A 72,089-nucleotide genomic window follows, 5' to 3' on the forward strand; every position below is an offset into this window, starting at 1 on the left:
GTATGATGCATACTATGATGTCTCTTATTGATTTACCACTATCGTTTATGGGTTATGCATTAGAGACAACCGCACTCACTTTAAATGGGGCACCGCGTATTTCCGTTGAGATGACACAGTATAGACTGAGGTTTAGAGAAATCTAAACTGTCGTTTCTTGAAAGTTTGGGGCTTCGAAACTTATGTGAAAAAGTTTCAGTCTAATAAGCTCGAACCCAAAGCGGATAAATGCTTCTTCATAGGGTATCCAAAACAGTTGGGTACATCTCCTATCTCAGATCCGAAAGCAAAGTGTTTGTTTCTAGAAACGGATCCTTTCTCGAGGAAAGGTTTCTCTCGAAAGAATTGAGTGGGAGGGTAGTAGAACTTGATGAGGTTATTGAACCATCACTTCAACCAGTGTGTAGCAGGGCGCAGGAAGTTGTTCCTGTGGCGCCTACACCAATTGAAGTGGAAGATGATGATGGTGATCATTGAGCTTCGAATCAAGTTACTACAAACCTCGTAGGTCGACAAGGTCGCGTACTGCTGGAGAGTAGTACGGTAACCCTGTCTTGGAGGTCATGTTGTTGAGCAACAATGAACCTACGAGTTATGGAGAAAGCGATGGTGGGCCCAGATTCCGACAAATGGCTGGAAGCCATGAAATCCGAGAGAGGATCCATGTATGAAAACAAAGTGTAGACTTTGGAAGAATTACTTGATGGTCATAGGACTATTGAGTAAAGATGGATCTTTAAAGGAAAACAGACGATGATGGTGATAAGTCACTATTAAGAAAAGCTCGACTTGTCACAAAGATGTTTTCGACAAGATCAAACAGTTGACTATGATGAGACTTTCTCACTCGTAGCGATGCTAAAGGTCTGTTAGAATTATGTTAGTTGTTGATGCATTATTTATGAAATATTGCACGTAGGATGTCAAAACATTGTTTCCTCGACGGTTTCCTTGAGCAAACATTGTATGTGATACAACCAGAAGGTTTTGTCGATCCTAAAGATACTAGCAAGTATGCAAGCTCCAGTGATCCTTCAATGGACTGGTGCAAGCATCTCGGAGTTGGAATAAGCACTTTGATGAGATGATCAAAGATTTTGGGTGTGTACAAGGTTTATGAGAAACTTGTATTTCCAAAGAAGTGAGTGGGAGCACTATAGAATTTCTGATAGGTATATGTGGTTGACATATTGTGGATCAGAAGTAATGTAGAATTTCTGTAAAGCATACAAGGTTGTTTGAAAGGAGTTTTCAAAGGAATACCTATATTGAGCTACTTGAACGTTGAGCATCAAAGATCTATGGAGATAGATCGAAAGCGCTTAATGGAAGTTTCAACAAAATGCATGCCTTGACAAGTTTTGAAGGAGTTCAAAATAGATCAGCAAAGAAGGAGTTCTTGGTTGCGTTGTAAGGTGTGAATTTGAGTAAGACTCAAAACCCGACCCCGGCAGAATAAAGAGAATAGACGAAGGTCGTCTTCTATGCCTTAGCCGTAGAATCTAAAGTATGCCATGCTGTGTACCGCACCTGATGTGTGCCTTGACTCAAAGTATGTTGAGAGGTACAGAGAGTGATCCATGATTGAATCACTAGCAGCGGTCAAAATTTATCCTTAGTAACTAATGGACTAAGGAATTTTTCTCGATTATGGAGGTGGTTAAAGAGTTCGTCATAAAAGGTTACGTCGATGCAAACTTTGACACTAATCCGATTTACTATGAGTAGTGAAACGGATTCATATAGTAGAGTAGATATTTGGAGCATTTCCGAATAGCACGTAGTAGCAGCATCTATAAGATGACATAAAGATTTGTAAAGAACGCACGGATCTGAAAGTTTCAGAACCGTTGACTAAAACCTCTCTCACGAGCAAGACGTGACCAGACCCCAGAACTATATGGGTGTTGGATTCGTTGGAATCACATGGTGATGTGAACTAGATTATTGACTCTAGTGCAAGTGGGAGACTGTTGGAAATATGCCCTAGAGGCAATAATAAATTAGTTATTATTATATTTTTTAGTTCATGATAATCGTTTATTATCCATGCTATAATTGTATTGATTGGAAACACAATACTTGTGTGGATACATAGACAAAACACTGTCCCTAGTAAGCCTCTAGTTGACTAGCTCGTTAATCAAAGATGGTCAAGGTTTCCTGGCCATAGGCAAGTGTTGTCACTTGATAACGGGATCACATCATTAGGAGAATCATGTGATGGACTAGACCCAAACTAATAGACGTAGCATGTTGATCGTGTCATTTTGTTGCTACTGTTTTCTGCGTGTCAAGTATTTATTCCTATGACCATGAGATCATATAACTCACTGACACCGGAGGAATGCTTTGTGTGTATCAAACGTCGCAACGTAACTGGGTGACTATAAAGATGCTCTACAGGTATCTCCGAAGGTGTTAGTTGAGTTAGTATGGATCAAGACTGGGATTTGTCACTCCGTGTGAACGGAGAGGTATCTCGGGGCCCACTCGGTAATACAACATCACACACAAGCCTTGCAAGCAATGTAACTTAATGTAAGTTGCGGGATCTTGTATTACGGAACGAGTAAAGAGACTTGCCAGTAAACGAGATTGAAATAGGTATACGGATACTGGCGATCGAATCTCGGGCAAGTAACATACCGAAGGACAAAGGGAATGACATACGGGATTATATGAATCCTTGGCACTGAGGTTCAAAACGATAAGATCTTCGTAGAATATGTAGGATCCAATATGGGCATCCAGGTCCCGCTATTGGATATTGACCGAGGAGTCTCTCGGGTCATGTCTACATAGTTCTCGAACCCGCAGGGTCTGCACACTTAAGGTTCGACGTTGTTTTATGCGTATTTGAGTTATATGGTTGGTTACCGAATGTTGTTCGGAGTCCCGGATGAGATCACGGACGTCACGAGGGTTTCCGGAATGGTCCGGAAACGAAGATTGATATATAGGATGACCTCATTTGGTTACCGGAAGGTTTTCGTGCATTACCGGAAAAGTTTCGGGCTCATCGGTAGTGTACCGGGAGTGCCGGGAGGGGTGCCGGGGACCATCGGGAGGGGTGTCACGCCCCAAGGGGTCTCATGGGCTATGGGAAGAGATAAACCAGCCCCTAGTGGGCTGGAATAAGTTCCCACTAAGGCCCATAAGGTTTGAGAAGGAAAAAACACAAGGTGGAAAGAGTTTCCAAGTGGGAAGGTGGAATCCTACTCCAAGTAGGATTGGAGTAGGACTCCTCCACCTCCAATTTCGGCCAAACCTTTAGGTTTTGAGGCTGCCTCCTCCCCTCCCTCCCACCTATATATACGGAGGTTTTAGGGCTGATTTGAGACGATTTTTCCACGGCAGCCCGACCACATACCTCCACGGTTTTTCCTCTAGATCGCGTTTCTGCGGAGCTCGGGCGGAGCCCTGCTGAGACAAGGTCATCACCAACCTCCGGAGCGCCGTCACGCTGCCGGAGAACTCTTCTACCTCTCCGTCTCTCTTGCTGGATCAAGAAGGCCGAGATCATCGTCGAGCTGTACGTGTGCTGAACGCGGAGGTGCCGTCCGTTCGGTACTAGATCGTGGGACTGATCGCGGGATTGTTCGCGGGGCGGATCGAGGGACGTGAGGACGTTCCACTACATCAACCGCGTTCTCTAACGCTTCTGCTGTACGGTCTACGAGGGTACGTAGATCACTCATCCCCTCTCGTAGATGGACATCACCATGATAGGTCTTCGTGCGCGTAGGAAAATTTTTGTTTCCCATGCGACGTTCCCCAACACTCTGTACATCGTAACCTCCCAGGAGGGCAACGGTCATACGTTTTCATACACCATTATTAGCATTTAAAGCTTACGTTACCTGTAACGTAGGCATTTATTCGCCACTATTCCACCCTTGTCCACAGGGCCATTATGAAGGGCAGCGCACTCTATATAAGCCGCCCTTCCCCACTGGTGCAAGGGTTGGCACTTGGTGTAATCCTATAATCCACTCGACACAAAGCTCCCGAGAGCACTGAGACGTAGGGCTTTTACCTCCACCGTAGAGGGGCCTGAACTCATACATCCTCGCCGTAGCTAAGGCTCTGCCCATACTTTCGTACCCCATACTTCTACTGTCAGACTTATACCCATGACACTACATTTTATTTTTATGTGAGACATCACACTTTGAGTCCATAGGAAACACAATACTATTAAAAGGGGTGAGGTACCTATGATGATCTGGTTGCTCAAGTGCTTAGAGATTAGCCACCAAAAGCCTCAACATTTCTCCCATGATATATTCTGTCTAAAATCCTAAAGTCAAATTAGGTGCCACGAACTTTCCACAATCGATCCTACCGAGTTTTCCTTGGACAGATTCCAAAGCCAGACCCTAGCAATTGGTGCAACCGAGTTTCGTTTCGTCCAGCCGAAAAGTAGTAACCAACTCTCTGGATACAAGATTCAACTTTGTAGTTTCCGAGTTTTATATCTCACAGCCACCGAGTCACTCGAGCTTCTTAGGCCAACCCAATCAGACTCACTGAGTTGACGTATATCGGTCTCACCGAAAAACCTAAACTTAGAGCATTTTGCACTAGTCGGTGCAACAGAGTTTTTACTTAGGTTCCACCGAGTTGGGCAATAATGTTTTAACGGTTAGATTTTTGGAGATGGCTATATATACCCCTCCACCTTCCTCTCATTTATAGAGACATCACTCAGAACAAGCAAACACTTCCACCAATATTTCTGAGAGAGAACCACCTACTCATGTGTTAAGATTAGGATCTTCCACTCCAGCCATATGAATCCTTATTTCTAGCCACACCAAGTTTCTTTCCACCAAATCAATCTCTTCTACCAAGCCATATTCTATGAGATAGTGATTGAGTGTTGAGGAGACTATCTTTTGAAGCACAAGAGCAAGGAGTTCATGATCCATACCACACCTATTACCTTTTAGAGAGTGGTGTCTCTTAGATTGGTTACGTATCGCTTGGGAGGCTACAAATTGTGTGGAGTTGACCCAAGAAGTTTGTAAGGGAAAGGAGATGGCCTACTTTGTGAAGATCTACCCCGACTAAGGCTAGCCCTTCATGGACGTAAGCCATGGTGGAATAGACAAGGTTGCTTCTACGTGGACCCTTTGTGGGTGGAGCCCTCCATGGATTCGCACAACCTTTACCCTCCGTGGGTTGAAGTCTCCATCAACGTGGACGTATGATATCACCGTCTATCGGAACCACACCAAAAATCATCATGTCTTCATTGTGTTTGATCTTCCTATCCATAACCTCTACTTACAATTGCATGGTTGTACTTCCCGCTGCTATACTCGAACTTGCATGTGTATGGTATGCTAGACTTGATAAAATCGTTAAAACTTGCCAACCAATAAAATTGGGAAAAGTTTATATGGACAAGTAGTCTAATCACACGCCCCTCTAGACATATTTCAGATCCTATAAATGGTATCAGAGCTTTGATCTCCATTACGCTGGTTTCACAACCTAGGAGAGTATGGCATCAGTGAGGGAAATTACCACTACAGAGGTCCATATTTTGATGGTACAAACTTTGCTAGGTGGAAGCACAAAATGAAAATGCATATTCTTGGTCATAATCCCGCCATTTGGGTTGTTTTTCATGTTGGATTGCAAGATAAATTCTTTGATGGTGGAAAGGAACCGAATCATGAAGCGACTGTGGAAGAATTGAAGATGTTACAATACAACACCCAACCACGCGACATTCTATTCAACTGCCTATGCCCCGAAGAGTTCAACAAGATTTGTCGTATTGAGAATCTAAAGGAAATTTGGGATACTTTGGTTGATATGCATGAAGGAACCGAACCTTAAGGGAATCTAAGTTGGATGTGCTACAAAGTCAACTTGACAAGTTCAAGATGAAGGATGGTGAAGGAGTCACAGAAATGTGCTCTAGGCTTTATCTAATCACAAATTAGATTGTCGGCTTAGGAAGTGACGAGATGACCGACAGACTCATCATCAAGAAGATCCGTAGAGCCTTGGATGGAAAGTACGACACCGTGTGCATATTTATCCAAATGATGCCAAACTACAAAGATCTCAAACCTACGGAACTCATTGGAAGGATTCTTGCTCATGAAATGTCACTCAAGGACAAATAAGCGCTTCAAAACAAGTCAAGCGATGGATACAAAGCCACAAGTGACACTCTCGCTACCTCAAGTGACAACCTATCTTGTTACCAATGAAGAGATAAGCCTCATGGTCAACAAATTCAACAGGTTCTACAAGCATAGAAGGAAAGAAAGAAGCTCCAACTCAAGATATGAGGAGAAACGTTCATCTAGTCATGACCAAAATTGTTACAATTGTGGAAGACCCGGACACTTTTCCAATGAGTGCACGACCCCCTTCACAAGAAGAGAATGGTCACCTAGAAGAAGAGGCTCAAGAGACGAGTCACCTCAAAGAGAGAGAAGAAGTAGAGAAGATAGTTATGAACGAAGACCCTCCCTGAGAAGCAAGGACTCGGAGAATATGTACAAGTATACCAACAGCTACACAAGAAGAAGACATCATGCTCATGTTGGTCAATGGTTATCCGGCTCTGAATCTGACAACCAATCTGAGAGAAGTTACCACTCCAACTCCGACTATAGTCAAGATGAAGGTGTTGCCGGACTAGCACTTGTTTCCTCCAACTCCTATGACTTATTCGATTCACCAAGCGAAGTTATTGGAAGTTGCATCATGGCTAAAGGCCCAAAGGTATCACACCCCGAATACAATGAGTTTAACAGTGACGAGGATGACTTACTAGGAGATGATGACTTGCTCTTTGATGAAAGTAGTGATGTTAGTCAAAATGAACTTGATAATAATCATGCTTGTTAGATAAATCGTGTGATGACGATAAGAAGGAGATTGAGATCCTAAGTAAAGAACTGAACACTCTTAAGTTAGCTCATGAATCTACACAAGAAGATCATAGATAGCTTATAAGAACTCATGAGAAGTTACGCCTCAAGAAGCTAAATTTAGAGCAAGAACATGAGTTTCTTAAAGCTATCAATGATGATCTTCGAAAGAACAGTTCTTCTTATCTTGTCAAATGATTATTAGTGTCTACTTTTGTGCCACAAGTAAAATCAAAGCAAACTAGTAACAAAGACAAGAAAGATTATTCATCAATAAAATGTGAGATCTAACGATGTTGCTTCTAGTAGTTCTATTGATTCCACTAATGATTCTCTTAGCCAAGTTACACTTGAGAAAGAAAACGATTTATTGAAAGGAATTATATAAAAAGGTGTCTACAAGAGTCTTGTCGGAAGTAAGCAATTTGAGGAGATTGTGCGTAAGCAAAGATGGCATTCGAAGAACCAAGGTGTTGGTTTTGAACGAAAGTTTAATGGGAAGAAGATCAATACCCCAAGACGAAGTTTGTTCCCCAAAAGGAGAAGTATGATCCTACTCTCTCAAGGGAACAAGAGCTCAAGATGATCTTCCACCACAAGAAAACAAGCTCAAGGGAAAGGACAATCTTTAAGAGGAAATTGACTCATTTGAAGAAGAACCTCAAGCCATGGTCAAGTGGGTTCCGAAGGCCACTACTAGCTCTACTTCATCAAGTGATACTTCAACTCCAAGATTCCCATCAGGTTGATGTGGGTCCCCAAGAAGAAGAACTAGAGAAGTCCTTGAGGGGTGACCCCGCCAACAAAATTCACTCACGCTCATTTTTGGCAAGAGCTATTTGCAATCAACTTCAACCTTATGCAATAGATCAAGTAGTCACAAATTCACCCGTTTGCAAGCAAGGGACAAGGTAATTAATTTACCAATAGACATCACCATACATATGCTTCACTCCATGTCCATAGATATCCTTGTATTTATTCCTTGTGTGGGACTAACCCATGTAGTTAAGAAGAGTACAAAACAACAAGCATATCTCCCAAATCAATATGATCTTCATCAACAAAGAGCATCCACTACTACCTCACCTCCATGAATTCTACAATGATAAAACCCAAGGTTAGTTTATCCCTCTAAAAGGAGATATCACATCAAGGGCGAGCTTTACTCTAAGGCTTAAGTCAAAGCATCTTACTAAATGTGAACACATTAAAAGCTTTATGTAAAAGTGGCAACCCCACTTCTGCTTAAACGATGAGTATAACCTATGATCAAACATTCTTGCTTGAATCCTCAAGTCAATATCTCATATATAGATGACTCCATCATCGTCAAAGTGCTTGGTAGATACTAGAGTGGTTGTGCATGTTTTCACATATCTATTTGACATCCTATTGTGTGAGCATGTTGGTATGCATTTTTTTATTCGAGGATATCCAATTGTTATTATATTTGGCTTTTATTTGTCTCGCCAATTAGATCTACAAGAATGACTAGGTGCCCCCTCTAGCTATCTATGCTTTCTTGACTCAAACTATATTCATACTTTATCACAAAATTTGAGCAAGCACTTTTCTGACCCTTTGGGTGGGGAGCACTGGGAGCCACCGATTCGACAAGGGCTGACTTCCAAAACCTCCTAAGTGTTTTTCGGTGTGACCAATACTCCAAACTCAGTTCTACCGAGGCACTAGGTTTGATCTGATTTTCTACCTCGGTACCACCGATCTAGAAATCTCGGCGTCGTTGAGTTGTTTTGTCTGCAGGCAGTTATGCATCACAATGGAACCGATATTTCTGTCTCGGTGTCACCGACAACGAATGGGTATATTAATATGCGGGTCCACACTTTGAAAATTTCTTCAAACCCCGGACTCCCGCACCCCCTTGCCTCGTCGCCCGTATCTCTGGATGATCTCCATCTCCTCCCGCACGCCCTCGCCGCAGGAATACGTCACCGTCATGCGCTCACAATTCCAATTTATGTGCATTAGGCCTTGTTCATCTCTTGCCACGTTATGCAACGTTCCTATCCACCAGAAAGTTCCTTAGAATAGGTCGAACAACGAATTTTAGGTTTACGTCCCCGTTGTATGCAAGCTCGGAGTCACCGGCGAGAAACGTATCGGTGTCACCGATGTGGGTTTGTCCACAGCAGAAGGACTTCTCGGTGAAACCGATAGTTCGTTTCGGTGTCACCGAAACGGGGTTTTAGGATTTATGAGCACAACTTCGATAAGACTGAGTCACACTTCGATGAAACCGAATCTGTGTGTGCATGTCTCTCATGTTGTTGTTTGTTCCTTCACAGATTTCAAAACCTAAAACTAGATGGAACCGAATTTCATAGTTTGAATGCCTAAGACTAAAAATTTTAGTTTAAATTTGCAAAAAAATTTGAATTTTGCGATGCATGCTCATCTATTCTACTCCTTAATATCTACTTCATAGGGTCAGTGCTCAACCATGTCAGGATTTGATGACAGCCAGAATGATTTGCGTCTTAGTATCTCGAAAGGGCTCATACGTGTAAGGTGTATGTGTGTGCATTCACAAGCTGAGTTTATATAGGCATACGTGCGACATGTGCGACTGTAGTGTGTTAAAAAAAATCTCAGTGTATTCACCTGCATGCAGAATATAGATCGCGATCAATACGCACGGCTCATTGGATGGACGCGGCCTGGTTAGTTGCGCACCTAACACGAGTGCCCGAGGGCGACTTTCCTTTGGTTAGTAGTTAGTTGCATGCGCGCGCGCGACTTGCAGGTCGCGTCTGCCCTCGCCTTCCAACGTATACACAGCGCCCTCTCCCAGTATATATCCGCGTGCGTACAACGCCCAGGAAACCACAACCCCATCGACCGAGCCCTTCAAGAAACAAGCCATCATACGAGACAGACGCCGGCGGCGACACAAGCGCGCGTAGGATCCCCGGCGTGCGGATCGATGGCGCCGGTGAGCAACGAGACGTTCCTCCCGACGGAGGCGTGGGGGGAGGCCACGCTGCGCCCGTCCTTCGTGCGGGACGAGGACGAGAGGCCCAAGGTGGCGCACGACCGCTTCAGCGACGCGGTGCCGCTGATCTCGCTCCACGGCATCGACGGCGCGCGCCGGGCCCAGATCCGGGACCGCGTGGCCGCCGCCTGCGAGGACTGGGGCATCTTCCAGGTGATCGACCACGGCGTGGATGCGGACCTCATCGCCGACATGACGCGCCTGGCTCGCGAGTTCTTCGCGCTGCCCGCCGAGGACAAGCTCCGGTACGACATGTCCGGCGGCAAGAAGGGCGGCTTCATCGTCTCCAGCCACCTACAGGTACACACGCATGCATGTCCTGCATGCCACGTAAAAAGACCACTACTACTATCCCTCCGTTCCTAAATATAAGTCTTTTAAGATATTTCACTAAGTGACTACATACAAAACAAAATTAGTTAATCTATACTATAAATTATGTCTATATACATCCGTATGTAGTCCTTTAATGAAATCTTTAAAATGACTTATATTTAGGAACGGAGGGAGTATCTATCAGCAGTAAAATGATTATAAGATGAAATTGACCCATGTATGGATGAGGAAAAAACTCACGAGAATTTCATGTCGCGATGCAGGGTGAGGCGGTGCAGGACTGGAGGGAGATAGTGACCTACTTCTCGTACCCGGTGAAGGCGCGGGACTACGGGCGGTGGCCGGAGAAGCCGGCGGGGTGGCGCGCGGTGGTGGAGCGGTACAGCGAGCGGCTCATGGGGCTGTCGTGCAATCTGATGGGCGTGCTGTCGGAGGCCATGGGCCTGGAGACGGAGGCGCTGGCCAAGGCGTGCGTCGACATGGACCAGAAAGTGGTGGTCAACTTCTACCCGCGGTGCCCGCAGCCCGACCTCACCCTGGGCCTCAAGCGCCACACCGACCCCGGCACCATAACGCTCCTCCTGCAGGACCTCGTCGGCGGCCTCCAGGCCACCCGCGACGGCGGCAAGAACTGGATCACCGTCCAGCCCATCTCCGGCGCATTCGTCGTCAACCTCGGCGACCACGGCCACGTCAGTACCCCCTTCATCTTCTTCCATGATGCCATGCATGCCATAATCGGTCGATCGATCGATCGAACACCAATTGAACACGTTAATTAACAGTGCTATGTGCATGCAGTTCATGAGCAACGGCAGGTTCAAGAACGCGGACCACCAGGCGGTGGTGAACGGGGAGAGCAGCAGGCTGTCGATCGCGACGTTCCAGAACCCGGCGCCGGACGCGAGGGTGTGGCCGCTGGCGGTGAGGGAGGGGGAGGAGCCCATACTGGAGGAGCCCATCACCTTCACCGAGATGTACCGCCGCAAGATGGAGCGCGACCTCGACCTCGCCAAGCGCAAGAAGCAGGCCAAGGACCAGCTGATGCAGCAGCAGCTGCAGCTCCAGCAGCAGCAGGCGGTCGCCGCGGCGCCCATGCCCACCGCCACCAAGCCCCTCAACGAAATTCTTGCCTAGATCCTTCCGGCGGCGGGCGGCGATTAAATACTTCAAATTGATGGATGCGTGGGATTGATTCTCCTAAGTACTAGTACGATATAAATTATTGCATGCATATATCCGTACGTGTGTAGCAGGGAGGAGCTCGGCCTGTAATAACGTCGTGCGTGGAACTGAACCGAGCTAAGCAAGTTCATGAGTTTAGCGTGTAAAGAAATATAGCGTATTTCGTACTGAGTTCCGTTATAACCCGGCCATGTGTGGTTGGGCTACATTCTTTTCGTGTGCACATTTTTTTTAGAGTATGCCAATGACGTACCATATTTTTATAAAAAGACAGAGGTTTAATAAGTATAAGGAATCATCATCAGATGCGAACATCTGAGATGAAACAACCACACCAAAACAAAGGTAACTCTTTCACAAAAGGATCTAGACCTCCCGCTCCCCAACCAGCCGCCTTCCACTCTCTGATGCCTTGCCACACCTGAGAAACAAGGTGCTCCGGTGTCGCTTGTTGAGCAATATTGTTGAAGGCTCGAGTGCTCCGCTGCTTCCAAATGGCCCAAGCCGCTCCCAAGATGAAGGAGTCAAAACCCTTCCTAATCCTGCCCGAGAATCTCTCCCTACTAGTGAGCCACCAGTCTTTAAATCTGACACTGGTCGAAATGACGATGTTAATCTAAAGCATCTCAAAGCATCTATCCCACACTTCCCTTGCGTAACATGTGCAAGGATGTGGTCCACATCATCTTCCTCCTGTAAGCACGAGAAGCAAGGAGAGGGCTCCTGTTGCAAGTCATGTCTCGCCCTCCGATCACTGATCCATAAGCGATACTACATCATAAGCCATGCAAAAATCTTGCAACGTAGCGAAGCCCAACACCTCCAGATGGCAGGGGCAAACGGGGATTCAGTCATCCCTGAACAAAGACGCCGATACACCGATCTGGCAGTGTAGTTCACCGACTTGTCCGCATGACTTGTTGATTGTTTTTTTGAGATAACGAACCGCTCATGCCGAACGGTGTGTGCACATGAGTTGTCCTCGTACATTTGGAACTGCGAGTGCCTTGCGCACGAGGGCTAGAGTGGTAAGATATGCTTCCCATAATACAACGTAGACTATGCATAACTTGACATGTAAAAGAGGAAGCGTCTAGAACTCATCTACTCCCTCTGTTGCTACTATAAGTCTTTTTAAAAATTTCACTACACATTACATATAAATGTATATAGACTTATTTAAAAGTGTAAATTTACTCATTTTGCTTTGCCTGTACTCTCTTTCTTCCATAATATAAAAGTGTTTTTGACACTAGTTTAGTGTAAAAAACACTCTTATATTATGAGGCGGATGGAGTAGTTTCTAGTAAAATCTTTAAAAAGACTCTTAAATTTCAGCTTTTTATTTATTACTTCATCCGTCACAGTTTACAGTGGGCACTTTCATTTCCATGCATTTCCATCACCGGAAGGATTTTAGGCATGTTTGGTTTAATACTTAATTAATTAGGGTGTGGTAACCGTAATGAAGCCCACAATTTTCTCAACATGCAGATGTGTATGCGGGGTGGAATAACTGCATGCAGTTGTGTTTGCGGGGTCTCCACCAGTGCATGCGCGACGATGGCTCGTTTACTGTCCGTGAGATTACGTCATGTTAAACTTTTTCAATAATTAGGCACGATGGTATAACCATTAATGTTATTTTTCAGTTCAATCGCTAATCACCTTGGTCCGAGAGATTGTTGAAGCGTGCCCTGTAAACCGTGACGGAGTGAGTAATATTAAGCTGCCTGTAATGAGAGTATCATAGGTAGTATCATGCATGCCAACTAGGCAATTTCGATGAGGTGGCATTAATTAAATGAAGAAAGAGATGATTGAGTATCATATCATGATACCGTATCATATTAAATGATGTGTTATATGTGTCTTGCATGATCATTAATGAATTACCCTATGATACTAACATACTCCCTCCGTCTTAAAATAACTGTCTCAACTTTGTACTAGCTCTAGTATAAAATTGTATTAAGCATAAGACACTTATTTTGAGACGGAGCAGTATGATATTATGCATTATAGATGTGGTATCATAAACTAGTATCATATGCATGATACTAGTATATGATACAACATTTACAGCTAGCCTTAATAATATCTTTTAGTGACACATGAACATATTTTTTAGCTGCACGGACATTAAATTTTACATACAATATTATTTAAATACATTGATAAAATATGCTGCCCATAACACAACGTAGACGGTGCATAACTTGGCATTTAAAAGAGGACTTTTTGCTATTTTTTAAAATGACTATTCAGTGTGAACGCAAAGTACCATCTAACCGAAACCCGACATGCAAAAGTGATGAATCTTGTGACTAAGACTCCAAGAATATCTCTACTATTAAAAGGCAATCTGTCATCGTCGTGATGGTTCAACTGATGCATACGTGTAATTCTAACGGCTGAAAAATCGGACTTCCACCACCCGTTGCCGCACGAAATAAAAAAATAAAAAGAAAATAAAGAACCCACGTACGCACGTCCCACCTCCCACTCCCCTTCCCCAAATCCCTCGCTCGATCCCTCGTCTCTCTAAATCGCCGCCGCCGACCACCTCCCTCCCACGAGCGGAAACAAGCTGCAGCCAACCTAGATTGGAGTGGTGAATCTGCTCGTTCGCATGTCATATATTTTTCATCGAGTTTAGGAGGAGCTCATTCGCATCCCATATCTCTTCTTCTTCGAGTCAAGAGCACCACACAGGAGGGGTGAGATTAGGAGCGGCACACCAATGTTAGGGGCGAGCAACGACCCAGGTAATGCTATCTCTCTACCCTCACTCCACCCCATTTTCTCCCTGTAGCATGATTGCAGGAACTGCCACACCCCCACATTCTCTTCTCCCAAGGAAGGGGCGACTAGTGGCAAGGGACGGCTGATGGCGCAACGAACGGAGGGGCACCGGCTGGTGGCGACGGATGGAAGGAGGCGGTGGAACCGTGGGAGGAGCAACTAGCTGGAGGAGGTCGCCGGTGGAAATCTGGCAAGTGGTGCCGGCATACAGAGCTTATGGTTTGATGTTTGCTTTTCTACCTAGATGAATACTTATAGCTCTAATTAGTTTATGAATGCAGACTGTATGTTTTCTCATTGTCTTAATCTCATGTATATGTTGTGGGGATCCTTAAATTTCCAAAATACTGCTTGATAAAAATCATTCATGTCAGTTTTTTATTGTGGAATCTCGTTGTATTTGTGAATTTATTTGTAGGACCGTCTTACACACCCACAAGGATTTTTTTCCCTGTGTTACTAATGTGTGCTCTATTATTTCTGATGAATTTGATGGGTATGTCCCATCTACAGTGTCGATTATAATACACACAATTATCGCTTCAGTTGCAGGCAAGTTAAATTAAGCAGGTTGGTCTTCCTCATGATCCAAGTGTTCGAGATGGCTTTGCCGCCCCACTGCTACTACCACCATTCTCCCCGGTTCACATCCTCTGCTGATTCATGGAATGGCACCATGCTTCCTATCCTTACTGAAAAAGTTGTCGTGAGTTTTGCTGACCAAACTTGCACTAATGAGATCCAATCTTATGTGATGTTCTTTATTTTAAATTCACCGACTTCAATTTTAATGGACTAAATCTACTTGTGTCAATAGTAGTCCATTTAAACATTTAAAAAATGTATTCCAAGGGTCCATGATATGTTCCAGCGTTAGTCTATTCTTATAATCTATGAAGGTCCTTAGTCCGGTGAACTGTTTATGAATATGTTAAATTATTTATGTAATTTCAATGATAGGCAAGCCTTGTTCTTGGATCAATGGACAGAAAGGCACACATAAGGGCACCATTTGAAATTGTTGCATAATTGTTAAGATTCAACATGTTTCGGCCTGACTCCACATTAATATCAGGTTCTATATTTCCTTTGATAGGTTTAGTGCCCTCCTTTGAAGACATTGGCAGAGATGGTGGCATGGAAGTTTGCCAAGGCGAATGCACTAGAAGTTGTTGTGGGGAATCCATCGAGGGTCAGTGCTAATATGGCCATGTTTGTTCGCTTATTGAAGGTGTGTATATCACAATGTTTGATCATTTAGTCGCTATGAAGCTCTAATAATAATTCATGACATTTTTGATTATTTGTTAGATACAGATATTTATGGTGTACTATTCAATCATTTCTTAATCTCTCTAGAAATTTTGTAGTGCTGTTTAAAAACAACCACTGCCTTATACAAGCTTAATACATTTCATTTAAGATGAAACCTTTAACATTTAAGTTTGGAATCTTTAAAATAAGCAAATGGATGAGAAAAACATTATTAGTTTAGAATAACTGAATCAAATGAAGCTAATTATGCTGGACTTGATATTCTGTAGCAATAAGTATTTTGAGAGGAAAATTGCATGTTTCATTACCGCTGAACCCTTTTTCTGCTCCACACTTTACATAAATAATGCCTCTTTTTCATATGGCATAAAAACATAGGTTAGAAGATCATCATGCATGGGCATTCGGCACCATTGCAATAAAAATTAGCCGCATTTGCTATTCAGAAGAGGCTTTCTTGTCCAGGTCAATGTGTGGTTGCTATTGTTAGGGAACACATCCTCAATGCACCTCTTTCTCTCTGTACACCTATATTGCACAGGGAAGTACATGGTCTTCATTGGGCCAGTTCATATGAAAGGTGTCGCGTTAGCCTCCAGAGCAGATTCAGTCCTATGGACCACATTATCAGAAACGCTATGGATAGCCTCTGGAGAACATGATGCATTTGTGATGCTTGGATTACTAGGTGTATTCCTTCCCTTCCATTATAGGTTCATGATGATCACCCTTTCTCAGAGATATGTTGTCCCCAGTAGTTGCATGTCATGTTAGTCTATATATAGTACTTGTCAAATTTTCATGATCTATAGTCTGCTTAACTCATGTTCAGATCTACGCGAGAAATAGATCTACAATTTTCTCAAGCCATGTTGAAATTTGCACAAGAAGTAACGATTCATTTTTGGTTTGCATGTCCTTGTTTCTTAAATCATCTAGGTAAGTAGGTTTACAATTAGTAATCAATCCAGTTTGTAGTGTAATTGTTTGGTTGGATGTATATACATGGAACCGACTGATCGATGAATCACGTAGTAGTCAATGCATAGGAACTTTGGAGCTTGGGACATTGCGTGTGTAGGTACTCCTCACCTTTTCCCCGTGGTAACGAATGGGTATTGGGCTAATTGAACTAACAAGTTACTATCATTCTCTCAAAGCTATTCTAAACTTACTAGAGTTCTATATGAAACATATCAAGTCATGTTAACAATGTTTTATTTTCGACAATTGTTTCTTGTGTTACTACTCTTAGAGTTTTTTTTCATGTCATCATCTCTGACGGTATGTGAGGATCATTCCATAGATCCGCGAACAGTAATAAAAGGTTTGAACCGATGGTAAGGTGGAATGATAAACTTTTAAAGCAACGACAATGCTAAAAAACAAGGATGGATGAAGACATTGAAGCTAGATGGGAAGGAGGGGTAGGGAATTAGATCTTGTTTTTGTAAGAAAGAAAGAGAGATAATTGACAAAACCACATGGCGTCATGTTTGACATATAATTATGAATTAGAACAATTGGTCCATACTTCTTTCCACACACTAGAACAATTATATGATCCATGTGTTTTTGTTATTCCGTGGCAACGCACGAGCATCAAAGTAGTCTTCAATAATAGGGTAATAGAATGGAGTATTGCCTCAAGTGAAGTGACATACTGTTGATAGTACCCGTAAGCCTTCAACTCATCATCGTGACAAACAAGTTTAATATCTTTTAACTTGCATGCATTTTCCTTTTACTACCACCAATGTAGTTTACTTGCAAGATTAAACCAAACTATTGCACACCAATCTATCTATGTTGGACATAATACAAATCTATTACCAGTGACAAATTAACAATAAAATAGTTGCAGAGGCACTTTGCTCCTAGAGATTGAACATCACAACCACCTGAACAAAAAAAGATAACTTACAACTTTGGGACACTTTAACACACTTGCCTACAAAATGTAAGTTAACTTTCTACGGAACTAAAAGCACAATATACCCAAGTCCATTGACTCTACACCTAAGTCGATTAACTGTGAGTACTTCAACCCACCATTTCCTGCTTTGATATTTTGCCCTTCTTTCACCTTGTGTGAGAAATTGACCAGGTAACAACCAGTGTTCTACCTTTGAGTGTCAACATGCATAGTAGGAGGGATATGTTAGTATCATTCTCCAGATGTCGACTAGAAAGTTGCATAGGAAAGGTGTATGTGCCTCGTGATAAGTTGTTGATAGTTGTTCTCCGGTACAATATTTGATGTTCTTCAAACGTGAACAGGCCACAAGAAAGATAAAAAAAATGTTTATTACCACAAGGCAAGGTCTTACTATTTAAAAACCAAAAGTTGATAGTAGTGGCATGTCATGTTGTTGTGGCATGGGCTAAACCCTGCATGCCACAGAGTCATATTGATGTCAGATCATTCGCTTCCTAGGGCGCACACTACACCACGACACTGCATTTCCTACATACGGGTCTTGGGAAAAGTCAGTATCGCCGACTGACTGTTAGTCGGGAAAACTTGTAACAAACAGTCAATCGGGAAATCATGTGAACTGTAACAAACAGTCGGTCGGCAATAATAGAATATTTCCTGTCAAACGGTCACTCGAGAAAGCTCTTGTGCCCATCGGTGCGTCGGTCGGTAAATAATGCCGACCAACAGTCTCTTGCCAGCAATAAGGCCTGCGCGCGCATAGGAAATAAAATTAGCACCAACATTTGGCTCAAGCCCGCGAAATTTTTTCCCCTTTGCAGATACGTCACCACACACGCGCGCAAGCAAAATCCCTAGTTTCCCCTCCTCACTCCCCATGCCAGCCGACATAGGCTCCGGCCACCGGCCTCTCCATCGCGCCCCCGTCCCCCGCACCATCTTGCCGCTTTCGTACCTACTGGCCTGCCGCCGCACACCATCTTCCCCCATGCGTTCGAACCTTCCTTGACTAGGTACTATCTCTGCTCGAACCCTCGTCTTTACGGGGTGTGTGGCGGGCAGATCTCGGGGAAGACGAGGCTCAACCTCCTGCAGATGAGCGCTGCCCTGGAAGACCATGCCGGTCATGGCGATGTACGTGAAGGCGCCATCACTTGAAATCCGTTGTTGCTGACGAGCACTAATGGGAGGCCGCCGCGGCTACTGATCCGGTCCCCATTCCCATCGACTCTGCAGGGATCAAGTTGTGTTCATCGCCACGATGGATGGAAGAGGAGGAAGATTTGGTCTTCCATGACGGCTAGAGGAGGAGGATGTGCTTCTCCAGCCAGATCCGTGGCCGCCACGAAGCCATCCACATCCACCCTCCTCGACCGACAAATTGATCGACCGAATAGGTTGCCCCCTTGCCTCATTTTGGCCAGCGATCACCATGAGAGGCGAGCAGGTTCGCTCGAAACTCTCACGTGTCGTCGAGTTGCTCGAGAATGAGAGGGGTGCTCATATACGACGTTGCAGGCGCTAGCGCCCCCTGTTGGGTTGGCCCAATAAGAAGGTGGTCGCTCGATCCCATACACCAGTCGTTGAATTTCTAAAAAATAAAAATAAAAAATCAATTTAAAAAATATGTCAACCGTTGATTAATTGGTCGAAGGTGGTCGCTCGAGCTGGTTCGTTGAATTTCTACGATTGATCGGTGGACCAATTGGTCAACCGTTCCCTTTTGAATTATTATTTCAAAATCATGAAAATAAAAAATGTTCATGCATCTAAAAACAATATCTTCAATTTGAAAATTAGTTCACAAAAATATGAAAATTTCATCAAATCTTTCAAAAAAAGTTCACCGATTCGAAAAAATGTTCATTAATTTCGAAAAATGTTCACAAAAATGGAAACAAGTTTATTGAATTTGAAAAACAGCCATCAAATGTGAGAAAAAACCATTGAATTTTAAAAAAAACTTCATCAAATTTGAAAAAAAGTCATAAAGTTTGAAAACTGTTTATAGAATTTGAAAAAAAAGTTCACCGAATTTGAAAAGAAATATCATTTTTTAAAATTTTCACTAAATTTGACAAAAATGCATTAAAAATAAAAAAATACATATATGTTTTAAAAAAGTTCGTTGAACTGAAAAAAATACACAAATCTTAAAAAAGTTCATCAATTTTGAAAAAAGATTATCCATTTCAAAAAAAGCTTCATCTAATTTCAAAAAAGTTCATTTAAAATTTAAAAAAATCATCGATATCCAAAAGATCATAGAATTTTAATAAAAAATTAGTAAGATTTTGAAAAAGGTTCATTGATATGGAAAAAAGTTTGTTCGTTTGAAAACAAAATCATCAAAAAATTGTTGAGCTTTTAAAAAAATGAAAAATATTTAGAAAATAAAATGGAAATGAAAAAAGTAATAAAAAGGTAAAGAAGAGAAAGAAAAAGGAAAAAAAACCAAAGAAAAACAAGTTCTGAAAAAACCTAAATGAAAAAAACCTATCTAGGAAGCTTCACAAAACCGGAAAACCCTCCGTCCCGTTGGAACTTACATGGGCGGGCCCATGACCAAAACACTGCACGCACCGGTTAAGAAAAATGCACTTTAACCAGCGCATGCCGTGCCAAATAAAATTTACCCATGATGAGGGAACGAAAACGCGAACTACTCGCTACAGAGATTGGCTCGCTAGCTATATAGACGGGCCAATTAACTAAGCCCAATAAAAGTAGATGAGGCCATTTGTTATGGTACGCAGCCTACTTTTAATGTTCACGACTCCTTTTCTATCGATGGTGGAATTGATCATGTGTGAATTCACGCCTCGAGCGATCGCACCCTGCCGACGAGGCGTCGCCTCCACTGCCATCTCCTTTTTTTTGTTAGAAAAGGAGGCCTCGCCCCGGCCTCTGCATCGAGGGATGCATATAGCCATATATTAAACAAACATAGTGTTTAAGCAGTACAAAGTATATGAAAAACGGAAAAAAAGATACATGGCGAACATCGCGCCGCGGCCTGAAGTGGCTAAAAGATAAAGATCACTAAACATCTATCCTATTAATATGCCGCCATCCAAACCGGTTGAAGATACCATGTGCTACCATCTCCCAGCGGACACACCCAGTAACCATAAGCTCCCTGGCTGCCACAGGAGTTAGTAACGACCATGTACGGATCAGTGCAGTAATTCTGTAGATAACCTACAGAAAGTTAATATCATTAAGTCTGTTAAAAACCAAATCATTTCTGCTATTCCATAAAGCCCAAAGAAGAGCACATGCTCCGACACGAATAGATTTGGCCAATTGAACATCAATTCTCCGTAACCACGTTCCAAATAACGAGTCCAAATTTACAGGAGGAGGGATGTTAAAAGCAATATGAATTGAGCGCCAAACAAGTTTAGTCATAGGACAGTCGAGAAAGAGGTGCTGAATACTCTCTACTCTTGGACAAAAACAACATCTGGGGTTACCTTTCCAATTCCGTTTGGCCAAATTATCCTTAGTTAAAATAACTCCCTTGTGAACGAACCACAAGAAAACTTTAATTCTAAGAGAAACTCTAACCTTCCAAATATGTTTGGGTTTTGGAATAGGTACGGAATCAATAAGATCAGAATACATGGATTTAACCGTGAACAACCCATTCGTTGTTAATCTCCAGGAGATTCGATCACTCCTATCAGAAAGATTAACCTCCATTAACTTTCTAACTAGATGCAACCAGGAAATCCATCTATCCCTAACTAGAGATCTGCGGAATTGAATATTAAGGGGAGTCTCACGCAATACCGCCGCAACTGACACTTGTCGACGCTGGGCAATATGGTACAACCGCGGATATTGAAGAGCCAAAGGCGCTTCTTCTAGCCAGGTGTCTTCCCAGAATCTAGTCAATTCCCCATTCCCAATGATAAACCTCGATCTGTGGTAGAAAGAGCTTTTTACCCGCATCAGACCCTTCCAGAATGGCAAGTCAAAAGGTCTCGCTTCAACCTGAGATAAAGATTTTGAGTGAAGGTACTTATTGGTCAGAATTTGCACCCACATTCCTTCGGATTCCATCATCAATCTAAACAGCCACTTGCTGAGAAGACATCCATTTTTGGTTTCCAAATTTTCAATACCCAAGCCTCCTTGATCTTTAGGACGACAGATAATATCCCATTTTGCCAACCTGTACTTAGTCTTAACCTCATCACTCTGCCAGAAAAAGCGAGAACGGTAGAAATCCAATCTTTTCCGTACCCCCACAGGTATCTCAAAAAAAGATAGGAGGAACATAGGCATACTTGTTAATACTGAATTAACCAACACTAACCTACCTCCATAAGAAAGAAGCTTGCCTTTCCAAGTGCTAAGTTTCTTTTCAAACCGTTCCTCAATGCATTTCCACTCAGCATTTGATAGTTTACGATGGTGAATGAGAATTCCTAAGTACGTAAAAGGTAGTTCCCCTGCCACACATCCAAACAGCTGATTATAGATATGTTGTTGTTTTTTGGCTTCACCAAAACATAACAACTCACTTTTATTGAAGTTAATCTTCAACCCAGATAACTATTCAAAAAGGCACAAGATGAGTTTAAGATTCTTAGCTTTGACTAAATCATGCTCCATAAAGAGAATCGTGTCATCAGCATATTGTAGAATAGATACACCCCCATCCACCAGATGAGGTACTAATCCAGCTACAAGGTCCTTTTCGTTAGCTCTCTTGATCAACAGAACCAACATATCCGCAACAATATTGAAGAGAATAGGGGACATAGGGTCCCCTTCTCTTAGCCACTTAAGTGTCTGGAAGAAGTGACGAATATCATCATTAACCTTGATCCCGACACTCCCTCTTGTAGTAAAGGAATCTATGTGTTTTCTCCAAACCTCATCGAACCCCTTCATCCGCAATGTTTGTTGCAAGAAGGACCATTTCACTTTGTCATATGCCTTTTCGAAATCCACTTTAAAGATCACTCCATCAAGTTTCTTTGAGTGAATTTCGTGCATATTCTCATGGAGAACCACTACCCCTTCGAGGATATTACGCCAAGGCATAAATGCGGTTTGCGAAGATTGCACCACGGAATGCGCCATTTTTGTTAGTCTATCTGTCCCAACCTTTGTGAATATTTTGAAACTAAAATTAAGCAAACAAATCGGGCGAAACTGCTCAATACGTGACGCCCCGTCCTTCTTTTGTATCAGCGTAATAGTACCAAAATTCAGATGGAAGAGTTGGAGATTACCAGCATAGAGATCATCAAACATTGCCATAAGATCCTGCTTGATGATGTGCGAGCATTGTTTGTAAAATTCCGCCGGAAACCCATCTGGACCAGGGGCCTTTCCACACTTCAAACCTCCTATCGCGTCTAGCACCTCTTTCTCCAAGAAAGGAGCAGATAAAGACTCATTATCAGCCTCCCCAACTTGGGGAATATCTGCAACCTGGTACTCGTCCATAGTCACAAAACTATCATGATGAGCACCAAAAAGCTGTTTATAATAGTTTGAGATGTACAATTTTAAGTTCTCATGACCAACTATTGTACCCTCATCCTGTTCAAGCTGCACTATTCTCTTCTTCCTGTGCTTGCCATTGGCTACTAAATGGGAGAACTTAGTGTCATTATCCCCAAGAATAATAGCTTTTACTTTTGCTCTATTCGCCCACTTCATCTCCTCCTCTCTAAGGAGAGTACGAAGCCTTTGTTCAGCCTCAAATATGAGTTGACGCTCGTTATCATCCAGCACACAGTACTCTGCCTTTCTATCCAGCTCATCAATAAAGTTAATGAGCCTTTCCCGCTCATCTTTATATGTCCCAGAGACATGCTTAGCCCAGCCACGAAGGTATTGTCTCAGGTGTCTAATTTTATTTTGCCAACGTTGGAAACTCGATGAGCCGCACGAAGACCTATTCCATTCCCTGGCAATCAACTCCAGATAGCCCTCCCTTAAGAACCAGCTGGATTCGAAAGAGAAGCTGTCTCGATTACCCAGATGCGAAGCATCCCCAGTATCCAACAGCAAGGGAGTATGATCAGAAATCGCCCTTTGGAGTGCACGAACTGTAACCAAAGGGAACTTCTGTTCCCAATCTACACTGGTAAGAACTCTATCTAGCTTCTCAAAAGTTTGATTCGGCAAGGAATTTGCCCAAGTGAAATTCCTTCCTGTGAGTTCAATCTCCCGCAATTCAAGGCTCTCAATAATTGTATTGAACAAAAATGGCCATCTACCATCAAAATTGTTATTATTCTTTTCATGCGCCCATCGAATAATATTGAAATCACCACCTATCAGTAATGGCAATTGATCATCGCATATGCGAACTAAATCCGCCAAGAATTCAGATTTAAGTTCCGGCTGAGCAGCCCCATAAACTGCTATTAGAGCCCACCTAGAACCATCCATTTTGGATGTAATTTTGAATTTGACCGCAAAATCGCCAAACACTACTTCCCTAACCTGGAGTGTGTCACATCTGACTCCAAGTAAGATCCCTCCGGATCTTCCTCTTGGAGGTAGACAATGCCAGTCAAAATCAGTCCCTGCGGAAAGAGAACTCAGAAACTGAGAAGAGAACTTATCTCTCCCTGTCTCCAAAACAGCGATAAAGTCTAGCTGATGCTCCCCCGTGGCGTCAGCGAGGAATCTTGTTTTAGCCAAGTCGCGTAGACCTCTGCTATTCCAAAAAATTCCTCTCATCTTTCATCGTAGAATTTCTTAGCAGTCTTAAACCGGGCACTCCTACGGATGGTCGACACCGGATAAACTTTTCTATTCCATGTCCGTTTAATTTTCTCCCCATGGCCCTGGTCCGTATAACCAGGATCACCTGAGTCAGTTTGTACAGCACCCTCGGCATCTAAAGAATTATCAAGAAACGAATCCTGACCCTCCTTAAGCTCATCTATGGGATACAAGTTCTGACAAAACGAATTCAGCCCCCCAAGGTCACTGATCTCTGCATCAGTCATCGGCTTGACCGCGGCCAAGTTCCTAACAATATCCAGAGCCCTATCTACCTCTAGGTCTAATAACTCATTAATAGATTTAGCAACTTCAGCGTTCGAATTACCAAGTGAAACCCCGATAGCCGTAGCTTTATCTATAATCTCAGGAGGTGAAAATTGCAAAATAGAATGCTCCAAATTAACCGACATGCCTGTTGACGATTCAGCATCCTTCAAATTTGCGATCCGTGACGCTCGACCCAACTGCAAGTCATCTGCATCGGACTGCCCCTGAATCCGCTCGCTGACTCTCCGGTCCGAAGCCACCGGATCTGGAATACCCCCAAACTGAATGACCGCATCCTCGGAGATAAAACCCTCCAAGTTATCTCCCCCAATAACAGGCGTCTCCAACACCGAAGCCACCGGAGGGTCGACGGCAATCATCTCAGCCTGAATGCTCGGACTAGTGGACCCAGACACCTCATTCCCTGACCCCACACACGACACAGGCAACGCTGTGGTATCTTCCTCCTTTCTGACTTGTAGCAAATAACGGTCCAGGGAGATCGGCTGTAGACCTACAGCCGGTGATGAGGGTTGCATTGCGGCACCGGCGACTTGCTTCCCAAAGGACCGTTTCATCTGTGAATTAGCACGACTAACCGATATCGCCTCGAGCTGGAAGGAGCCGAAGTGCAGCTGAGCCCCATGGGCTCCTACAACGCCACCTGCAGCCGGCGCGCCCTCCCCCACCTTCGGATCCACAGGAGCCGACCCAGGAGCAAAATCAGAATGAGGAGGGGGCGGTCCCTTGTCCGCATTTTTAGCACCTGACTCACCGTCCCTGTCTGGCATATCAACGTCAGGATCTGCCGACTCCTGAACAGCCACCGACGGACTCTCGATCTGAAGACGAAGGGTAAATCTCTTACCCTCGAAAATCCAAAGTACTTCCTCCGGGATCAATGCACTATCGAGAACACTGACAAACAACCTAACTGCTCCATTAGCACGCGTGAACACCATATCCACTTGCTCCGTTTTACCAATGAGGGAACCAAAACTCCAAGCCACGGAGAAATCATTAACTGCCTTAGACGGAGCACCATAAAAGTGAACCCAGACCTGGTCAAGAGGAACCCCCTGAGGCTGATCACCCGCCCATACATCAAACTCCAGGATGCAACTCGTGCTTGGCACTCTGCACATGCCAAACTTTAGTAAGCGAGCCAGATCTTCTTTGGAAGGAAACACCACCTTAAAAACAGATTCAGAAATCGCAATAGGCTCCCACGGAAAAGTAGCTGACACAAGATCTCGAAGTTGTTGCACCACCTGCTCAACAGTCATCTTACCACTAGCAACGGTAATCTTACCGATAAGAGCCACATCTGGCGTATGTGTCGAAGTGGAAACAGCAGGGGACTCAAAGAACATTAGCTCCTCAGAACAATCCCCATAAATAGTCATAACAGGCATCGGACCCGTCATAAGAGGACATGAAGAAGATCCATGCACCGGCTTAAGACATAATTCACACAGAACCGCCGAGCACTCGGACGCGAAGTGCCCATTCTCACCACAGCGATAACACATCATTTTTTCCTTCTTACGCGCCCACTTTGTTGGACGATCTCCTCCCTCTATCCGGGGTGGCACAGCACTTTTGTCCACAGCCACAACAGGCGCTACAGCCCCAGTCGGCGCAGGGGGTATAGTTGCCTCGGGTTGCTGCGCTGGCTCCTTGTCAGCAACAACAGGAACCACCTGAGGCGGCGGCCTCCTGCCACCACCACGGCCTCCCCACAGTCCCCGATAGGCGCCAGCGCTGCCCAGGCATGTCCAGCCGATGGTGTTAGATGAATAAGGAGAAGAGAGTCTGCTTGTTCACGATGTCATCCACACGGGAAGCGGAGTGGCCGTCGTCACCGTTGCCATGGTCCTGCTCAAAACAACAAACAAGATACATTTGTTGAGATTGAAGACAAGAAGATTATCCAACATTTTCATGGCTTAAGGAATCGTAGAGGCCATCTTCCAAATCCTCTACATGTAACTACAACTTAAGGTAAACACTACTCTTATCTTTTGTTTGAACAAAGTACGTACTATGTTGTGATTTAGATTAATCTGACTCTTTTTACATGTTTCAGGTGCCTAATGGACTAGAAGATTAAATATTTGAGATAAAACATGGAAGATTTAGCCAATGGGAGTCGTGCTATTTTGCGTTACATTTTTGCCTAGTTCTTGAGAACGAAACTATGTTGATAAATTTATTGTGTTAACCGTTTTGCCTGCATGCATGCTGATGACCAATTATTTCTCTTGATCGTCTTATTTGATTGTATTGTGGCTTTAATTTTTTGTTTCCTTTAAAAGTCCATCCTTGATAACTTCTAATCCTGAATCCGTCATTATAAACGTTCGAGAAGGGTTTAGGACGTTTGGTTGTAAAAAATTTAACGCAAATAGTCTATGAACTCATCGGACGCGGCAAGATGCGTAAGTGCACATACGGTCAAAATAATGTACGAGGCATGTGCGGCGAGACTAGCTAACAACGAAGCTAGGTGATTGATTTCTCACACACATCATCCCTCGTAGTGTGTGTTTGATAGCATTAGTTGTTCTCCTCTCAGGACATAGATTATACATGCAGTTGATGGCTATATAGTGTTGTCATCTCATTTATAATCAATGTTACAGCCGATAAATACAATAGTTAAATACAAAGATGTGCTATTTTATTAATACATGTTCCATCTTTACTTTTCCATGATATCTAGGACCACATGCTACAACTGCCTCTTATTCTCTAGCCGACTCCTTTTCTCTGTTCTCCGTGTCAGTAAAAAAATACATTCATTTATTGTTGTTTACAAGCAGTGTAGTAGTATATGCTAAAACATGTTGAGCTAAAACTTTGTTTGACAGCGTGCATCTATTTAGATATGCTAAACAATTTTGAGTTCCAAACAAAATTGGGAACCTGAACCACTTTTTAAAACACGAACTATTATTTTTAATATTTCTTTGAAATTTTGAATATAATTTGGAATTTGAACATTTTCTGCAAATTTATACAAGATGTGAGTTTTTAAACAGCTTTCCAATATTTAAATAAAATTTTAAAAAGTATTTTTTTTAAAATTATGATATTTGTTTGAATAAAAAATGGGGTTTTACACATTTTTTTGAAAAATTAAACAAATTTTGAATTCTTAACATTTTTAAAAATACAAAAAAATAAATTCTGTTTTTTGAAAAAACATGTAAACAAATTTGAAAATCTGAACATTTTGAAATATTAGGAAAATATGAATATTATTAAATTATGAACATAATTTGAAATTTTGAACACTTTTTGAATTTTTTTACAAGATTATGAATTTGAACTTTTTTGAAAATTAAACAAAAAATTGAATTTCTGAACATTTCTTAAAACACGTCGATGCTCGCTTTGCTCGTGTATGTTCACCGACAAAGAGTTTTTGGAGTGTTTTTTCTCTTCGTGCATGCTACGAAGGTATGTGGGTTCAGCTCGTGCACGCTATCAAACACCCAAAAATAAATTGAGTAGAAAACTTTTTGAGGTAGAGTAGAAAACTTTTGCCCTCATGCCCCTACATGCTCCCTAACAAACACACTCATAGTTGCTGCACCAAAACGCGTGGTTGTTTCCCGTGGTTTCCCGTATGGTAGGAGTCAACACCGTCCCAGGCTACTTTGTCGAGTCGAACAAGCCGCTCAGGAACACGCATACAGGAGGACGTGTGGCAGCCAAAGGGAAAATTTTGGGGAGGATGGATAAAGTAGCTTGTGATTTCGGTTGAGGTACCAATTTTCGGAATGAGAGAGTTCAGGGTTCTTTTCTAACGAGCTCTACCAGTTTAAGGTTTAAAATAGACTTTACTCTTTAAACATCTGCTCCGAACGTTAAGGCATTCTAGACCTTAATAAGTTAAACATCCCGCAAATCAGACATATTGGCACCCCTCTAGATTGCTTTTGATATCGATAGCATCTAGAGGTGGATTTTTTGGAAAAGAAAAAATACCTCCGTCCTCTGCATCAAAAAGATGCATGCGGACCCTTTATAAAGGAAAGCAACGAAATAGTATGTGGTTCGAAAGAAGCTCATATAGAGCTGCAAAATAATCCAAAAGTAAAAAAAAAAAGGTGCCACAACCGGCGAAAATAGGACTAGACGTCTAACCACATATCTTACTACTGGACCACCATTCAAACAGGTTGTAGATATCCCGAGCTACCATCTTTCATCCGATAGACCCATTAACCAAAGGTTTCCTGGTTTTCGTAGGAGTGAGTAACGACCATGTACATATCAAAACAATTGCCCTGTATATGATCTGCAAAAAAATTATACGAGTTTGTCAGTTAAAAACCATGTCATTCCCGCAATTCCATATAACTCAAAGTAAAGCACATACTCCTATATGAATATGTCTCGCGGTATTTATCTCAACTCCATTTAGCCACATTTCAAATAAGATCAAGTACAATAAGGTACAGTCGGCAGGCTATAAGAATAAAAATACTATATTTTTGCTGAGTTGGATAAGAGAGAAGAGGAGAGAGAAGGAAAGCGGGCTCTTCGTGAAGAGCCAGCTCTAGCACGTGCTCCTAGGTGCTTTGTGAACATGAAAGGTGGGTCATATATGATAAAAGTAGTACTCTTTTATAGCTAACTATTGTACAAGCTAGCTATAAGATGGGCTATAAGACTGCTTATAGCCAGCAGTTGGCTATACTATTAACCATGATCTAACGTGTCAATACTATCTCGAGGTGCGATATTAAAGGCTATATGAACGGATCGTCATAAAATTTTGGTTAGCGAACATTCAAGAAAGAGGTGTTTGATGGTCTCATTATCATCACAAAAGCTACATCTTTTACTACCCTCCCAATTATGCTTTGCTAAATTATCCTTAGTGAGAATTACCTCCATGTGAACAAACCACATGAAGACTTCGATTCGTAAGGGTAATTTAACCTTTTAAATATGTATCGTTTTGGGTATTCGTTCAGAATCAATAAGATTCAAATACATCGATTTTACTGAAAACATGACATTCATGGTTAACTTTCAATGAAGCCTATCGGACTCATTCGATAAATGAACACCCATTAGCCTTCTGACTAGGTGTAGCCATGCTTCCCATCGATGACCCACCAAACCTTGTCGGAATTGTATATTTAGAGTATTAGACTGTAGATTATGGCAACGCAAGCCTCCTTACGCTGCACAATATTATATAGATATGGATATTGTGGCTAGAGGCGTCTCACCCAACCACGTATCCCCCTAGAATCTCGTTGACTCACCATTTTCAATGATAAATTTAGCTCTGCGGAAGAAGGACACTTTCATTATCATCAAACCTTTCCAAACGAGTGAATCATTGGGTTTGACTGTGACCTGGGCCAAGGTCTTAAACTATAAGTACTTATTGCATAAAATTTGTACACACATGCCTTCAGTCTCCACAGATAATCTGAACAATCATTTACCGAGCAGACATTTGTTCTTTACCCCTAAATTCTCAATCCCCGGACCGCCTTGGTCCTTAAGCCTACAAATATTATCCCATCTAGTAAGCATGTACTTCCTCTTAACTTCATCACTCTGTCAAAAAAACGGGATCGATAGAAGTCCAACATTTTGCGTACCCCTACAGGTATCTTAAAGAAAGACAGAAGGAACATTGTCATACTCGTGAGAACTGATTTAATCAGTATTAGTCGTCCTCCGTAAGGCAAAAGCTTGCACTTCCAGCAGCTTAGTTTTTTTCTCAAAACGATTCTCAATACACTTCCACTCTTTGTTGGGGAGTTTTCGATGGTGAATTGGTATACCTATATAGTTGAATGGTAGGCTGCCCAGTTCACATCCGAACAGTTGTTTATAGACGTCTTGCTCATCTTTGGCTCTCGCAAAACAGAACAATTCACACTTGTGGAAATTAACTTTCAATTCCAACAACGGTTCGAATAAGTAAAGGACAAGTTTCATATTCCTGGTCTTTGCTAAATCATGTTTCATAAAAAAATTGTATCATCTCGGTATTGTTGTATAGACACATCATCATTTACTAGATGTGGTACAAATCCTCCTATCTGATCTTCCTCTTTAGCTCTTTCTATCATAATTGTCAACATATCCGTAACTACGTTAAATATGACACGGGACATGTGGTCTTCCTTTTGTTGTCCTCTGTGCGTTTGTAAATAGTGACGTATGTCATTATTATGTTTTGGGAGTGCCGAACAAACACGCATCTATTTTTTCTTTGGGCCGAGGTCGGGTTTTTTTGTCCATTGTCATGTTGTCATCTCTCGTGATTTCAGTTAGTCTAAAATAATCGGTTGCCCGCGTGCTGCTAATACAAGCCGTGCTTAGAGCATCTTTAGCAGACCCCTTTATAAGTCGTTAAATCTATAAAATAATCGTTTTTTATAGTTTTAGTCAAAAAAATGGACTCGAGCTCACCCCTTAAAATAGTCTGACCCTTAAAAAAATTACAGGGACCTGTGAACAGACGCCCGAGACCCGTGTATCTTCAGTTTCGGAGGCAATTTTCCTAGGGCCCCGAATACGAGTCAACGCCAGCAGTTGGGGGAAATTCAGCTTCCGCCAACGCCTTCCGCCCATAGGCTCCTCGGAGACCGGCCAAAATTCGCCTCGAAGCTTCATGGTGCTGCTGACTGTGTAGCTATGCGAACGCGATGGCAAGTATCGACCTCACCTTGGCGACCGCCGCGGTTTTCTCCGGCGGGCAGCTGGCCTAGCAGCGCCCACAGCAACCGCACCGCCCGTGTCCGGCCGCCCGGCCCCGAGCGCCGCGCACGTTGCATGGTACGCCTTGTCCGTGACTCGCATGTCATCGAAGGCGGTGACAGGGGAGAAGGAGCCAGCGTGTGCGTGCGCCATGGCGGGCGGGCAGATGCGGTCCTGGGGCGCTAGCTCACGATGGTGGTGCACGGGACTAGGGCGGAGAGCGGATGGGCGGCGGGGGATGGACTAGCCGGAGGGGCAGACGATGGGTGGCGGCGGCAGGGCAGAAGGGGCGGCGGCGGGTCGGGCCTCGACCAGTCCGTGCGTGAGGAGAAAAAATATGGAAAAAGTGGGTCCTGAGCCTGTTTACAAGTTGATTTAAAGCTGCAAAAAAACGCGTACGCGATACAATTGGTTGAGCGACGCGGAGCGAAACGGCGTCCTGCGTCGCTTATTTCGTGCGTCCGCTCCCGCGCGCTGCACACTCGAGCGTCCGCATCGCGACTTTCACATACCTTCATATCCAAGCGCTCGCGCCGCCGCCTGCACCTCCTCATTTGCTCCGGCGACCCAACGGTGCTTCCCCGGCTATCACCCCGTTGCCGCTGCTTCCTCCATCGCCCTCTAGTCGCCGTCAGGCCTCGATCGCGTCATTCCTCTGACGAACAGCGCCAAGCCGTCCACTGTCGCTCGGCGCCCACAAGGTTCTCGACAAAACGCTTGTAAGGTATGTATTGCTTCAACTTCACATTTTTTACATGAATTTGATGCATGTTGTTTGTAGTCTTTATAGACTAGCTTAAATTTAATATTGTAGATGAGTTCGTCATATGATTACTCCAATGAAGAATTTGATATTGAAGAGGAGAAGTAACTTGCAATGATCCTAGCTATGCACATCAATAAAAAGCCGAAGCACGGTGGTTATGTTATGGATTGGCAGAAAATTTGAAGGGATAAGATCGATGCCGACAAGAGATTGATGAGACACTATTTTGTTGATAATCCCGTATACCCCGAGTCGTACTTCCGACGCCGTTTTAGGATGAGCACCGAGTTGTTCAGGCGCATTGTAGAGAAACTGGCTAGCCATGATCGGGTTTTTCAGCAAAGGAGGAATGTCGCCGGAGAACTCGGGCATAGCACCTTTCAAAAGGTATCAGCCACATTGCGCATGTTGCCATACGGTATTCTGGTTGATCTAGTTGATGACCACTTGAACATGGGTGAGAGTCAAGCCATCATGTGTGTCAAGCGCTTCCCAATTGAAATTGTGCAAGTGTTTGGTCTGGAGTATTTGAGAACGCCCAATGTTGATTACGTCGCAAGGCTTTTGGAGATGAACAAAGCTCGCGGGTTCCCAGGTATGCTTGACTCGATAGATTGCATGCATTGAAGTTGGAAGAATTGTCCTAAGGCATGGCATGAACAATTCCACAGCCAGAAAAAAGGTTCTACTACAATCCTTGAAGCGGTGGTCGAACAAGAGACTTCGATTTGGCATGCTTTTTTTTAGAATGCCTCGATCTTTGAATGACATCAACATTGTTAATCGGTCACCACTCATAAATAAGATTGCAAATGGTGAACCATCACTCGTGCAATTTGTAGCAAATAGTCATACATACAACTATGGTTACTATCTTGTGGATGACATCTATCCAAAGTGGTAAAACATTTGTGAAGCCGTTAAAAATGAAAGGTAAGAAAAATCTAGATTCCCTCAATGCTCATGCGGCGGCTAGGAAAGATGTGGAAAGAGCTTTTGGGATTTTGCAAGCCCAGTTTGCTATTGTGAGAGGACCGGCTAGATTTTGGAATCGAAAGATCCTTTGGTACATCATCACGCTTGTGTGATCATGCATAACATGATCATCCAGAATGAGCGTGATCAAGATTTAGACTACTCTTAGTATGAGCTCTTGGGACATCCCGTACGAGTGTGGTGTAGGGCTGCGAGGGTGACCCGATTTGTTGCCTCCTATCATGTCATTCGACGTGCCAAAACGCATCACGATCTTCAGAATGATCTAATCGAGGAGTGATGGGAATGGAATGGCCGACAAAACGAGTGATTTGTATGTATGATGTTGTATTCTTGAACTATTTGTTGTATTGGAAAATAAACTATTTGTTTAAGTTGTAATAAAACCGAACTTATTTTTATGTGTTTGATCTTCTTGGTTTTGTTTGAAGCGTCAAATGTTGTTTGTGCTGAACGCGTGTTTTTTTTTTGCAGCTCCTGCTGGAGCGGCTCGAGCGCGCTACATTTTGCAGCGGCCGATGGAGCCAGCGCTCTGCGGCATGTAAAAAATCACTATTTCGACATTGTATCCTTGTTTTATCGCGTCGAGCGGTTGCGCGTCTGTTGAAGATGCTCTAATGATGCAACGCTAGTAACTCAAAGAAGAAGAAAGATCTCAAATTATGAACTATGAAGGATGTTGTGGAACTGAAGATGATGAAACCTACAAATGAAAAGAAGAGAAAAGCAATGATAAAATGATGGAAATGACTAAACAGTAAACACTGAATAATGATGGACTGACACAATGAACCTAGTATCTGACTGAAACAATGAAAACGCTGAACATACATCCCTTAGTTATGAATGATAAACAGAAATGTACGACTAAGACCGAGAAAACTGAATACCGACAGACAACTAATAAGAATTAAAAATGAGTAAGAATATTGATAGAGTGGAAACACTCACAAAAATGAATAAAACCCATGGAAAATAAAAATAAGAACTGAAACCCACAAAAATGATTCATTAAATAAACTCTGTGTGCTAACTCAGGACAACAAAGACCTGAAACCTGAAGATCAAGAAACAAACAGAAAACTGAACCTTCGCCTAACCTGTAAAACACATCAACACCCAACTCTACTTACATCACCAGCAAAAGAAGACTGGCGCTAGCTGGCAATTTTAATTGGGACTATCTATTCATCGCAACGGGTACTACTTCTGTGTTAAGTTTTGGTATATTAATAACTGAATATTACAGGTGCATGGCAATGGGTTTGACGACATCAAGCATCAGTACATTGGAGTCCAAGAGACTATTCATGCAGGTAAAAGGCCTTCACTGGAAAATGAAAAATGAAAATCGAATGAAGTGATGTGGACGCTCAACAAATTCAGGGGCGTTTCCGATTGAACTACTCAAAGCGCAAGGACCAAGCATGCCAATTGCCAACTGAACCACCCGCTGTGACAAGGATCTATGACAATCGACCATACAATAAACCATAGCAACTTGCAAAGGATTTCAGACATGGTAGAACAAGCCAGACAGAACCGGATACGGAAAAGCACACCACCTCACATAAACCAATGATAATGGCATTATTTCTGGGCAAAAGCAAACGCAGCCTCTCCCAACCCTCACAAGGCTCAAAACATAACCGTAATAACAAATCCTCCGCCTAAGAGACAGCATGTAAGATAATGGAAGGGAAACAGGATAGTTGATAGGTCGCCGTGGCAGAGTTCCCGTTGGCGCCGCTGCTCAGACTCAGGCTCAGGCCAGCCGCTAGTCGTGCTGGACACACTAGTACCGGTAGGCCGCGGGCTTGTAGGGACCCTCGATCGGGATGCTAATGTAGTCAGACTGGGACTTGGTGAGCTTGGTCAGCCTGGCGCCGAGCTTGCCCAAGTGGAGGGCCGCAACCTTCTCGTCGAGGTGCTTGGGGAGAACGTACACCTTCTTCTCGTACTTGCCGCTGGCCTTCTCGTTCCACAACTCGAGCTGGGCAATAACCTGAAACAAGCACAAAATTGGGTGTCAAATCATAGTTGTATCAGCTGTTAAGCGATGGTTGACAGGAGACTGCAGATTGACCGTACCTGGTTAGTGAAAGAGCAGGACATGACAAAGCTGGGGTGGCCAGTGGCACATCCAAGGTTCATCAGACGACCCTCAGCAAGAACAATGATGCCGGTCTTGGTCTCAGGGAAGACCCAGCGGTCAGTCTGGGGCTTGATGGTGATGCGCATGACACCGGGGTAGGTCTCAAGGCCGTTCATGTCGATCTCGTTGTCAAAGTGACCAATGTTGCAGACAATGGCGTTGTTCTTCATCTTCCTCATGTGGTCAACCATGATGATGTCCTTGTTTCCGGTGGTGGTCACAAAGATATCAGCCTCAGAGACAACATCCTCCAAGGTGAGGATCTGGATGCCCTCCATCAGGGCCTGAAGAGCACAGATGGGGTCGATCTCTGTCACGATCACACGGGCACCAGCCTGCTTGAGTGCGGCGGCACAGCCCTTGCCAACATCACCATAACCGCAGACCACGGCGACCTTACCGGCGATCATAACATCAGTGGCCCTCATGAGACCGTCAGGGAGAGAGTGACGGCAACCGTAAAGGTTGTCAAACTGTTGAGAAGAAACATGGTTAGTGTTTGCTATTTTAAAACAACATAGATTAGTACTGTAATTGTTAGCATGGTGAAGATGCCATTGCATTCTACCTTTTGATAGAAACAGAGCAATAGTACACTAACTAAACAAACAACTACACAGAACATATCACATAATTCAGTGCATAATATAGTTCTTCATGCCCAAATAAGTGTAGTGAAATTCTGTAAGCAGAGTATTCTATATTTAGACCATCCCTGGTCATCAGATCCAGGAGACATGTTGACTAATGTTATGATTAGTTAGTACACAACTAGCGTAATAAACACTAAACCTGAAGACAATGATACAGATCCAAGTCTAGTACTCCACCGCTGCTTCACCATGAAGCAGCACCTAAGCGGCAACAACGAGATCTAAATATTAAAATATCGGATCTACAACATAAACATGTACTGCAACAAAACTACTGGCAAGTAGAAACTCGCTGACACGGAGCATCAGATCTGAAATGGAAAAATGGGAACCAGGGAAGGAGGTATACCTTGCTCTTGGTGACGGAGTCGTTGACGTTGATGGCGGGGAAGAGGAGGGTGCCGGACTCCTGCATCTGGTAGAGCCTCTTGACGCCGGTGGTGGTCTCCTCGGAGACACCGACGAGCCTCTCCTTCATCTTGCGGTACTTGCTGGCGTCGGTCTTGAGGCCGTCGCGGATGATGGTGAGGACGATCTTGAACTCGGGGTTGTCGGTGGACTCCGGGTCGGGGACCTTGCCGGACTTCTCGAACTCCTCCTCGGCCTTGACGCCCTCGTGGATGAGCAGCGTGGCGTCGCCGCCGTCGTCGACGATGAGGTCGGGGCCGCCGCCGGCGCCCCAGTCGAGGCAGCGCTCGGTGCACCACCAGTACTCCTCGAGGGTCTCGCCCTTCCAGGCGAAGACGGCGGCCGAGTCGCGGGCGATGGCGGCGGCGGCGTGGTCCTGGGTGGAGAAGATGTTGCAGGAGCACCAGCGGACCTCGGCGCCGAGGGCGGTGAGGGTCTCGATGAGCACGGCGGTCTGGATAGTCATGTGGAGGGAGCCGGAGATCCGGGCGCCCTTGAAGGGCTGCGAGGGGCCGAACTCGGTGCGGCAGGCCATGAGGCCGGGCATCTCGACCTCGGCCAGCTCGAGCTCGAGGCGGCCGAAGTCGGCCTGGGAGAGGTCCTTGACCTTGTACTCCCGGCCAGACGAGGTCTTCTCCACGGAGAGCGCCATGGAGAAGGTTGGTGGATCGGATCTGGCGGAGGAGGAAGAAGAGTGATTGGGAGGGAGGGAGGAGTGGAGGCGGCGATGGTAGAGGGTGGGGGTGAGGAGGGTTTTATGGGGAGCGCCTCCGGTGGAACTGGACCAACTACATTTTGCAATTCCAAAAATTCTCCAGTCCAGACCGTTCGATTGCGCATCGACGGTCGCGGGCGCGCCTCACCAAACTACCACGAGATTTGTCAGGAAAACCCTACCGGATCACTGGCTGAGATTTTTTTTGCAAAATTCACCCTGTGGTCTGTTCGGTTTTATCTCCAGTGCCAACAAGAAATTATAATTTCTCAAGAGGGCTCAAATTGGACAACCGTTATTACAAGAGAGTCCCTGGAAAAAGTGCAGTCTACTTCTCAAAACTCCATCATCATCTCGGAGACAAGAAAGTGATATACACGCCCGTAAAAGCGACACAGCAACGTAGATCCACGAGCCGCAGGGAAAAGGTGAAGTTGGGTCGAAGAGCACATCCATGTAACAATTGTTGTCTCTGTCATCTCATCACGAAAGAGGGTAAAGGATGGCGAACGCCCTTGACATGAAGAGCTGAAACCAACATCAAAATCGCAATGCATCCTCGATCTCGTCAGGTACGAGCCTAAAACAAGCACCCAAGGTTGTCAAAAATCACAATTCTGTTATATGTTTTTTAGAAAAGGCTTGAACCAATATGTATTAAATAACACATGGGATCACATTATAATCAGCGTGGAGTACAGTCACTACTTGTTCACCAAACTTCTTAGCATGTGCCGCCAATCCCTTTCAATCTTTACTACACTAATTAAGACATCTTGGACTGCAGTCGTCATAACTTCGTTCCAATGCAAACTAACCCCTATAGTTATATGATTTTGAAAGTATAATCCACATTTTTATAGCTAAAATTCTATGATCTGTGATCTTACCATCACAACATTGTTATAATTCAAAATCACGACTTTGATGATGAGAATCGCCCTCCCAACCCCTCCCGACTCGTGGAGCATAGTTAAATCTTTTTTGTTAGGATTTGGCTTTATGGTTATGGTCACTCAGATGATAATAGTGGTGTTACCTTGAACAAAGTCCTTCGACCCCTATCGTATCTCAATGGCACTATGTGCACCGTTGCCGAAAGAGCTTTGAGAAATTGACCCATGTCGTTCTTCATGTGAGATTGATTTGTTCTCTCTAAGTGTATGTATATGGCCCCATGTGTGTTGTCCTTGACAACATATTACCGTATTCAACAACTTCTTGTAAACCTATATGCAAGTGAGGTATGCGACTTGGCTTAGCGATATGGATGTGTTTGCTTGTCTAGATCTGGATGGTGTCCGGCTTGATATGCTTGGCGTCATAAACTATGGCTCGATCCTTCACAAGTCTTTATAGGTACTTCACCGACTGGTTTTATCGGTGTTGTCGGCATCAATACAAGTTATTGGCCAGAACAACGATGAGTTTGGATGCGGTTTGGGCACGGATATTTGAGCATGTGGTTTTACTTCTTTTATTTTGTGTCGATTTTGTGGTTATGAGGTCAATTATTTGGTTGTATCCAATGTTTTTTTGAGCTAATATATTACTTCCTTCGTTTTAAATTATTTATCACGGGAATGGATATATCTTAACGTATTTTCAATTTTATTCATATATTTCTATTCATTTACGCGTCAAGTAATTTCAGACTGATGGAGTGATTGTATTTCAAAAATAAATATTACTGATTGCGCATGCGTACGTATGAGCAAAGAGATCTCCCCTGTCTACCACCTACCACTTGTACCCCAAACTAAACCGACAATGATTATGCATCGTGGAAGACGGGTGCCCTCCCACAATCTGAATCGGTAGGTGCACCCGCACATGTGGTTGGTGAGGGGAGATCTGAGCTTTTTATTTCTTTCCGAGGGAGAGGGGGTAGATCCGAGCTTTTTGGTTGGCCACAACACATTGACTGCAACAACCGTGACGGCGACAGACACGCTGCGCGTCCACAGAAAATCCTGGTGTGGCCTGGGGCACCCACCCCACCAGTCCACTCCGCACCAAGCCACCAACCCCCCCTCCCCAAAGCGCCACGTGCCTCCCTCTCTTTCGGCACTAGTACCTGGTGTAGCCATCATGCCAGCTAACGTAAATTGGGGGGTGAGGGGAGCAATTCGGGTCGATCGTTGCCGGTGTCGACATGCTTTCTACGCATGATCTCATCGGCCCGCGCCTACCCCATCAGTGAAAGGCATTGCTTGGCGTAAATTTTGTGCTCGTGGACCAGAAATATTCGGCCAGAGCAAATATCTCATCGTCCGCTGACCTTTTCTTTTTGTTTGAGGGTTTCGGTGACCTTTGTGTAAAAGTGATGTGTGAATGAACAGTAATGATCTTATTATTGCAATGATGAAACTACATATTTATATCTCCACAAGAGACGCGTCGCACAGGGGCGACGGTTACAATGGGCATCACTAGAACGACGCATCCGTAACATTAGGACGCAACTGTTCGGGAGAGAAACCGCATGTCGGTTTCACAGGCAAAGATTCTATTTAATTAAAGTAATTAATTAAATCCTAACTCCCCCCTAATCTCTGCTTTACTCATTATTGTAACATCTTAATCATCATCATCATGACTAATCTCCTCCAACCCTGTAGGAAAATATGAGGAGATATGTACAATATGCCATCGAAACTCCTTCCAAAACCCAGTGGAAAAATAAGAAAAAACCGACATATTACAATGCATGTATTTCTATCGCCTCATTAAAAACCTTTCATAAGAAACCATTTAGAAAAAACTTATGAAGGAAAAAAGCACAATATCCAATATCTAAAATCACAAACAAATTATCATTCAGGGATACACTCCCCCTGAACTTTGCAAGTTTCGAAGTCGTTTCATACCAATTCCTTTGATACACTTCTCAAATGAAGAACTTGGTAATGACTTTGTAAACAAATCAGCAAGATTATGACATGACTTCGTTTGCAAAATATTTATTTCCCGAGTTTCATGTAACTGATGGGGATAAAATAGCTTAGGAGAAATATGCTTTGTAATATTACTCTTTATATAACCTGTTTGCATCTGTGCAATACATGCAATATTATCTTCATAGATAATGGTGGGTGATCCCAATGATCCAATCCTAATTGAACTTTCAATAAAGTTTATCATTCTGCGAAGCCATACACATTCACGTGATGCTTCAAACAAAGCAATAATTTCTGAATGATTCGTGGACGTAGCCATCAAAGTTTGTTTTGTCGATTTCCAAGAAAATGTCGTACCTCCACTCAAGAAGACAAAACCAGTCTGTGATCTCGCATTATGAGGATCAGATAGGTATCCAGCATCACAATATCCCACCATGGTCTTATCTTGATTTTTCTGATAGAACAAACCAAGATCTTTGGTGCCTTCAAGATATCTGAAAATGTTCTTCACACCAACCCAATGCCTCTTGGTTGGTGATGCACTGAATCTAGCCAATAAATTTACTGCAAATGATATATCAGACCTGGTGTTGTTTGCTAGATACATTAGAGCTCCAATAGCACTGAGGTAAGGGAGTTCAGGTCCTAATACCTCTTCATCATCATCCTTAGGTCTATATGGGTTTTTATCTCTATCAAGAGATCTAACAACCATTGGTGTTTTCGACGGATATGCTTTATCCATATTAAATTTCTCAAGAATCTTTTGGATATAAGCAGAATGGTGAACAAGTATTCCTGAAGGAAGATATTCAAGTTGTAAGCCCAAACAAAATTTAGTCTTACCCAGATCTTTCATCTCAAACTCTATCTTAAGATGATTACTTGCCTCATGTATTTCTTGTGTAGTCCCAATGATGTTCAGATCATCAACATACACAGAAATAATACAAAATCCATCTTTAGATTTATTGATAAACACACATGGGCAATCACTATTATTTAAGTAACCCTTCTGAAGAAGGAATACACTTAGTCGATTATACCACATTCTTCCCGACTGCTTCAAGCCATACAATGACTTATGAAGTTTTACGCAATACATGTTGCGATTAGCCTTTGGATTCGGAAGCTTCATTCCCTGAGGAACTTTCATATAAATATCAGAATCCAGTGACCCATATAAATATGCAGTCACAACATCCATCAGTTGGATAGACAAATTCATTTTCACTGCGAGTGATATTAAATATCGAAATGTTGTTCCACTCATAACAAGAGAATATGTTTCATCATAATCGATGCGAGGTCTCTGCGTGAACCCCTGTGCTACAAGCCTCGCTTTATATCTCACCACCTCATTGTTCTCGTTCCTCTTACGAACAAAAACTCATTTTGCTCCCATGGGGAACATATGCTGAGGAGTGGGTATTACAGCAGTAAATACCCCTCTTTTTATAAGCGAGCGCAATTCATCCTCAATTGTTGCCTTCCATTTGGACCAGTCTGAGCGCTTCATACACTCTGCCATGGACTTAGGTTCTCGATCCAACTCAAGGCCTTCTGCAATTCTAGAGGAGAAATAAATGTCGACAACTGTAGTCTTTCTGTTGTATGATTCTCCTGAATCAATATAGTTAATTGATATCTCATCAATACCTGTTGATCCTTCGTGATTTCCCTCAATAATTGGATCAAGGTCTTCTGATATCCCAACATCAAAATTTGTGTGCACACTCGTACTGGGTTCTGGATGTCCAACATCCTTTAGGTGTCCCTCAACCCTAGGTTGAATATCAACATCTCGTTGACTTGCATTTACTATTTGAGGATTCCTCATTCCCCTTGGACGCTTCTGTGAAGCCTTGTCCTTTGTGTCCAGATTCCTCCTCCTCTTAGGTGGCTGAGTAGATCTATGGGTCACATCTACTCTCTCTGGTACATCCATAGCGGGAACATTTGATTTTGTGACACCTTTATAATTAGTAAATGCGTGTGGCAGATTATTTGCAATATTTTGCAAATTTATAATCTTCTGAACCTCCAGTTCAGATTCATTTGTACGTGGATCTAAGGATTGGATGCCTTTCACATCCCAATCGATTTCACGACATTCTTTGTGGTTATTCTCCCCCCTAATGCCGGGAAAATGTCCTCATCAAAAATGCAATCAGCGTACCGGGCTGTAAACAAATCTCCTGTCAAGGGTTCTAGGTACTTAATGATTGACGAAGAATTGTACCCCACATAGATCCCCATTCGTCTATGAGGGCCCATTGATGTACGCTGTGGTGGTGAGATCGGTACATATACCACGCAACCGAATTGCCGCAAATGGGAAATACTTGGCTGGTTTCCACGTACTAACTGCAACGGGGAGACCGTATGATATGCAGTTGGTCGAATTTTTATCAGTTATGCAGCATGTAATACTGCATGACCCCAACATGAAGCCGGAAGATTACTATTCTGTAGGAGCGGTCTTGCTATCAACTTGATCCTCTTGATAAGTGATTCTATAAGACCATTATGTGTGTGTACATAAGGTAGTGAGTGCTCCATAGAAATGCCCAAAGCTAGACAGCAAACATTAAATGCCCGTCAACTAAATTCCGCAACATTATCGATTCTGATGGTTTTTATAGGATGATTTGCTCTCAATTTAATTATCTGAGCAATTAGCTTTGCAAAGGCATGGTTCCTTGTTGATAAAAGACAAACACTTGACCATCTCGTTGATGCATCAATTAGGACCATGAAATATCTGAATGGTCCAGATAATGGTTGTATTGGACCACAAATATCTCCTTGAATACGTTCAAGGAAATCAAGTGGTTCATCCTTTATTTTCGCATAAGATGGGCTTGTGATCAATTTCCAGTTGTACATGATGTGCATATAAAATCCAACAATTTTGGAAACTTCCTATCCGTTATGTTATGTCCAACAAAACCATCAATAATTTTTCTCATCATCCCAACACCAGGATGACCCAGGCGACCATGCCAAATCTTGAACTTATCAAGATTCTGAAAAACTATCATGTACGCCAAATGTGTCTCTGGTTTAATGTATGTATAATACAACCCAGAAGATAGAGAAGGCAAATTCTCAAGGATTTCCTTTCGAAACCCCTTTTTCTGAGTTATGAGTAGGCATTCAGACCCACTCCCTTCACTAGTTTCCACATGAAAACCATTTTTGCGGATATCCTTGAAACTCAGTAAGGTACGAGTAGAATCTGGATACAATAGAGCATCCGAGATTATTAATTTAGTACCCATCGGGAGTGTAATTGTAGCTTGACCAGAACCAATAATTACAGTGTCTCGACCAGCAATTGTCATGCCACTTCCATTACTCTTCTTGAGTGTGTGGAAATACTTCATCTCCCTAAGTATCGTGTTAGTAGATCCACTATCCACTAAACACATTTCCTCCTCCATTGTATTAGTTCGTTCCAAATTTTCTCGGCGAGTTTTTGGTGTGGCATGTCGCTCTCGTTGGAGAGACGTGCGTGATAACATGTAAAAGTGATATGTGAATGAACAATAATGATCTTATTATTGCAGTGATGAAACTACATATTTATATCTCCAGAAGAGACGCGTCGCACAGGCGCGACGGTTACAATGGGCATCACTAGAACGACGCGTCCGTAGCATTAGGACGCAACTGTTCGGGAGAGAAACCGCATGTCGGTTTCACACGCAGAGATTCTATTTACTTAAAGTAATTAATTAAATCCTAACACTTTGTTCAGTTGCTAGTGTTGAGGCTTCTTTTACGGAAAAGAAAAATCAAAATTGTTTGTACGAGACTTTAGAGCAACTCCAGCAACCCCCTAACTCTTTTTTTAGGAAAACAATCCTCTATCTCTAAATTAACTGTTATTTTCAAAAAGTTAAGGATAAAATTACCTCTTCAACAGTTTTTTTTTAATTTGACCTTGATTTTAGAGGATCCCGTAAAAGTGATTCTTTTTCTTCCGCAAGTATACAACAAGATTAGATTCCAGTTTCTATAATATGAGGATCGCGTCACACTCATGCCCGCCCTTGTCGTGCCGCCCGTCATGACTCGAGTGTTGCCAACACCCATGATCCATCGACACGCCGCTGTCAACCCTGCCACTAACGCCTGCGCCCACCGCCGCGTACATGTCGTCGACGCCCGCGCCCTGCCGTTGGGCAGTGCAGCGCCCCTCGACGACGGCCACCACACCGACAGTCGTCACGTGTGTCACTGACTGAGGGTTGGGGTGGGGGTCCTAGGCATTGTCTGTTTTATGTTTAATTCAGAAAATATTGGTGACGAAGTTTAGAAAAAGCGGCAAAGGTTGCTTCGAGAAACCTTTCCATAACTTCTATAGGAAGGCTAAAAATAATAATTTTAGGGAAATATTTTTGAAAACCCTATGTGGCGATTGTTTGCTGGGAGAGGGATGGCAAACAAACCCCCCATTTTATATTCGAGATGAGATCGAACGGTGGCAATTTTAAATAAAAAATTGCCTTTTTCTAATAGAAACGGTCATGTCGATCTGAAGAATTTGTCACCCTCACAAATAAGATGCCATCAAGATCGTTCGCAAATGCCATCCCCTCTTGGCCGTCGCCAGCTAAGGGGGTCCATGATTTTTAAGGGGGTTGTTGGAGTTGCTCTTACGTTGAAAATTCATAAACAATGATTTATTCAAAACATTCGACCAACAGAGACCAAATCCATACATTCAAAACATTTGGCCTTACTAACTTTTATTGAAAGGCCAAAAAAACAATTTTACGAAGAAAAAATAAATCAAAAATCCTATTTTGACGACTGTTCGCTGGGTGGGGAATGGCAAACAAACCCCCTTTTGATGTCAGTTTTAGTTCTAAGACGGGATCAAACGATGACAGTTTTAAACGAAAAATTGCCTCTCTGACAGAAACTATCATGTCGATCGGAAGAAGCTGTCGCCCTCAGAACTAAAAACTTCATCAAAATCGTTCACAAATGTCACCCCCTCCTAGAGTTTGTCGGGTCCAAGATTTTTAAGAAAGAGAACTGTTAAAGTTGCTCTTAGGTTGAGAATTCATAAGCACTGGTTTATTCGAAACATTCCACAAGCAGGGACCAAATCCCTACGTAACAGAACCCGAGGTTGAAGACAACACCTTGTAAACTGAGAGCTCATGCTACATGTTGCCATTGTTGGGTCCCCTACACAAAGTTAAATATCCGAGTGCAGCGTTGCTTCGCTGCCTTTCCCCGTGCAAACGGAAACGGTTCGATAGTGGGAGTATTATACTGTGCAGCAAGCCAACAAGGGCGCACTACCGATCCAGGATCTGTAAAGATACTGATCACGACGGTATCTTTAATTAACTAATCCAAGTCGTCCCAGCTAGGCTAGTGGAGTGCGTGATGGGCCGATCGTGTGGTTGGTGCGTTTATGGTGGTGTGTGTTTGTAGGCGACGATGTGTTTACGTGAGCTACTCGGATAGCACGGCCAACGTGTGGCTCTGGCCAGCGCGGTGGTTCCACGTTGCCATCAAGGTGCTCTACGGGAGTAGAAAATGAGGAGGCAGGCTGGAGAAAATGAGCACTGCTCCGTGGAGGTGGAATCTTGCCGGATGGTGACATCTTCACGTGTGATGACTTCATTTGGTCATTGCCACCATGTCACCAAATGTTTGGTTAAGGTCGGTCTCCAACAAGCCATTTTTGAGTGAGGACACACACACACACAACATAGAGTTTCACCCTGATTGTTCATTTTGGGAATCTAATGTTGGGCGAATGTATACTTTTCCACCATGATTGTTGAAACTTGTTTGATTCTAAGCAACCGAAAATAACTTCATATGGGAGAAAATTGACTAGGTTCTAAATATCTTAAAAGTAGTTTGGTCTCTGACAACCCTCTTGTACTAGCGCCAAACCCTTAATCCTTGTTGCCATGGCGGTGGTTGGCGGTGGTCTGACTCATCTTCGTTGACAGTGAACGTGGTGGTCTCAATGACGGCTCTCTGTTTTGGTTGCATATATGATGCGTTGAGGATGTGGCGGTGGATATTAGTGATCACATGCAGTGGCGGAGCATGGACCAAATACAAGGGGAGGCCAAAAAGCTAGGAAGATTAGAGAGGGTGGGAGTTTAGCATCGACTTTAGGCTTCGAAATAGTTTATCCCTTGAGAAAATTCTCTTGTAAGGGGGGCCTTCTTTTGTCCCACCGACGCTTCGCCAGTGATCACATGTGATTGTTTGAGCTCAAACCGGTCGCTTGGCTAGATCAATGCCACTAGCACCAGCTCGTGGTCTCAACTTGGTGTTTGCCAACATCAACACATGCAACTATTCAGAGGTCATTATACAAGTGATAACCTTCAACTATTGGTTGGAGTAGTCGATCGGATTGGCTACACACGTTGTTGGCATTGTATCAACACCGGGCTCGCTATCTCTTTGTTGCAAATTGGCACTATCATATTATCAATGATAAAGATCCCGACAATTTGACAACTATGTATAGTAGTGACGATGACAATTGTTTGGATATGTGGTTGTTGGATCCTTTCCACTGTGCGGCTATCTAGCTTGACACATTTCTTCTAATGTTGGGAATCCCCTCTTAGGCATAACCCTTCTTCGACAAAAATCACTGTGTGCTTTGACTACTACAAAGACTATCTTTTCACTTTTTTTGTCGTGTGCAGCGGCAACTGACTCAATCTGTTGTTGTTCATGGTGATGCGGGTCAGTGGAGGCAAGGTGCCACTAGAATTTTGTGGTTGTATCAAAACATTGTCATTAAGTGAATGTGCGGATGGCGGCATGGAGTTGTGCAGTAGTCACTTGGGTTAGCTTCGGTGCGGATATGTTGACAACATCACCTATTATGCGGAGTGAAAATTCTAAATCTGACACTGGCTGGTAGGCCCTAATGATGATTATGACGTTTCTATGATCTTTTCTTCTTGCAGGCGCCATTCTAGAGAATTGGAACTTGATCCCTGGTTGAAATTTTGCACTTCGCATGTTATACTTTTGGCGAGTTTTTTGTTCTTTTGGTTATAACTTTCAACCTTTGTAGTTTTCACTTCACGTATCTCTATTTTTGCAAGGATTGTGCATCTCTAGCTGGTATTAAGGTCAAATTAATTAATCAATTATTTAATAAAATAGGAAAGTAATTCCACCATTGTTTATAGTTATACAACATAACAAATTCCTTCCAAATTAAATAGGGGATAAAACCCTACGAAAATTTGGCCAACCACAAACTTGTATGAACCTCAATGTATAGCATATGGTCGCTTACTAGCTGACAGCGTGTAACCCATCATCGCTTTTAAAAACAGTGTAAATAAAACTATATAGGTCTTCCATATCCTTTTGGCCTTTTGTATGGGATGATTCTTTGGATGACATTGTTTTCAGCAAAATCAATATATAACAAATAGAAGTGCACGCGGCACCACGAGGACGACCGCGTTTGGAAAAGCTGCCGACGCATTGCTCTCACTATGGCAAAAAGCCATTGTTCGTTGCAGCATCCATAGCAGGATGACCATTGTTTTGTAACAAAAGTTCGTCGTGTGTAATGGTAGTAGTTGAGTTGACTCAAGTCAACATTTTTCTCTTTGGAATATGAATAACATGCATATCATTTTATAAAGAAAAGGAAAAGTGTATTTTTTACATGATAATACATGTCTCATTCATATCATAAAGATCAAATTACAAGTCACGTAAAGACCGACATGACAAAACTAAAAAGATAACAAAACATTGATGAGGTTGATACTAACGTTTGTCAGCTACCTCCAACACCAACATAGCAGCCACCAAAGGAAAAAAAATGATAGATCACCTCTTCATCCGAAATCGACGCGACTTCATTGCTGATATGCAGCTTTGCGGACTTTTAAGATGGCTCATCAAAGATGAAGTCATTACCGTTGAACGAATTAGACCGGGACAACACCCCGAACGCGCCATCAAACTTTAGATCTAGCACACCAACACGACTAAAACGTCGAAGAAGGAAACTATACATGTCATCCATCAACCACGAACTCAACACATATTCTGTCTTAAAGGGAAAGGGTATAAAAAAAGAACCTCCACCAATGTTATGACTACATATTACACGCTACACCTCCAGAGGACTCAATCCAACATAATTCGTAGTGAGACAAACCCGATGTTAGTAGGAATTAAATATTTAGTCTTCTAAAACGCCATACCATACAGTACGCTCAAAACTATACCAGCAATAAAAATTAGGGAGCTGCTACGCATCCACCGATGGATATTTACTAAACATCCGTCACCTGGACAGCCGTTTGATCTCGCACGTAGCCGTCCGATCCGTTCTTGGACTTAATTCCTGAAACGACGTTCGAGTTGCAGAAACAATCGCTTTGTTGCAAAAAATAAACTTTGGACCCATTAATTCCTGAAACAACGGCCGAGTTTCAGAAACAATTGCTTGTTTCAGAAAAAAAATTGTTCGTCTTTCTGCAAACATAGGTGCTGTTGCGGAAGAATTTTTTGCAACAAAGATCATGTTTCATGAACTTTTTGCAGCGGGCTGGGATGGGGCGGCGCTACGGCGGTGCGGGGCGACGGGCGGCGAGGCGTCTAGCCCCCTGGTTGCGGGAGCTCGCCGGCGTGGCCGAGAGGGGCTACGGCGGAGCCGAGAGCGGGCTGGGACGCCGCAGCACTCCAGCGGTGTGGGGCGACGGGCGGCTGGCCCTGGCCGCGTGAGGCGAGGCGGCTGCCCCGTGGTCGCGGGAGCTCGCCGACGGGGCCGGGAGCAGGGCGGGGAAGGCCATGGCAACGGCGGCAGCAAGCAGGCGGCGGGCGAGGTCGCCGGAGCCGAGGCGGAGCCGCAGGGTGGAAAAGTGAGGAGCTCAGCTTCATGATCGTTTCCTGAAACAATGATCCAGTTTCAGGAAACGGTTCGTCATCAGATCGAGATCCAACGGATGAGCGCACGGCGGATGGATCGTGCGGGATCAGCCGGTGTGATGTAATCTTTTCCCTAAAAATTACTTCAAAAGTTAGGCCAACCACAAGTTTAACGCGTTTGGGTAATATAAGAAACTCGACGTATGTATGATAGTGAAATGGTTTGCTAACAGACGATGTGTCACGCAAACCAACTCGTGGTTGGATGGTTAGGAAGACTGTAATATTCCTTGTTCATCAGATTTCAAATTTCAGATTTAACCTTGAATGTGCTCATAAAAATAAGATGTGCATGCATATGTTCATACGGGTGGATGTATGTTGTACTCGCTAAAAAAACAGACAATGTGTCACCCATCACCCCTTAAAAGACGGTGAAATAAACTTTATATGCTTTCATGGCTTCATATCCTGTTGGGGTTTTGTATGGAGATGATTCTCAAGATGGAAGGTGTTATCAGCAGAAGAAACAACGTGAGCTGTATGCGGCACCCCGTGGCCGATCGCGCTCGGGAAAAGCTGCCGACGCCTGCTACCGTCCATGTCGTGGGCTCTTGCAGATCTGACAAATGTATGAGCACCAACCTCCTGGGGCGAGTCACTGTTTGCTTTCAAACAGATGTCGGGAAAACAGCCAACGCTACACTCTGTTTTCTAGGGCCCAGAAGCGAATTTTCCTGTAGATCTTGCGGATAATCGATGCCGTAAATTTATATTCGCATTGTTTGCTTTCAAGCAGATGTCGGGAAAGCAGCCAACGCAACACTCTGTTTTCTAGGGCACAGTAGCGATTTTTCCTGTAGATCTTGCGGATACCGATGCCGTAAATTTATTTTCGCATTCGTTTTTGACAGGGAATGTGTCTGCGAACACCGGTAAAGGAGCCGGTCATCTAAAAACAAGTAAAATACATCTAAAAGCAAGTATAATAAGGTACAGTCAGCAGGTTGTAAGGATTAAAATATTATATTTTTGCTGAGTTGGATAAGAGAGAAGAGGAGAGAGAAGGGAAACGGGCTCTTCGTAAAGAGAGTCAGCTCTAGCACGTGCTCCTAGGTGCTTTGTGAGAATGAAATGTGCGTCATATATGATAAAAATAATACACTTTTATAGCTAACTATTGTACAAGTTAACTATAAGATAGGCTATACGACTGTTTATAGTCAGCAGTTGGTTATACTATTAACCATGCTCTAACACGGCATACATATATTTCAAACACTTTTTAAACAGACCCGATGAATTTCATGTAAAAACGACGGCTTTTCATATAAGCTAGATGAGATTCCTGCAAACAAGGTAGATTTTTATTATATTTTAAACATTTAGGACCAAAAAATCCAATCCTAAACCTACACTACGACGACATTCGGCTTCCAAGCCCTTGTTGTTCCTTTTCCGGGACCGCGTTCTCCATCCTCCGTCTTCATAAACACCGGTGATAAGATCGATGAAATAAAGTCGTGATCCTTGACGAGGAAGAGTAAAACATGAAAGACGAACCGACCTATATGGGACGCGAGGCCCTACGCCCATGCTCTTCTCGCCGCAACGGGCCACCCGAAAGCTCGACGCGTAGGACCTAGGTGGTGTTGTTCTTATCTACAACCGCCTGCAACTACGCCTTCACTTGGCATGTCCCTAGCGAGCAACGGTTTGAGCACGGGCGGCCTTGTAGATTGCATGTTGCTCTGCAATGAAGTTGGGGATTGCCGCAACCATGACCGCCACAGCCTCCTCGCTGTTCAAGGAGAAACAAGTTATACCATTGTTCCCTTTACGCGTGCTGGAACGCTGACATAGACGCCAACACACGTTGTTCCTCCGCCATGGTGACGTTAAAGTGTGTCTACTCTATGGTGAAATCGGCATGCGTAGGCGCGGGTTCCGGTGGGATGTCGTCGGAGCCTATCTCCAACGTGAGATCGTCCTCGTCGTCGAAGACCTCACGCGAGCTGTCCGACATACCGAATGTGATGCAACGAAGAAGGATGTGGGACAAGTTGTGTTGTGACATGGAATTTGCCGGATGTGTCCGTCTTTAAATATTTTTGTAATATCTGGATCTTTTACTACTTTCTCTACAACCAAATCACAACAAGAATTATGGAACGAAGAGAGTACAACACAAATGTTGTTGCCTTCACTTAATTTTGATGCTTCGCCAACTATGTTAGTCAATTGGTGTAAGCGTTGTGTACCGAGTAATATACTTTGAACGGTTTCTTGTTATGAGCTTCTGAGACAACACTGCCTCGCTTTACCCACTTCACGTAAAAGCATCTTTAGTCAAAGTTGATCCTTACAAACGCGTATAATGGGCATTGTGAATAATTTTTATGGTGTGAAATTGCTCCAGAAATAACAGATTCCGTAAATGAAATTGTATTACATTATAGCTTATTTTTATCCTTTTTTTCTTCCGTTCCGGCGAGCCGTCTCCGGCCACGGCGTGCCTCACTATGGCACCCCGGCTCACCTCGGCGCCGCCCGCCTCGCACCCGTCTCGTCCCAGCACCGCCCGTTTCGGCCCACACATGCAGTGGAGGAGTTCTGCGCCGCCCGCCCCGACCGCGTGCCCCCTAGCGTGCCTGCCCGTCCCCGATTTGAGCCTGACACTGGCCGCCGCCGCACACGCGTTCCCCGACGTGGCCGCGCGAGCTCCCCCACCCATGCCTCGCTCTTCTCTGGTGCAAGCCCGCCCTGATTCGGGCCGCCGGTGGCCTGCTCCGCCTTGCCCGTGGATGGCCTCGCCTCGTCGATGGAGGTCAAACCGGCCGCAATTCGGGCTGGCTGCGACAAATTCCGGCGTGCAGTGGCTTATTCCGACGTGCAGCGATGGATTATGGTGAGTTTCAGGTACATTCCGGCCAGTTCCATGGCGACGCGTCTGCTCAGACGAGTTTTGACCGGTTTACAAGTTGAACTGTATATTGCCTTCGAAACTATATATATAAGGTTTTCGCGGATGGATTTACCGTGTCCCTTAAAAAGTTTAAGGGTCGAACAAGTTTTTACAGGGCCTATACACCGTTTTCTTGATCGAAACTGTAAACACGTCTTTTTTATGGATTTGATCAGTTTACGGGTCTGCTAGAGATGCTATAACGAGTGCATTATTGGTACTAGTTTTCGTCAAAAATGGTTGTGGTACCAAGGGAAGTAATTTTTGTAGTCATGATATCACTAAATAAAGGTTATGTGCAAACAAACCCGATGTTAGATGGTTAGAGGGATAATGGTATTCCTAGTCTATAAGAGTTCAAGTTGTGAAGTTTGCATTATTTCTGAATTTATTTTAAATTTTTTTATGATACGCTTTCAGTGGAAGGAGACGTTCATGTCGACGACGAAGCGCCTATGGTGACTTCGTAAATCTCAAGATGATATGCCGGCTTAGTCTTTCGAAGATGTTCATAGAAATAAGGTGTACATGTGTGCATTCATAATGATGAGTATATGCGCATATATATGAGCGCTTACGTTTGTACTGTGTTAAAAAAAGTTTATGTAGTGTTCATGAAAGTGTCCATTCCTATAAGAAATGTTTTTTAAGCTTGTGAGAAAATGTTATTCATTAAGAAAAACAAGTATCACATTATTGAGAAACAAGGAAATTGCAATACTTCTTCATGAAGAAAGTCCCACTACACAACGAAATGAACTGCTACTTCGAGAATATTACTCCAGAGCTGTAAATTAAGAAGAGGACTATCGGATATACATTCTGAGTCCGGGCTCATCTGCACAACATGAAACGTAAAATCAAAAGAAATACTAAAAAAATCAAAGAAAAACATTTTTTATGCATGGAAGATATTATTGCATGAGGTGCGTGCTAAATTTTAAAGTATTTGGACATCTAAATAGCTCTCAACAAAAAGAATAAAATAAATCAGGTCCAAACAGTAAAAAAAATTCACAGACTTTAAATTTACCTTTTTTGCTAAGAGCTACTCAGACATTTAAATGCTCTGAAATTTGACACAAACATCACACACTCAGTCATCTTTCTCCACAAAAATAGATTTTCTAAAATTTATTTAGTATTTTAATAATTGTTTCGTTCACTCTAGGAGTCATTTGAACCTATGAGCCAAAACGCGCCTCTTGAGGACCATCACATTGAAAGTCGTCTTCTATGATGAGCAGTAAAATAATAAAAATGAATTCAAAACACTCTGAATTTTCATGCGGCAAAGTTTGAAAAATGTTTTGTGTGCTTGAGAAGTTACAGCATGGAATGACATTCGTAAAAGTGATGGCAAAGAAGAAATGCTAATATTCTGAAAGCATTTTGGATATCATTTTTTTGCCATGTCGTTTCATGACTTTTTTTGCAAGTAGACAAGACATTTGTCAAAGTTTGCCAAAACAAAAAAAATCAGATTTTTTTTAAAATTAATTACTGTTTTTGGTTTCACCGTTCATCAGAGAGCATTTGAATTTGGGAGCAGATACTCCGGATCCACCATCACATCTCTTATTTTTAGGTCGGACAATAAGAAATAACACACCGCCCGATATGAATAATAGTCGCTGATGGTATGAAAAAACAATATAATTGGATATAATTGAGAGGGAATAAAGTAGAAGTTAGAAAACATTAGAAAAAACATGTCAATCCAGATTCGGATGAGCTACATGCGATCGTTTTGGATATTAACACTATATTGTAAATGGTAAAGAGTACCTCTTAAAGAAATTTTATTGCAGTAAATGTATGTTAGGAAAGCGAAAATTGCGCTCTGATCCTAGGCTCTAGTAAGCATTATTTTCTTGAAGACAAAAACGAAATAAATATTTGAGGTGTAAGAAATTGTGAAAGAATTGCATGTACATATAAATGTGATATATCTGCTTGTATATTTTCATGTCATACATACTCTTATACATAAAAAAGAAGTGCAGATTAGGAAAGTACTCCCTCTGTAATATTTTTAACACGCTTTTAGAGTCATGGCAGTATAAGAAAACGTTACAAAGAAAGTACTCCCTCTGTATTTAAATATAAGTCTTTTAAAAGATTTTACTAGAGATCTACATACGAAGCAAAATGAGTGAATATATACTCTAAACTGTGACTATATACATCCGTATGTAGTCTTCTATTGGAATCTATTAAAAGACTTGTACTTAGGAACGGATGGAGTACTAAACTGTACATGCACCGTTTTTTATTACTAGTGTTTATACTCTTACAAATCTATGGATTTGTCTTTTTGTGTGAATACCTATATGGTAAAAATATCTATTAATAAAACTGTACACATACATGGAAATATTTTTATATACACATGGAATTATTTATATTTTTTAGAAACTAATAAATACATTTTTATTTTTATTTTAATATTTTGCTCACTTGATCCTGGACTCTGAACTCTAAACCCCTCTCTCTACCAAAGTGCACATAAAGAAAGCAGATTTTTTTAGGGAATACAGAAAATAGAATTAAGCAAGGGAAACACTCTAGATCCATGGGCGGATTTTTTTCATTTCAACCATCTCTTCTCCTGTGTGACGTGTGTCCCAAAGGAGCCCAATACACCGCTATCTTTATCCTATCAACACGTTTCTTTTCCTGAGTCGTCTTCTTCAACATGGATAATGTTATATCATACTCCCTCCGTTTCTAAATATAGGGTATATATTTTTTGGCACGAAAATTAAAGAACACACGTTGAGGGAAACTTTCACAAGTTTTGAATGAGATTACACATGATTAATTGACATTAGAACATAGAGGAGCTTGCCTGATGTAAGGAAATGTAATCAAATCCTTAAAACAAATATCCAAACGAGTGGTGCAACGTAATACACCTTATATTTTGGATTTTTTTCTCAAAAATCTATACACCTTATATTGCCTGGGTTTTAGGTTTTAGGGTTTATGAAAGAAAGTTTATGAAACATCACTCATATTGCAAAAATCCTTTCGCAACATCATCTATGTTATAAAAGGATGAAGATTGCAAAATATCTACAACACCAGGGCCGGGCCTATAGTTGTGCAGGATGTGCGGCCCGCACAGGGCCCATAAAATTTGGGGCCCCGAAATTTTATATAGGCCTGGTATGTATTTTGTTTTTAAATGGTCTTCCTTTCGCTAGGCCTCGCATGTTCCCGGGCCGCTGGTGTGCGCATGAGTCGAGGCGTCGAGCCAGGCTGCTGCCGGATCGATCAGAAAGGGGGTCATCGGGGCTCTGGACTTTTTCTTTTTTGAACATGGCTCTGGACTTGGATCAATCGGAAAAGGCAAAAGCACTTGGTTCCCCGTCGCTACATCCAGGGCTGGAGAAATTCGATGGCAGCGTGCGGCTGCGCGCTCACGTCGCCATCTCAGTTTTCCAAATTCATTCCCCATCCGATTGACATACGCGAAGAGCCTCTAATTTCTTGGGTTAGCCATTCAATCTTTTTTGATCTTCAGTTTGTTGGTTCGGAAATAATTAATTTCTACTATAATGCATTTTGTTTCCTCAATCAACGTTGTTAAAAGTTTTTATATAAAAAAACAAACAGAAGTTTCACGAATGCGCTAATTTACCATAAGTTTAGGTAGTCATTGGTTTAATCCATCCTGCCGTTTGCGCATTCTATAGATGAAAACTATTTGTTCATTTTATATAAAAATTTCTTCCATGAATGTTGTTTTCCGGCACATCCCTTTATATCGAAATCCCGACTCCGCCTCTGGCTACAACCTATAGAAAACGGGATCGTCACATCGATCAACGACAGTCTTTAGGATCATTAGATCGATCGGCGACGGACGACACGGGCACACGGTGACAGTTCCTAGCGAGAGTGTTTTACATCAACAGTTGTTCCTCACGAGAGGATTGACTGCCTCATGACTTTCATGACAACGGCTGTTTCATGGCTTCCATCCCTCAGGTGCTTCACGACTTCAAAACAGGTAGCCAATAGTCATTTTTTGCGAGATACATATACATTATAATTAGTCATTTTTTACAAGGTACGTATACATTATAATTGCTTGTGAGTAATTTTTTTAGTGCGGTGGGGCCCTATCTTTTAGTTTCGCACAGGGCCTCGAATTTTATCGGCCCGGTCCTGTACAACACAACCCATATTCGCTCGTACATGTGCCCCTGACTCCTGATGACTCCCTTCAAATTTTTCAGCAACGACACCAATGCTACAGAAGTTTCTCTCATAACATAAGCTAGTTGCAAAAAAGTAAAGACAACTTTCTTTTTGCCGCAAACATCTGTTATATAAAAAAGAAACTGAAACAAGATCTTAGCTGCAAAAAAGTTTTGCAATACAGTCCGTGTTTCAAAAAGACAAATAGTGGTTCAGAAGTTTTGCAACAAGTATCCTGTTGCGAGATTTATTTTGTAACACCGGTCTTGTTATCCGCCGCCGACGTGTAGCTTAACCCTGGCTCCAGACATCGTAAAAAAAAGTAAGCTGGCTCCAGGAATCTTTGGAGCAAAGGACGTCGTGTGACCCATACAGATGCAGGAGCAGATCTCACCTACCACCGACTATAAGATGCAAAATCTCTTTCTTTTGTAGCAAAGAAACATACGTATTACAGATACTTGTCTATCAAGTCTCTTTCCGTTCACCAAACCTCAACAACCCTGAGTCATTCATTTGTTCGGAGATCTTTTATACAGTACTATTCAAACTTTTGAGTAGTGCCAAGCATGCAAGAAATATCTTCTAACTAATGCCAACACCCCGCAAAATCTTTTATTAAATGTCGCAATCAGTTCACTGAGTAATTCGCTGGCCATGTACGAAAGTCCCTTCTTTTCCTATAGAAAAAAAAGAGTAGCGGAAGAACCCTGCCCGTAGTCATCAAAGGTTTACAGATGTCATGCAGCTAGTCATGGACATGATTTATCGACGGGTGCAAACCGCCCAAGACAAATTTTCGTCAAGGTGAAGGAGTAGCATTACAGATCACAACCCTTGTAGTGTTGTGATTTCCGAGAAAACAAAGAGTATGATGTGAAAGCATCTACAACTCGACTCGACAAATCTAACCCCTATACGTTTACGGATGCGTCCGCACATGTTTACGGATAGCGTCGGACGGTCCCTCATATGTTGCGTCGCACATCCACATACCTTAAACAAAAACTTCAAATCCATGCAAACCATGCAGGTCGATCATCCGATACAAATTGTTGGAATTCAGCAGCTCAAAACAAAACAAATTAAAGCACAATTCAACAAATCGGACACGCCAAAATAAAATCAATGTCTGAGCGAGAAGAGATGCTTGTCGGATCATTGACCGGACGCTTCTATCCATGCGTCGTGCTCCGCGTGGGCAGCCAACTCCGCTTGCATTCGGGCTTCGTGCTCCACGTGCATCCGAGTTGTGTGCTCCGCGTGCATCCTCGCCGCGTGCCCCACTACCGCAACCACCCTCGCCGTCTCGTGCGCCTACGGTCGTTGATCTCCTTCTTCTTTTGTGTAAGCCATTTCTTCACATCCACATTCAAGTGGGTTTCGTTCGCCAACATGATCTTCGCATCCTCCGCGTCCCGTGCGAGTTGCATCCTCTCCTTCTCGAGCTCAATCTCCTCAAATGTCTTGGCCTTCTCGAGTTCCCACTTGATCGCCGCCTCTTGCTTCTCCAACTCGATCTTCTCACTCTCAATTTCAAGCCCCCTCCCCGCCCTCGACCAATACCACTCCATCCTCTCCTTTTGCGCATCCAACATGAGCTTGTACCTCTCCTCTTTCTTGTTCTACCTTGTCAAAAAATGCCCGTCCATGTGGACGGCATTTTTGTAGCCGCGACGTCACGGGCGATCCTTGCCTTCTCCCATTTGTTTCACATGACTTGCCGGTTATCCTTTGGCACGATAGCTTTTCTATTGGTGACAACAACGTCGTTGTCCTCATCCTCTAACCCATTGGATTGGTGGAAACTTGAGCCATCATTCCTCTTCTTGCCTGTCTTGAGATCGACCACAACTTGTTGCCACTTTGGTTTGTCATTCAATAAGAGCCAACAATGGCTAAAAGCAAATGGTTTCTTCTCGACCTCGTGATACAAAGTGACCGCTACCGCAGTCTAGCATACAACATACATATGAGCACAAGAATGAAAACATAAACATATTGAAATTACAATAAGATGAGGCAATTCAACTTACATGAGTTGCCACTCCCATCCCACTTTGAGGCCGTTTGATCACTTGTGAGTAGTACCCGACGTACTTGTTCACTTCTCGTTGAATGACCACCAATCCATGTTGGAGAGATGCCACATTGTGGGTGGTCGCGATAGGATGCGGCTCCACATACTCATTGGGTTCATGATAGTCCTTCATACCTTCTCCCAATACGTGGTTCCCTTTTGCTCGATGCCGCTTATTGTATGTTGTGTCCAACCAATATTTGACCAACAAGAAGTCCTCAAATATGAAAGTCAGACCTCGTGCCTTAGCTGTCTTGTCCTTCTTGTTCTTGCTCGGATTAGGATCGGATGTTGCCCCAAGTACAAATGCAGTGGTATCCTCCATTTCATATTCCAATTCGGTCAGATCTTCATTGCCATTGATCATGCTTGTCACATACACGTCCTACATGTTCATGGTTTGCAAGCATTCATCACGTGCGAACTAGTAATCTATGCAAGACATCAAACATTTGATTGAACATGAGAAAACATACCCGGCCTTGTTCAGTCATTCCATCGTACATGTTGAGTGCAGCCCCGACGATGACGGTGCTCGTGCTCATCTGCTCCCGAACGAGCTGCCACGACTCATATTCGTCGACCGATGTATTCTGGGTGGCCGGAAAGCTCTTTGGAATGGCCCAGCCGGTCGTCGGATCCTCCTCGGTCCCAAGGTTGCAGGACGACACAATCCGCGTCGGCGCTTGGATGGATGGGGTGCGGGGTGCCCAACGTGCCGGGGAGACATCTCCTTGGTGATGCATGCACCTACCCGCGACTCCAACTCCGCCTCCCTCTGTTGCTGCCGGCGACAGCGCATCTTACGGGCAACGTTCTCGGGCTTGCAAGATGAAGCGAAGAAAGGGACGCCGACGGACAAGGTGGACCGCGTCTCCATCGCAGTGGTCGGGGATGGGCTAGAAGACATCATTCGAGTGGATCAAGACAGGTGGTGAGGATGGAGAGCAAGGGTCACTAGTGGAGAAATGGCTAGCCACAACTCTTGTTCATGGCACGCCATTTCTGAGCAACGTTAGCATTAATATTTTTGAAAAGTGCTTGCGTGGGCTAAATTCGTACGACATAGCTATTAGCTTAGTGCTCGCATTGGATGTACGTGGAATGCCATCTGTATGTGGACTCCAATGTTGTGTGTAGGCGTAAATTACTACTGGCGTATTAGATTTAAGCTACACCGGGAGTATTTGCTATATCTATGGTGTAGGACTTTTCCGTACGCCAAAAATATATTTTGTGGTCTATTTTTATGTCAACTTTTGGGCCCACATAACACAGGCGTAGCGTATAATGGGACGCGAGGAATATACATATTAGTGTTGGCTTGTATTGTCTCGCGATGCCCGTACTAAAGTCGCAACGCTTCCCACCACTTGGTCACCCTTGTATATACACCTAGTATATTCCCTTCTTCTTTCTCTTGCTCTTCATCTTCCTCATCTATCTTCCCTCCTCATCTTGAGAAGAAACTCAATTATTCTAGCACGATTCTTAATTAGGTAGTTAGATCTAGCTAGGCGATGCATTAGTCACTCTTCCCTCTTCATCTTCCTCATCTCTCTCTTCTCTCCTCCTCCCCACACATCCAACTCTCTAAGTAATTAAGCTTGCTAGCTAGTTCTCTCCTCCATCCACTTGCATTAAGTTTTCTTCACCTCCATTAATGACACCCTCCAACCTACCTACAGTCCACGGGCTTCTTGCACGATCGATCGGGAGGGCTAGCTAGCTAGCTTAACTTGTATCTCTTTCGCTTGAAGGTAATTAACACAAACTACTTCCTCGTCATTTAATTATGCATGTTATTTATGTGTGTGGTTGCTATATATATGGCGAAACGTGCATCGCTGGCAAATTTGTATAGAGAGTTGCCAATATTTTGGTGAAACATTGATTCATTTATGTTTCGTCATATTTCTGGTACTTACGATGGGTAATTGATAGAAAAACACATAGTTATGTGATAGTCACGACAATGATCATGTGTATATAGGCATTGATACATCTCCAACTTATCCATAATTTTTTATTGTTCCATGCTGATATATTATCATTCTAGAATACTTTTGGGTATTTATTTACCAATCCTCTATTCTTAAATAGTTGTAGCCCACTACCTATTTTTCCTCTTTATGCAAGTATACCACATCATTAAGTCATGCATGTGGTCATAAGTTACATTTTGTACGCTAATCTATCCATGCAATCATGCCACCTCATCAATCAAGCATGCCAATTAGTTTTAGTAATTTTTGTGCGGACATAGACCATGATGCTACACATTTTTTTTATCATTACCTACATATATTTGTACGTTGGACCCTTAGAGCAAATATATATATGCCATGTTACACATTTTTGTTAAAAATGGCACAACTTCAACCCAATAGTTTTTTATTTTATACAACATTGTCACATGTTTCATATGCTTTATTTCTGTAGAATATAATCAAAGAGCATTTTTAAAATTGTTTTTGCAACCGTTTTAATTTTTTAGCATCTATATATGTATATGTTTTATCACGGTTCCCTCAGCAACGTGTGGGACATCATCTAGTTTATACTATTTTTGAGCACTAACCTATTGACCTAGTGTCGAGTGCTAGTTGTTGTTTTTTGCAATTTTCACTTTTCAGTTTTTTCATACCAAACGAAGTCTAATTGACCTGAAACTTTTTGGTGATTTTTTTGGACCAAAAGAAGAGCAACAAGCATCGGAGGAAGGTTAGGGGCCACACGAGGGCCCCACAAGCCAACTCGATGGGCATGGGGGGTGGGGGTGCGTTGGCTTGTGGGGCCCTCGAGGCCCTCCTGACTCTGTTCTGTGGCTTATAAGTTCTCATATACCCTAGAAACACGAGAAGGAGTCCCGAAACACTTTTTATGCTGCCACAAGTCTTTGTTCCGACGGGAGGCCATCTAGAGCTCTGTTACGACACCGTGTCGGAGGGAGGATCGATCATAAAGGGCCTCTTCATCAACCTTGCCGCCCTTTACGATGATGTGTGAGTAGTTCACCATAGACCTACGTGTCGGTGCACTAGTAATGGGCTACCCAGTGCCCCTAACTTATGCACAGGCGTTAAGAGCATAACCCCTCGAAGGCAACCGCCAACCCAAGCAATTATCCGAAACCACAGGGCAGCAAGACCTACACAGCAGCCCACGATGGGCCCAAGACGCGCCAAGAACCCCCGACACATGCCACTGTATCACACCTTGCCACTGTATCATCCATGCTAGTTTATTTCTTTTTCTCGCTTTCTTCTCGTGTGTTTGTCTAGTTTTAGAAAACCCAAAAAGATTTCTCGTTCTTCTTTTGCTTGTTGGGAGCTTTCCCGTGTAAATAGTTTTCTTTTTTCTTTGGTTCAAGGTAGAAGACCATGGTTACAATGTTAGTGGCTCTCGCATGCATATCTGTTTATCTGTCAAAGAGCCATATTACTTTGTCTTGTCCTTTGTGTTTGCTTGCAGATTCCAGCTTAGTCCAATGCACGAACACTCTTATTATTGTTCACATCATTCGGTCGTGCAAGTGAAAGGCAATAATGACGATATATGATGAAGTGGCTGAGCCTGGAAAAGCTGGTATGAACTTGATCTATTTTGTTTTTGTAAATATGACTAGCCCATCATTCCTAATTGAGCTTTGTTGTGAGAGAAACATGTTTGCAATGACAACTTAGAGATCATAGTTTCTGATGCCATTCTTAATTAGCTAGGAGCTTATAATGGTTTGTCTTGGATGCCAACATGAATTTCAAGATGATTATGATGTAGTATGATAGGATGGTATCCTCCTTTGAATGATTCAAGTGGCTTGACTTGGCAATTGTTTACGCATGTAATTGAAACAAAATCAACATAGCCTCTATGATATTCATGTTTTTGGTGATTTATGTCCTACTCATGCTTGCACTCAATGTTGGTTAATCTCAATGCATATTGATGACTCTTGTCGCTTCCCAGTCTTTTGCTAGCCTTCACACTAAGCGGGAATACTGCTTGTGCATCCACTTCCATAAACCCAAAGTTGTTCCATATGAGTCCATCATACCTACATATATGTGGTATCTACCTGCCGTTCCAAGTAAATTTGCATGTGCCACTCTCTAAACCTTCAAGCAATAATATCTTTTGCATGCCCGAACCGCTCATGTGGTGACAAGGGGCGATCAGTATCTTCCATGCTAGGCGTGTTATCCTCGATATGTGTTTATTCACTATCATTCACGAGAAATGGGTCGGTAATTGGAATGCCCAGTTCCATGCTCAAATCGAAAAGATAATTGCAAACAAAACTCCCCCTGGATTGTTGTTGGTATGGACAACACCCGAGTATTCGGCTAGTCGTGGAGTGTGATTGATCGGTGGTGGGGGAGTCAAAACTTTACTTTTCTGTTTGGGAACCGCCTATAGTATGTGTAGCATGGAAGATGGTGAAAACTCTTGGTCATTGAGTTGACAATGGAAGCATACCACCCAACATTATTTATCTCTGTCTTCAAAGCTTGAGGTCTCGCACCTCTGCAAATCAATGCTTCCCTCTGCAAAGGGCCTGTCTATTTATGTTTTTGTTGAGTCATCCTCTTCTTATAAAAGCACCAATTAGAGAGCACCTCCGTCATTTTTTTTCTTTGCTTTTAATTCTTATTGAGTATGACTGTGACTGGATCATCTTTGCCATGAATTACAATGTTCAGTCAGCCCTTGGTCTTTGAAGGTGCTGTGCATTTATGTTTTGCGGTCTCAGAAAGAGCTAGCGAGATACCATCTGTTCATATTGCTTCATGATTGTTTTGATTGAAGTGTTGACGTTTGAAACTTATTAATCCAACATGCATCTAGTGTATTGAGTCCATGAAGAACAGAGTAACGCTTTAAGCAAGATGACATGATGTAGAGGGATAATCTCAAACCAATGATGAAAACCCCATCTTTTTACCCTTGATGGCAACAACACGATACGTGCCTCGCTACCCCTTTTGTCACTGGGTGAGGTCACCGCACGGTATGAACCCAAAACCAAGCACTTCTCCCATTGCAAGAATCATAGATCTAGTTGGCCAAACAAAACCCACAACTCGAAGAGAATTACAAAGATATGAGATCATGCATAAGAGATATCAGAAGAAACTCAAATAAGATTCATAGATAATCTGATCATAAATCCACAATTCATTGGATCTCGACAAACACATCGCAAAAGAAGATTACATCGGATAGATCTCCATGAAGATCATGGAGAACTTTGTATTGAAGATCCAAGAGAGAGAAGAAGCCATCTGGTTACTAGCTATGGACCCCGTAGGTCTATGGTGAACTACTCACGCATCATCGGAGAGGTCATGGTGTTGATGAAGAAGCCCTCCGTGTGTGAATCTCCCCTCCGGCAGGGCACGAGGACGTGCCCCAGATGGGATCTTGCGGAGACAGAAGCTTGCGGCAGCGGAAAAGTAATTGCGATCGTCTCTTGATTTTTTTGGGAATATTTGGGAAAGTAGGTGAGGGGACCTCCAGGTGGCCCACAAGCCTGGATGGCGTGGCCCCCCTGGCGGCGTGGTGGGGGCTTGTGGGGCCCCTGGGGCTCTTCTGGCTTGGCCCCCAAGCTCTCCGATCTTCTTGTGTTCGAGAAAAAATCTTTTCGGGGATTTTCTTTCGTTTGGACTCCGTTTCAAAATCTCCTCTGAAAGGGGTAAAAACATGGAAAAAAAAGAACTGGCACTTGGCACTGAGTTAATAAGTTAGTCCCAGAAAATAAATAAAAGGCATGGAAAACATCCAAAGTTTGACAAGATAATAGCATGAAACCATCAAAAATTATAGATACGTTGGAGACGTATCAAGCATCCCCAAGCTTAACTCCTTCTCGTCCTCGAGTAGGGAAGTGATAAAGACTGAATTTTTGATGTGGAATGCTACCTAGCATAGTTGTCCTTTGCAACTTATTTCACGTGGCATGAATGTTCAGATACGTAATATTCAAAACAATAGTTTGCTATTGACATGAGAACAATAATACTTCAAGCAAACTAGCAAAGTAATCATGAACTTTCAAAATAACAAGGCCAAAGATAGTTATCTCTACAAAATCATATAGTCTGGCTATGCTCCATCATCCTCACACAACTAATGTAAATCATGCACAACCCCGGAATTGGCCAAGTAATTGTTTTCACACTCTTACTTTCTCAAACTTTTTATAACTATCACGCAATACATGAGCGCGAGCCATGGATATAGCACTATAGGTGGAATAGAGAGTGGTGGTGGTTGTGAGACAAAAAACAGGAGATGGTCACATCGACTCGGCGTATCAAAGGGCTATGGAGATGCCCATTAATAGATACCAATGTGAATGAGTAGGGATTGCCATACAAGAGATGCACTAGAGCTATAAGTATGTGAAAGCTCAAGAGGAAAACTAATGGGTGTGCATCCAACTTGCTTGCTCACGAAGACCTAGGGCAATTTTTGAGGAAGCCCATCATTGGAATATACAAGCCAAGTTATATAATGAATATTCCCACTAGCATATGGTAGTGACAAAGCAAGAAGCTCTCAATCATGAAGAACATGGTGCTAACATGAAGCACAAGTGTCCCTTCTCTCTCTTTTCTCTCATTTTTTTATTTGGGCTCTTAGGCCTCTTTTTTTCTTTTCTTTTCTTTTTTGTTTTTGGGCTCTTTGGCCTCTTTTTTTATTTCCTCACATGGGACAATGCTCTAATAATGATGATCATCATACTTTTTAGTTACTCAAAGCTCAGAGATCACAATGATGATGACTCCATAGGAAATGCCTCCGGCAGTGTACCGGGATGTGCAACGATCAAGTATGATCATGCAATGGCAATATGAGAGTGACGACACAAGTCATGAGACGGAACGCTGGGAGTTGCATGGCAATATATCTCGGAATGGCTATGAAAATGCCATAGTAGGTAGGTATGGTGGCTGTTTTGAGGAAGGAATTTGCTGAGTTTGTGCACTGGCGAGAATTGTGTGGCACTAGAGAGGCTAGCAATGGTGGAAGGTGAAAGTGCATCTATACCATGGGCTCACATTAGTCATAAAGAACTCATATACTTATTGCGAAAGTTTTTATTAGTAAAATCGAAACAAAGTGCTAAACGCATACTCCGAGGGGAAGGGTTGGTAGGTGTAAACCATCGCACGATCCCGACCTCAACACAAAGGATGACAATCAATAGATCAATTATGCTCCGACTTCCTAACATAGCGGTTCACCATACGTGCATGCTACGGGAATCACTAACTCCAACACAAGTATTTCTAGATTCACAACACCCTACTAACATAACTCTCAATGTTACCGAATCCACGTCTCAAAACTAATTGAGAGGAATCAAAACTTCTCTTTCTATTCAATGCACATAAAGATGGAGGTTTTTTTGCATCCTCTTTGGGTACCTAGCACATTTGGGACTACTTTCATAGCATAAGCCAACTACCTAATCACACACCGCCCTGCTCTAAAGATATAAGTGAAGCACAAGAGCAAACGTATCTAGCTCAAAAGATATAAGTGAAGCACTAGAGCAAAAGTATCTAGCTCAAAAGATATAAGTGAAGCACTATGAGCATTCTAGCAAAATCACGATGAGTGCATGTCTCTCTCTCTCAAAAAGGTGTGCAGCAAGGATGATTGTGACACAACAAAAATAAAAAAACTCCTAAGATACAAGACGCTCCAAGCAAAACTCATATCATGTGGTGAATAAAAATATAGCTCCAAGTAATGTTACCAATGGATTGAAGACGAAAGAGGGGATGCCTTCCCGGGGCATCCCCAAGCTTAGGCTTTTTTTGGTGTCCTTGAATTTGGCTTGGGGTGCCTTGGGCATCCCCAAGCTTGAGCTCTTTCCACTCCTTATCTCTTTGTCCATGAGAACGTCACCCAAAACTTAAAAACTTCACAACACAAAATTAAACAGAAACTTGTGATAACATTTGTACAAGAAAACAAACTACCACTTCTTTTGGTACTGTAGCAAAATTTAGTTCCATCTTTATTGATGATGGGCTACTGTATTCTCACTTTTTCATGGCTAGTACCCCCGATACTAACCATAGTTTCATCAAAACAAGCAAGCAACTCAACAAAAACAGAATCTGTCAAAAACAGACAAGTCTGTAGCAATCTGTATACTTCGTATACTTCTGGTACCTAAAAAAATCTTAAAAATTACTACGGTCTGGGGAAAAATCATATCAATTTGCAGAAAAAAGAATCAACTCAAAAGCTCTTTCTGAATAAAAATAAAAAATCATCTCGTGAGTGAAAAGTTTCTGTCTTTTTCCACCAGAATCAAACAACCATTACCAAGACTAGTAATAAAGGTTTTGCTTGGCTCAAACACAAAAATAAACACAAAAAACACAATCACAACATAATTATGAAAGTGTGGACGCAACAAAACAGAAATAAAAAGATAAATTCATTGGGTTGCCTCCCAACAAGCGCTATTGTTTAACGCGCTTAGTTAGGCATTGATAATTCAATGATGCTCACACAAAAGACAAGAATTGGAGCACAACGAGAGCATCATAAAGCATGTGAAAATCACATCTAAGTCTAACATAATTCCTATGCATAGGCATTTTATAGGAAAACAGATTGTCAAGACAACCAATAGTTACCTTATGCAAGGAAGAAGAAAGAGACAATAGCAATCTCAATATAACGAGAGGTAATTTGGTAACATGAAAGTTTCTACCACAATATTTTCCTCTTTCATAGCAATTACATGTGGGATCATAATCAAATTAAACAATATAGCTATCACAAAGGATATTCTTTTCATGATCCACATGCATGCAAAGTTGATGCTCTTCAAAAATAGTGGGATTATCATCAACGAAAGTCATGACTTCTCCAAACCCACTTTCAATCTTATTGCAAACATCATATTCATCATGAGGCTTAAACAAATTTTCAAGATCATAAGAAAAATGATTACCCCAATCATGATCATTGCAACAAGTAGCAAAACTAGCATCCCCAAGCTTAGGGTTTTGCATATTTTTAGCATGATCGTCACTAATAGAATTTATAGTGAAACCATTGCAATCATGCTTTTCATTCAAGGAGCCCTCATGAATCACTTCATAAATTTCTTCATCACGATTTTCAGATTCACGCATATCAAGCAAGACTCCATAGAGAAAGTCAAGTGCACTCAACTCACTAGCAATTGGATCCACATAATTGGATCTCTTAAAGAGATTAGCAAGTGGATGAGGATCCATATCACTAGATTTTCAGCAAGCGAAGATGCAAGCATATTGAAGGCACATAGCTCACAAGCAAAGGAAAGGCAAACGAAAAAGGCAAACGAAAAAAAGGCAAATATTTTTTTGTAAATTTTTGTTTTTCAGAAGTGGGGGAGAGGAAAACGAGAGGCAAAAAAGTAAATGCAAGAGATGAGTTTGCGACATTTACTTGGATGAGTTCTTGACTTGATCCTCCCCGGCAACGGCGCCAGAAATCCTTGTGCTCCGGCAACAAAAGTCCTTCCCTGGTGCGTAGGAATTCTTCTTGTTACTTCTCTGGTTTGCGTCAGATTTTCCCTTGAAGAGGAAAGGGTGATGCAGCACAGGAGCAGTAAGTATTTCCCTCAGTTTAAGAACCAAGGTATCGATCCAGAAGGAGGGCCTCGTCAAGTCCAAAGTACCTGCGCAAACACAAACAATCTTGCACCCAACGCTTCAAAGGGGTTGTCAATCCCTTCAAGATTGTTTGCAAAGTGAGATCTGAAGGCGGAAAGTGCAACGAAGTAAAAAGTGTAAGGCTGAAAATATGGTGTCGAGTAGACCCTAGGGGCCATAGTGTTCACTAGAGGCTTCTCTCATAATAGAAAATATCACGGTGGGTGAACAAATTACTGTCGAGCAACTGATAGAACCGCGCAAAGTCATGATGATATCTAAGGCAATGATCTAGCATATAGGCTTCACGTCCGAGACAAGTAGACCGATACTTTCTGCATCTACTACTATTATTCCACACATCGACTGCTATCCAACATGCATCTAGTGTATTGAGTCCATGAAGAACAGAGTAACACTTTAAGCAAGATGACATGATGTAGAGGGATAATATCAAACCAATGATGAAAACCCCATCTTTTTACCCTTGATGGCAACAACACGATACGTGCCTCGCTACCCCTTCTGTCACTGGGTGAGGTCACCGCACGGTATGAACCCAAAACCAAGCACTTCTCCCATTGCAAGAATCATAGATCTAGTTGGCCAAACAAAACCCACAACTCGAAGAGAATTACAAGGATATGAAATCATGCATAAGAGAGATCAGAAGAAACTCAAATAAGATTCATAGATAATCTGATCATAAATCCACAATTCATTGGATCTCGACAAACACACCGCAAAAGAAGATTACATCGGATAGATCTCCATGAAGATCATGGAGAACTTTGTATTGAAGATACAAGAGAGAGAAGAAGCCATCTAGGTACTAGCTATGGACCCGTAGGTCTATGGTGAACTACTCACGCATCATCGGAGAGGTCATGGTGTTGATGAAGAAGCCCTCCGTGTCCGAATCTCCCCTCCGGTAGGGCACCAGGACGTGTCCCAGATGAGATCTTGCGGAGACACAATCATGCGGTGGCGGAAAAGTAATTGCGATCGTCTCTTGAATTTTTTTGGGAATATTTGGGAATTTATAGGCGCAAGATCTAGGTCAGGGGACCTCCAGGGGGGCCACAAGCCTGGATGGCGCGCCCCCCTGGCCGCGGGGTGGGGGTTTGTGGGGCCCCTGGGGCTCTTCTGGCTTGGCCCCAAGCTCTCCGATCTTCTTCCGTTCCAGAAAAAATCTTTTCGGGGATTTTCTTCCGTTTGGACTCTGTTTCAAAATCTCCTCTCAAAGGGGTCAAAAACATGGAAAAAATAGGAACTGACACTTGGCACTGAGTTAATAAGTTAGTCCCAGAAAATAAATAAAAGGCATGCAAAACATCCAAAGTTTGACAAGATAATAGCATGAAACCATCAAAAATTATAGATACGTTGGAGACGTAGCAATGATCTATTCCTGGAGGGCTCTGCTCGAGCTCCGCAGAAAACCGATCTAGAGGAAGAACTACGAAGTAGAGGTTTAGGGTTGCACGTGGGAAAGTTGTGTCTCGAAAAGCCCTAAACCTCAAGTATATATAGGAGGAGCCAAGGGGTGGGGCTTGCCCTTGGGGCGCCGGCCGAAGGGAGGAGGGATCCTCGTCCAAGTCGGTTTGGAGGGAGGAGTCCCTTCCTTCCTTCCGACCTCCTCTTTTTTTTCTCCTTTGATTTTTTCCTCTTGACCGAAATAGTCTACTTGGGCTTGCCTCACCAGCCCACCAAGGGCTGGTGCGCCACCCATGGGCTATTGGGTTCTCTCCCGGGCAGGTGGCCCCCTCCCGCTAAAAACCCGGAACCCATTCATCACTCCCAGTACAGTGCCGATAATGCCCGAAATCTTTCCGGACACCAAATGAAACAATCCTATATATCAACCTTCGTTTCCGGACCATTCCGGAAACCCTCGTGACGTCCATGATCTCATCCGGGACTCCGAATAAACCTTTGGTCACCAACACCTATAACTCAACTATACCGAAACGTCACCGAACCTTAAGCGTGCAGACCCTGCGGGTTCGAGAACTATGCATAGATGACCTGAGACACTCCCCGGTCAATATCCAACAGCGGGACCTCGATGTCCATATTGGATCCTACATATTCTACGAAGATCTTATCGGTTGTACCTCTGTGCCAAGTATTCATATAATCTTGTATACCATTTCCTTTGTCCTTCGGTATGTTACTTGCCCGAGATTTGATCGTCGGTATCCCTATACCTATTTCAATCTCGTTACCTGCAAGTCTCTTTACTTGTTCTATAATACAATATCCCGTGACTAACACATTAGCCACATTGCTTGCAAGGCTTATATGTGATGTTGTATTACCGAGTGGGCCCCGAGATACCTCTCCGTCACACGGAGTGATGAATCCCAGTCTTGATCCATGCTAACTTAACACACACCTTCGGAGATACCTGTAGAGCACCTTTATAGTCACCCAGTAACGTTGCGACGTTTGATACATACAAGGTATTCCACCCGTGTCAGTGAGTTAATCCTGAGCTCATGTGAGCTAAGGTGAAAAGTAAAATCACAAAAAGTAGAAATCAAATTCAAACAATTATGTTTCTCTATGTGTGTGAAACATTGCCAAATGTTTTCATAGCTTGCAAAATTTCATGGATATTGTGGGGTGGAGATGAAGTGTAACTACTAATGATTCCCAATAGGCCTCAACAATGATTTTGAGCAAATATCTCTAGAATCAAGTTCTATTTAAAACATTTCGCCATCAGACTTCACGAGTTGTTAGAATCTCTGATAGACTCCTTTCCCATCGCGTTTGCAGATCTTTCACACAACAAGGAGTAACAGTCCACAATTCATTACACTTTGCATATGTGTGTTACTTTACCCTTGGGTGATTAACTTAGCATATCCAAAGGTGGCCAACCTATCACACATCCAAGAGTGTGAGTCCTGCTAAGATTTGAGTCCTTCGGCCCCTCTATGATTACCAATGCCCTTGCCCCTGGCTCGAGAGGTATTCCCTCTTTTGCCCCAAATTAGGAACATGTAGGGATTCTATGACCCCATGACCGGGAGCTTACGCCGCCATGACGATAGAGTATTTACGCCCCCCTGCCAAAAGGGTGTTAACAACACCCATTGCCAATGAGATATACAACTCCCTAGACTGGCTCATGGATTGACGCCCTGCGATGATAACTTGTGCGAGGGCACATCGACATTAAGAAGGACTAGTAAGACTCGCCCGTTCCATACCAAGTTCCATGGTTAATGTTGTCGCTACAACGTTGGAATGTCTGTTGAATTTGCTTATTAAGCCCGTTCCATAGAACTCTACCACTATGTAACCATCCGAGTTCCATCGCCCACCAATGAATTAATAATACTGAATATAGCTTTATTCAATGCAATGAATATATACTATAGGTAGGAAATTTTGTAAAGATGCTTTTACAAAATCATAAACAAAAAGGTCATGTAAGATACGAACTTGCGTGATCACACAAAGGTAGTGTAACTCAAGACTCCTAGAAATGTTGGTGCCTCGGGTTCTCTAAGAAGCATATAGTCCGATAAAGACTAACATTCGAGAAAAGTGACAAATATGCCTTTAATTCATAGGATGCTTTTGGATTTTCTCCCGAGTAGCAAGTGAAATAGCTAATAGGTTTGACTTAACAATCATTTGAATTCCCAATTAAGGAATTGTTTAGTGAATTTCTAATAGTTTACTAAAAAAATTTAGTTATTTTTATCAAATCCAAAATATTATATTAGGACTATTATTGGAAAAAATATAATTTGTTAAATCTTGTAAGTCTTTATTTAAGTTTTTACTAAATGACACTTAATTGATTAACATTATTAATATTTAATAATTTTAGTAATCCATTTTCGGAATTAATTTAATAATTAGAGGGTATTATTTAAAAGCATCACTAATTATTATATAATTTTATAAATTCAACTAGTATTTATTTTATATTATAATTAACCTTTTTCTTATGATTAACATTATTTTAATAATTATTTGGTGATTATGATTACCAAAAATCCTTGGAACCATTTTTCTTAAGTCAATAATATTGTTTTGTAAATGGTGAACATTTTTATATATTTTTGATTTGTCTAAGTAATTTGGGTATTTCACTAAATTTAAATTAATTTATTATTATTTATCTTTTTAAAATTATTTTTAATAGATAAGGCTTAATGGGCAGTGCGGCCCGCGTGGCCACTCGTTCGGCCCACTTGGCCTAGTTGGGTGAGGGGTTAAGCCCCGACCAGCCAACCCCATCGCCTCACTAACTCTTTAAGCCTCTCTTGGTTTCTCCTCATCCCTCTGAATCTTGTTCTGCCATCGTTGCTATGCCGACCGATTCCAGCGAGTTCCGTCACGCTCTGCCGTTGTGCTAGACACCTATAGCTGCCCCTCAATGAGCTCTACCTCTCCATCGGGGTCATTTG

The 72,089-nt window shown here is 42.8% G+C and overlaps 2 protein-coding genes across 2 annotated transcripts; one reads left to right on the top strand and one right to left on the bottom strand.

Moving 5' to 3' along the window:
• Positions 1-9,732: 9,732 nt before the first annotated feature.
• Positions 9,733-11,653, top strand: LOC123430946 (naringenin,2-oxoglutarate 3-dioxygenase). The gene is made up of 3 exons (XM_045114774.1): positions 9,733-10,221; positions 10,521-10,949; positions 11,059-11,653. The coding sequence occupies exons 1-3, from the start codon at positions 9,853-9,855 to the stop codon at positions 11,392-11,394; spliced, it is 1,134 nt and encodes a 377-aa protein (XP_044970709.1). The 5' UTR covers positions 9,733-9,852; the 3' UTR covers positions 11,395-11,653.
• A 22,890-nt stretch (positions 11,654-34,543) lies between these two features.
• On the bottom strand, positions 34,544-36,936 carry LOC123428026 (adenosylhomocysteinase). The gene is made up of 3 exons (XM_045112177.1): positions 36,151-36,936; positions 35,085-35,621; positions 34,544-34,998 (listed from the first exon to the last, which is right to left on the bottom strand). The coding sequence occupies exons 1-3, from the start codon at positions 36,859-36,861 to the stop codon at positions 34,789-34,791; spliced, it is 1,458 nt and encodes a 485-aa protein (XP_044968112.1). The 5' UTR covers positions 36,862-36,936; the 3' UTR covers positions 34,544-34,788.
• Between the last annotated feature and the right edge of the window lie 35,153 nt (positions 36,937-72,089).

The sequence above is a fragment of the Hordeum vulgare genome, chromosome 2H (assembly GCF_904849725.1).
Source record: "Hordeum vulgare subsp. vulgare chromosome 2H, MorexV3_pseudomolecules_assembly, whole genome shotgun sequence".
Taxonomy (NCBI): domain Eukaryota; kingdom Viridiplantae; phylum Streptophyta; class Magnoliopsida; order Poales; family Poaceae; genus Hordeum; species Hordeum vulgare.

Excerpts from the sequence above, each read along its gene's own strand:
- LOC123428026 (XM_045112177.1), bottom strand. The coding sequence starts at position 36,861 with ATGGCGCTCTCCGTGGAGAAGACCTCGTCTGGCCGGGAGTACAAGGTC. Across the intron at positions 35,622-36,150 it reads ACTCCGTCACCAAGAGCAAG|TTTGACAACCTTTACGGTTG; the intron begins GTATACCTCCTT and ends TCTTCTCAACAG. Across the intron at positions 34,999-35,084 it reads CCTGCTCTTTCACTAACCAG|GTTATTGCCCAGCTCGAGTT; the intron begins GTACGGTCAATC and ends TGCTTGTTTCAG.
- LOC123430946 (XM_045114774.1), top strand. The coding sequence starts at position 9,853 with ATGGCGCCGGTGAGCAACGAGACGTTCCTCCCGACGGAGGCGTGGGGG. Across the intron at positions 10,222-10,520 it reads TCGTCTCCAGCCACCTACAG|GGTGAGGCGGTGCAGGACTG; the intron begins GTACACACGCAT and ends GTCGCGATGCAG. Across the intron at positions 10,950-11,058 it reads ACCTCGGCGACCACGGCCAC|TTCATGAGCAACGGCAGGTT; the intron begins GTCAGTACCCCC and ends ATGTGCATGCAG.